Source organism: Desmodus rotundus, chromosome 1, assembly GCF_022682495.2.
Source record: "Desmodus rotundus isolate HL8 chromosome 1, HLdesRot8A.1, whole genome shotgun sequence".
NCBI lineage: Eukaryota > Metazoa > Chordata > Mammalia > Chiroptera > Phyllostomidae > Desmodus > Desmodus rotundus.
This window is the reverse complement of record NC_071387.1, coordinates 149,549,469-149,621,557: the sequence shown is the minus strand read 5'-3', so window position 1 is coordinate 149,621,557 and position 72,089 is coordinate 149,549,469. Positions and strand designations below refer to the sequence as shown.

At 40.5% G+C, this 72,089-nt stretch overlaps 1 protein-coding gene across 1 annotated transcript; it reads right to left on the bottom strand.

The window, feature by feature from the left end:
• Positions 1-16,855: 16,855 nt before the first annotated feature.
• Positions 16,856-60,115, bottom strand: PCSK1 (proprotein convertase subtilisin/kexin type 1). The gene is made up of 14 exons (XM_024563511.3): positions 59,704-60,115; positions 56,283-56,387; positions 52,151-52,261; positions 49,478-49,624; positions 48,134-48,210; positions 41,946-42,034; positions 39,205-39,377; positions 38,000-38,212; positions 35,425-35,525; positions 26,631-26,864; positions 24,642-24,799; positions 22,898-23,031; positions 20,476-20,637; positions 16,856-19,942 (listed from the first exon to the last, which is right to left on the bottom strand). The coding sequence occupies exons 1-14, from the start codon at positions 59,881-59,883 to the stop codon at positions 19,565-19,567; spliced, it is 2,262 nt and encodes a 753-aa protein (XP_024419279.2). The 5' UTR covers positions 59,884-60,115; the 3' UTR covers positions 16,856-19,564.
• Positions 60,116-72,089: the final 11,974 nt, after the last annotated feature.

The following is a 72,089-nucleotide window of genomic DNA, read 5'->3' as shown; positions in this document are numbered from 1 at the left end:
GGATGTGAGATATTTCAGGTATGTAACACTGTGTTGTTTTCTCTGCCAAAAGAGTTAGAAAACGCAATAGAACTGTCTAATGCTGGTAAATTAAATTAACCTTCTCTATTGTTGCCAAAAATATTCCACAGGGAGTGTCGCCATTTGTTTTTGTTGTTGTTGTTGGGTTTTTTTTTTCAAGAACAGCGGGTTCCCTCTTTTGCTATGGTATGTGGCTTCTAGAAAGTTGTCAATATACTGGAAGATTGCAGCGTGATGGACATCTTCACAGAGGAAAAAAAGCAATTGCTCCTTTTAAAGATAGACCTGTGAGTAACATCACACCTAAGAATTAAATTGTAATGTTTAAAGGGATGACCTGAACACTGCTGTCATCTGTGAGGCGGGTTGTGCTGGACATTGAGCGTGTGCTTTCATATTGGTGGAATCTGAGGTGTTGGGGCAATGGGAAGTCTTGTTATTTTTTGAATCACTGGAGGAAGGTACCTTGACAGACTATTTTTCTAACTCTAATAGTACCCAAAAAGCCTGACTGAGAAATCTCAATCTAGGGGAATTCCAGTCCAGATGGAGGCATAGGTAGACACACTTTGCCTCCTTGCACAACCATAAGAAGTTTCAAAAATAACTTCAAAACCAACCAGAACTGCCAGCAAATCAAACTGTATGGAAGTCTGACAACCAAGGATTTAAAGAAACCATATTCATCCAGAGTGCTAGAAGGGGCAGAGACGAGGAACCAGGGTGGGAAGGATGTAGTGCTGTGGTGGTGGCGAGGTGGCTGCTGGAACAGGTGGTCCCACATTCATGTGTGGTGAATAAAATTGGAAGGGATACTGTGGAATTATCCCTGCTCCAGGTCAGACCACAAAGCCTAGGGTTCCAGCGCCAAGTAAATAAAGCCTCATAACTTCTGGCTATAAAAACCAGTGAGGTCGTGGCAGCAAAAGAAGCTGCTGGTCTCTTGGAAGAAGCTATTTAATGGGCCCTCACAGTCCTAGAATGAACACAAAACCACCTACTCTGGGAACCACCACCAAGACAGCAGCTAGAGGGTGCCAGTCACATATGGGAAAGTGGGTGAAGTGACTGGAAATGGGGAAAGTGCCAAGCAAGCCTCAGTGGCATTGTCCCCTCTCGGACCCCTTCCTGACATACAGAGCCACAAAGTGGTGAAGCAGGTTGCCCTGCCCTCATGAATACCTAAGGCTCTGCCCCATACAACTGAACAGGTGCACCAAGACAGGGAGTCAAAGCAGCTCTATCTAATACACGGAAACATAAAAAGGGAGGCTGCCAAATCAAGGAGGCAAAGAAATTTGGCCCAAATGAAAGAACAGAACAAAACCCAGATAAGCAAAATGGAGATAGCCAACCTATCAGATGCAGAGCTCAAAACACTGGTGATAAGGATGCCCAGAGAACTCGCTAACTATGGCAAAAGCATAAGAGAAGAAATGAAGGCTACACTAAGTGAAATAAAGAAAAATCCACAGGGAACAAACAGTCAAGGGAAGGAAGCCAGGGTTCAAATCAGTGATTTGGAACATAAGGAAGAAATAAATAATCAACCAGAACAGAATGCAGAAACAAGAATTCAAAAAAATGAGAGAATAAGAAGACTCTGAGACATCTTCGAAAGTGCCAACATCCAAATCATAAGGATGCCAGAAGGAGAAGAGGAAGAACTAGAAATTGAAAACTTATTTCAAAAAATAATGAAAGAAAACTTCCCTAATTTGATGAAAGAAATAGACATACAAATACAGAAAGCACAGAGAGTCCCATACAAGTTGGGCCCAAAGACGACCATACCAAAACACATCATAATTAAAATGCCAAAGGTTAAAGATAAAAAGAGAATCTTAAAAACAGCAAGGGAAAGGCAGAAAGTTACCTACAAAAGAGTCCCCATGAGACTATCAACTGATTTCTCAAAAGGAACTTTTCAGGCTAGAAGGGACTGGCAAGAAGTATTCAAAGTGATGAAAAGCAAGGACCTACAACCAAGATTACTCTATCCATCAAAACTATCAATTAGAATGGAAGTATAGAGTGCTTCCAAGACAAGGTAAAGCTAAAGGAGTTCATAATTCCCAAGCCCTTATTATATGAAATGTTAAAGGAACTTATTTAGGAAGATCAAAGCTATGTTCATTAAAATGACTTCAAACTTACAACTATCAACAACCGAGTTTAAAAAAGAAAAACAAGCGAACAACTAGAACAGAAATAGAATCATAGACATGGAGATCCTTTGGAGGGTTCTCAGTAGGGAGGGAAGAATTAGGCAAAAGGTACAGGGATTAAGAAGCATAATTAGTAGATACAAAATAGACAGGGTGATATTAAGAACAGTGTAGGAATTGGAGAGGACAAAGAACTTATATACACAACCCATGAACATGAACTAAGGGCGGGGAATGCTGGAAGGAAGGGGGATAATGGGTGGAGGAGGGCAAAGGGGAGAAAACTAGGACAACTATAATAGCATAATCAATAAAATATACTTTAAAAATAAAATCATGAATCATAAAAATAAAAATATAATAAAAAAATTTTTTAAAGAAAGAAATCTCAATCTACCAAGATTCTAGAAAACTTTGGCCTTCCATGCTACCTTCTTGAACTGGTTGTTTTTGCTGAAAAGAGTTGATCTTTTGCCTGTTCTCAGTATGATCAGGAGGATTTGCTGCTCCATCAGCATATGAAGTTGATCTAAAATGTGTAAAAACATTAAGATTGGGCACCTTATGTATGTGTGTGTGTGTGTGTGTAATCATTCAGCTGTAAGAAGAAAGAAATTCTTCTATTTGTGACAGTTCGGATGAACACTGCGGCCGTGATGCAAAGAGCAATCAGTCAGATGGAGGCAGGGTGCTGGAAGGAGGAAAGGGGTGACGGTGGTTCATGGGTATGAATGTCCAGGTATAAGCTTAATAAGTTCTGGGGATTGAATGCACAAGTGGTGACTACAGTTAACAGAGCTTTATTGTAAATAGTTGCTACGAGAGTAGACTTTAAACACTCTCACCACGCACACACACAAAGATAATTAACTATGTAAGTTGATAAATGTGTTAAATAACCTATTATGGTAATCATTTCACAATACACACATATATTAAATCATCATGTACACTTTAAAATTAATCAATGTTATATATCAATTATATCTCAATAAACCTGGGGATGGGGGAGCTAATAATAAGTTTTCCCAGATGATGATTTGGGACAATTTATTTTTACACTATCTTACAAATTCTTGAAAATACTCAAGAGTCCCCCCCTTAGTGCCTTTCCTTGTACAGCTATGGGGATAGTTAAGGGGACTAATCCCATATTTAATCAAAAGAAGAACTTCCAAATTTAAAAATCTCTGAAATATACCAGATTCTTTTACTCTATGGAGATTTTGAATCTTCCACTTCCAATGCCCTTCTTATCCATCATAACTGAAATTAAACTACTTCACTGTTACCATGTTTTGTCTCCATTGTTCTGGTCAGCAGTTTAATTGTAAATCACAGGGTGATTTCTAACTAATTTAAACAAAATATTTATGAAAGTATATTAAGAACTTCATCTGAATCTCAAGGAGATTCAGAGAACTAGACTTAAAATGTTAAGTAGCTAGTAATAAAGCACAATGCCCATACACCTGTGGGGAAATGTCCTATTGAAAATACTTGTTCTGCCACCCCCACTGCTTACCTTCAAGCACACCTGTGGTCAGACATGCCACCACCACAAACTCTGAAGAACTGGAACCCCTCCAACACCACACTTGCCAGGATCTGTGCAGGACCACATCCTAACATTGCTCCCTTCCTCGTCCATATCTTGTCCGGAGACCTCTAAATGGGGAAATCTAAGTCATGAGCTTTCGTGCCTTAAGTAACAGGGGATTCTGATGCAGTCTTTTACATGATATCTTGATGCAAGACTCAAAATGTGGAAACTACGAAGACCTAAGAGAGTGTTTTCAAAAGATGTTGAGAATCAATAGGTGCCTACTGTATCCACTGACCCATGGGTTATTTAGATTAAAGTGGATAATATGATGAGTCAAAAAGAAGGCTTGGAACAGTGTTCTCATTGGGTAGCATTTTTACCTCTCACGTGGAGAGTGGAAATCAGAAATTATTTTAGTCCATGTTTTCCTCTCTTTAAAATATTTTGATTGTGCTGTTACAGTTATCCCAATTTTCCCCCTGTTATACCCCACACAGCACTCCCAGCTGCCCTCAGGTAATCCCCTACCTTTTTTCATGTCCATGGGTCATGCATATAAATTCTTTGGCTACTCCATTTCCTATGTTTTTCACGACTGAATATTTCTTGCCAATCCCTTCTAGCCTGCAAAGTTTCTTTTGAGAAATCAGCTGACAGTCTTATGGGAACTCCCCTGTAGATAACTAACTGCTTTTCTCTTGCTGCTTTTAAGATTCTCTCTTTATTTTTAACCTTTGGCATTTTAATTATGATGTGTCTTGGTGTGGACCTGTTTACATCTATCTTGTATGGGACTCTACGTGCTTCCTGGAGTTGCACATCTATTTCCTTCACCAAATCAGAGAAGTTTTCTTTCATTATTTTTTCAAATAGGTTTCCAGTTTCTTGCTATTTCTCTTCTTCTTCTGGTACTCCTATAATGCAAATGTTGGTTTGCTTGAAATTGTCCCAGAGGCTTCATACACTATCCTCCTTTTGGGGAATTCTTTTTTCTTCTTGTTGTTCTGACGGTTGTTTTTTGCTTCCTTATGTTCCATATCATTGATTGGATTTTGGTTTCATTTACTCTACTATTGATCCCCTGAAATTGTTTATTTCCATTAGTATATCCTTCATTTCTGCCTGGCTCTTTTTCATGCTGTTGAAGTACTCCCTGAGTACCTTGACCATCCTTATAACAAGTGTTTTGAATTCTGTATATGAGAGATTGATCATCTTCATTTTGTTTAGGGCTTTTTCTGGAGATTTGATCTGTCCTTTTATTTGGGTCATGTTTCTTTGTCTCCTCATTTTGGCAGCCTCCCTGTGTTTGTTTCTATGTATAGGCAGAGCTGCTATGACTCCCTGTCTTGGTAGTGTGGTCCAGTGGCACAGCCTTCCCTATCACCCAAACTGGCTGTTCAAGGTGTCCCCTCCATGTGGGCTAAGAATACCCTCTTCTTGTAGTTGAGCCTTACTTGCTGTTGGCAGGTCAATGGGAGGGATTTACCCAGGCCAGTCAGCTGCAAGGACTGGCTGTGACCACTGACCACCAACCATCTGTGGGGCATCAGCTGTGCAGGGACAGATAGTGGTGCTTTGACATGATCTGTAGCTGTCCACTGGATACACAGGATCTGGGGTTTCCCGGGTGGGGTAGGTCAGGGTCAGCCAGCACCTGTGTTCGACCCAGGGCCACCCAGTCTGAGCTACAAAGCAATCTGCAAGTGGCTACTACTTGTGCTGGTCTTGGAGGTTCCCAGGTGGAGTCAAACTGTGATCTAAAGCTGGTTGCTGCTAGTACTGGGCCTGAGGCCACTTAGCCAAGAGGCACAAGGCTGTGGGTGGGCCCATAAGTTGGGTGGGTTGGAGCGTGGGGCAAACAGTATTAGCCAGGTTGATGGAGTCCCAGATACAGCACCAGCCTGCCTGTTCTGTGGTTCTGTGGCTCTGAGGGGGAAAGGGCTCAAAGAAGGCACAATGGCCTCCTTTGTCTGGGAGAAAGCTGTCCCCCAGCTCTCTCTCTGATGCCAGAAACTTCAGTTCCTCCCTGATGTCACTAGTGCCTTTCAAGTAGCTACCCCAGTGCTGAACCTCAGAGGGGATACATCTGAGTAAGTTCAGCATGGGCCCTTTAAGAGGAACTGCCAGGGAATCCAGTAGTTTTTTTTCACCAACTCCAAACCCATTGGTTTTTGTAGCCACAAGTTTTGGGGGTTTCTCTTCCTGGCACTGGTACCCTGGGCTGGGGGGCCTGATGTGGAGCTGGGACCCCTCACTCCCAAGATAACCCTCCTGAGTTTTTACCCACCACAAGTGGGTGTGGGACCTACCCGTTCTGTGTCTACATGCTTCTGTGTCTCCTACTGTACTCAATTGATGTGGTTTCTTTAGTTCCGTAGTTGTTGGATTTCCATTCAACTCAATTTCTGACAGTTGTAAGTGATCTTTGGTCTGTAGTTTGTTGTAATTTTGATGTGGTTGTGCAAGGAGGTGAGCCATGATTACCTATGCCTCCATCTTTACCAGAAGTCCCCACATGCTTTTCATTACATCTTCTCTATGTTCAAAAGTTCCAGAATAGATTAAATATTCATGGGCATATAGTTTTTTTTTTTCACCCCTGGGATGTCCATTTTTTAAAGAACTGGATCGGTTTTTGGAAATGAATCTGTGCTATAAAATCCTAAATAATTCCTGCTGTTTTCTCACTTGTCACATCAGCAAAAATCAGATATATAAAGGGGAGAACATTCTGAATTTTTAAAAAAACACCCTGTATTTAGATTGTAAAAGATATGGTCCAGGCAGACATTGTTTTTGTGCCATGGAAACTCATCTTTTCTCCATCAACTATATTTGGATAGCTGGCAATTATTCAGTTTTCAGTTAGTGGAACAAATTCATGTGTCAGTGCATACTTAGGTTGTTTCCATGTTTTGATTATTGTGAATAATGTTGCAATGAACATGGCAATATAGATATCTCTATAAGGTAATGCTTTTATTTCCTTCAGATATACCAGAATTAGAATTGCTGGACCATATAACAGTTCTGGTTTTAATTTTCTGAGAAACCTCTATGCTGTTTTCCACTGTGGCTGCACCAGTTTACATTCCCGCCAGCAGTAAATGAGGGGTCCCTTGGCTGTACGTCCTCGCCAGCATTTGTTATTGCTTGTCTTTCTGATAACAAGTGTTCTAACAGGTGTGAGGTGATATCTGGCAGTGATTTTGATTTGTATTTCCCTGATGATTAGTGATGCTGAGCATCTCATCATGTACCTGTTGGCCATCTGTATATCTCCTTTGGGAAAATGTCTGTTCAATTATTTTGCCTATTTTTAAATCAGATTGTTTGTTTTCCTTTTGCCATTGAGTTGTATAAATTTCTTATATATTTTGGATATAAACATCTTAATCACATATATGATTTGTAGGTATTTTTTCTCATTCTGTGGTTTGCCTTTTCATTTTGCTGATTGTTTCCTTTGTTGTACAGAAGCTTTTTAGTTAGATGTCGTTTCACTTATTGAGTTTTAGTTTTCTTGCTGTGCTTTTGATGTTATGTCCAAAAAATCATTGCCAAGGCCAATGTCAAGGAGCTTTTTCTGGGTTTTTTTTTTCTAGGGATTTATGGTTTCAGGTCTTACAGTTAGGTCTTTATTTTAAGTTAGTTTTTGTGAGTGGTATAAATAGGAGTCCACTTATCAACAAATATGTTACATAACATTAATAAACTAAAATATCAAATATTCAAAACTATAATTATCTCAATAGATGCAGGAAAAGCATTTGACAAAAGTCAACATTCTTGCATAATAAAAAGTCTGAACAAAGTGGGTATACAAGGAACATACCTCAACATAACATAGACCATATGCAAATGGCCCCCAGCTAAACACAAAACCAGGGAACCCACTCTCATTACTCCTCTTCAGTGCAGTCCTGGAAGTCCTAGGAATTCTCTCAAAGTATGGTCCACAGACTCCTGGGAGTCCCCAAACTCTTGACAACCTTTAAAGATGTCTGCAAAACCAAAATTACTTTAATAAAAATCCTTACATCATTTACCTTTTCAGCTTGTTGACATTTGCAGTGATGATGCCAAAGCAATGGTAGCCCTTTGTCAAGAATCAAGGAAGTGGCACCAAACTACACAAGTCACTGTATGCTTCCCTGTCACACACTCATAGCTGAAACAAACAGACAAACAAAAGCCCAACGGCACTCAAGAAGATCTTTGGTGATGCACTAACAATTAAATATGAACACTAGAATATGTACCTTTTAAATAATTTAGGTGGCAAAATGGGAAAAAAAAATATATAGTACTTTGCTGAATGCCAAGTTATTGTGGTTGTCCTGAGGAAAAGCATTTGTGCAATTCTTTGAGTTGTGAGTTGAACTAGCTGGATTTTGTTTTTTGTTTTATTTTTCATGGCATACCATTTTTACTTGAGAAAATGACTAACAAACTATGGTTATTCTGATCTAGATATTTGGCAGAATTTTTCTTGTAAATGAATAAAGCGAGCCTGTCATTTTAAGGAAAACAACTGAGTACTTGTTGCCAATGATAAAATAATAAAATATGAGCTTGCAGGGAAATTAAAGTTTTGGAAAACTTATCTATCATCATGAGCTTGACAACTTCTTAACACTTGAAGACTTTTATGAGATTGGTGATGATATTAACTAGTTTGCTTTTTAAAATAATATTGTATGATGAAATGTGTCAACATTTGGATTATCTGCATAACTCATTGAATCGATATTTTCCAAATAACAATGCATACTGTTACAAAGTTATGCATGGGTCAAAGTTCTGTTTAAAAATTCAGGATATTTTTTTCTGGCTGGTGAGGCTCAGTTGGGGGGAGGGCTGTCCCATAGGCTGAAAGGTTGCAGGTTCAGCTCGCAGTCAGGGCACACACCCAGGCTGTGGGTTTGATCCTGGTTGGGTGCTTACAAGAAGGCAACTGATGGCAACAAATGGATATTTCTTACTCACATCAATGTCTCTCTCTCTCCCCACCCTCCTTCCTCTTTCTCTAAAAGCAATGAAAAAAAATGGCCTCAGGTGAGGATAAAAAAAGATGAAAAAAATCAATGTATTTTTTAACAGGAAACTATTTTAATGATATTTTTGTAGCACAAAAAAGATATTAAACTGAGACAGGTAAGAGAGATGTGAGGGAATCTACAAAACCATAAATAATATTGCTTTAAATCTTGACATAACCTAGATGCTGAGAATGATCAGGTCTCCTATGAGCAGATTTTCATTGCTTTCTCAAAGGCACAGTCTGGGCGATACATCCAACACAGAGACCTTTCCTGGGCTCCAGCCCCCTGACTCGTCATTTACAGTATTATAATACTGGAGACCACCCATCTCTGCAGATCCAAATGACAGTCTGTCTGCCTAGAACTGACTTCAGTTGCTCCTCAGGCCCTATCAGGCAGGACTTCTGATTTCTTTTCTCTTTCTGACCCTGAATTCAGAAGAGCTTCTTCCTGAGGTCCTTCTGTCATTCAGTTTCCTCTTCCTGCTGCTTCACTTGGAAATGTCTTCATTGTGCAGATGCTATTGCTCCTCAGCCTTCTTCATTTTCTGACAGTGCACTGTGCTCAGAGTAGATCGGTGGATGATAGTTTAAGAGAGTGCATGAAGTTTATTGATAAGGTTTTAGAGTCTACATTGTATCTAATCTTTAAGAAACTGTTAGTTGAGCCTTTGTGTAAGTAAGTATACTCCTTCCTTTTCTAACTATATCTATGTGAGGCTACATTTTCTTTATATGCTTTGACCAAAACATTCTGTAGCAGGTTAAATGCTGAAATAGATAAGGAATCTAGTTTTTGTCTATTAAGCCAGACGTGAAAGAGATTTGCAAAAACATAAAAACAATGCCATTGTTTTCACTAACTTTGTTATTTACATTAGTATGCAATTGGGTTATTATTGTGATTTTTGAAATAATAGATAAATATTATTTTAATTTTAAAAAGTTTTAATAAATATAACCCACATTAACAAAAGTTCTTGAAGGTACTCAATAATAGTAAATGTAACATTGATTCCAAAAACTTAAGAACAGCTAACCTAATAAATTATTCTTGGAAAATTTTGCATGTGAATACCAAGCAAGTTAATGTGTTCAGCACTAGATTGCAATGACCTCCTGATTTGAATGCGAAATTGGGTGTAATGCCCAGTAACAGTCCCATAAATAATTGATTAAGAGAAGTCAAAAAGAAAAACAAAGCTTTAGGAAGCCCCCGTGATTCTTTTTGTTCATGTGCGTGAAGACTCTGAACTTGGTTCCTGACACGTGGTAGTGAACGCAGCGCTGGTCTCCTAGGTGAGCTGTTTGCTTTGCTGTGTCACACACCCACTTTTGTTTGTTTTTTTTTTATATCTCAGATATTAGTCTTCTGTCTGGCTTCCTTGTGTTTAATACATCTGACATATGGCTTGTTTCTTTGTCTGCTTTTTATCATTTTATTTCATCAGGGTCCTTTGAAATTTATATGAGGAATAATCAGCAGATTACAATTCAGTTTTAAGTGCCGTTCCTTATCAAAATACATAGAATTATATGGCAGTCTTAGGATTCAGTGCTTCAGCTGATGACATATAATATAACGTTGAATAAAACTGTGTGGCCCGACATAGTTAAGCCTATTATTACCTGATATAGAATAGAAAAACAGAGGAGAGAAAAAAGTGGGCAAGATCTTCACAGATAACGAAGCAGCTGGATGAACACAGCAAGAGAAAGAAAAGGTCTTTTCCTGCTGTGTTCCTGATGGCAGGGTTTCCCTTGCTGAGCTTTGAGTGTTTCCTCACTTCCCCTCCCCGTGGGACTCTGGGTTCTCAGAGTTTGATATCACTTAAGGTGCTGTCCGTGTAGTGAAGTTACCTGTGTTCCAATGCATTGTCACTGCCTACTAGCTATGTGACCTTGACCGAGTGACTTCAGCTCTTTGTACTCATTTCCCTTCCTATAAAATGGGATACGAAGAAGTGGGTCTGCATCAGAGGATGAAGGCTAAGTGAAGCTTTCCGTGCACCACGCTCAGCCTTCTGCCTGCCACCCAGTGTGTGCTCCATGAACATCCGCTATGATTCTTCTTCTCCACGTTCACTCAGTGTCCCTTTATCTGAATTGCATGCTAAATGAGTGGGAAAATAAAAAACTATGTTGGGTAATTCAACAAATATATATTAAATTATTATACAGCAGGCACTGTGCCAGGACTGGGGGGATACAAAGATGAGTGGAAGAGAGTGGGGGCCATGTCCGTGTGGCACGTTACTCCATTCCTGGCCTCTGGCGGGGCACCCGGACCATAGCAGATGTGTAACAAACATGTGTCAATGAGGCAACAAGGAACCTTAGGGGATAAGTGTGATTACTCCCACCACTTTACAGATGAAGAGACTGAGACTTAGGAAGGAAGAGTCATTCATCTGCTGTCATCAGGAGAGTAAGTGATAGGATCGGACATGGAAGCACCTTAGCTTGTCTCGGTTTAGAGCCAGTGCCTATGCTGCATCTCAAGGCAGGATGTGCTCACGCCAGCTATCTGTGCTGCTTGAGGAGTGGGGATTCGGCCGCCCAGCTTCTAATTTCTAAAGTACACCATTGCCCTGCAGATAAGCCAAATGCTCAACTAAATATTCCTTAAGTATACACTAAATAATCACCTTCTTGTGCATGGTACTGTTCTAATCTTTGAGGATGTGGCAGTTAACGTGAGAGATGTTAGTGGAATTTACATTCCATCCAGAGAAACAGACACGTAGCAATTGACTGTATATGTGACCACCCTCGTGGTACATGCTGTACGGGCGCCTATGGCACCAAGTCCGACACAGTGATCAGAGGCCTTCCACAAAGAAGGGGTGTTAACATGGAGCTCTGAAGCATAAGTAGAAAAAAATTAACTAGAAAAGAAATGAAGAAAGAGAACTTCTTGCAGAATAATGTGTTTTCAAGACTAACTTGGGACATTGCAGCAAAAGGAAAAAGGCCAGGCTACTACACTGAGAGAGAGAGAGAGAGAGAGAGAGAGAAACATCCATCAGTCGCCTCTCATACACGCCCACAAGTGGGTATTGAGCCACAACACTTAGGTGTATGGGATGATGCTCCAACCATCTGGGCCACCTGATCAGGGCTTATGTCCTCTTTGGTACCATTTGGTACCTGTTTTCTGTCAGCTGTGTGGTGCTGCAACATTTTGTACTGAGGCAAGGGAAGGCATGAGCTGTAATCTCAGAAATAATCAGGCGTGTGGCAATTATAAGCTTTACTTCTGATAGAGCCCAGAATCAAGCTGGGAAATTATTAACTGGAGATAGTTATGTGGAAGAAAACGTCTTCTCAGGTGAGCTGAGAGAACACTGGCTCTGGAAGACAATCCAGGAAAAAGAACTTCTGTCTGCAGAAATGCATCCCCACCTTGAAAAGTCACAACGCACACTAGAATATTAAAGGAACTTCTGAGAACCACAATGAAAAAATATGGAAAACTCAATTCTTCAAGACGTGTCTGACAAATGTACATGACCAGAGAACCCTTGTCCAAGACACACACATACACCACTAATCACTATGCTGAAGAACACACTTTGGAAAATTAAAGAAGAAGAAGAAGACACATGGGCATCAGGCAGGGAGGCCAAGCAGTGCGGGGAGCAATCAAGTGGCGCAGCATCGTAGGAAGCTCCTGCAGTCGGTGCCCACACTGCAGCGTCCTGACTCCCAATATGTTTTGGCAGCCCGGAGTCTGCACCGCACGCACACTCACACGGGCTTCATTACCGATCCTAAGGCCGCCTGAGTGACTGGGTTGGCCTGTTGCTGCCTTAAGAGAAGAGCTTTTGTGCCTTTCAAGATAATCAAGCAGCGATGAGTGGCGAAGACAACTGCCTCTCTTACTTTGAAATTCCAAAATTTAAAGTGAAGAAGCAGTATGTAATCTGTTTTGTTGTTCCTGGCAGCGTGAGATTGCCTATTATGATACCAGTTTGAAAAATTTGTAAGGAAAGCTAAAAAGTGAGAGAGTGACATAATGGAAGGACGGGGTCAGACAGACTAGTTTTACGATCCTGGCTTAGCTGTGTGACCGCGGGCAACTGGTTCGACTTCTCTGAACCTCAGTTACCAGATCTGTAAAAGCGCTTCACTTGCAGCATAATGCAAGCATTAGAAATAATATATTCTCATGAATTATTGTCTCATCATTGTGAAAAATATGTATGCTTAATATGTAGTAAATATTCAATGAATAAAAACTATTTCTGTTATTTCAATTAGCAGAAAAGAATTGGTAGTATAAGATGAGCACTTCTCATTTGATTCCCACGCTGTAAATATCTTCTAACATTATGTCATTTTTTCATCTTGCTAATGTAAAGCATAGCCTGGGTTCTGGAATCGCTTTGACCATTCCTTCCTCGCTGAGTCTAGTCTACATGAGCTGCAATGAAATGACTTCCAGTGTGGCCTTAGGAGAAGGTTCACATTGATATGATAATTCCCAATGCAGCACCATCTTAACTAGTGACAGTTTATGGTATTTCCATCTTCATTGATTCTAATATTTTCTCCTTTATTGAATTTGTAGATAAGAGCTACAGATTCAAATCTGTTTGGCTCTAAATTCCATTTTCTTTTTACAACATAACAACAGCCACAATTTCACTAATAATAAAAAGTAGCATTTATTGATTATTTACTAGGTGCAGAAACCATGCCACAAATTACCATAATCATAAGTTATTTACTGGCATTATCTTATGTAGTTGTCACAGCAAACCTGTTAATGGTAGACATCACTGTTCTAGATGAGGAAATAGGGCCCAGAGCTGAAGTGAGCCGCTCAAGGGCATACGGGTAAGAGAGGGTAGACTCAGGGTTCACATTCACTTGGAGATGATTCAAGAACCCACACCTCTTGCCACTTTCTGTTGCTGTTATGTTTTCAGAACTTTTTTCCTCTTTAATGATTGGAACAATATAATTTATATCAACGAGTTGATAAGCCTAAATCTTATGTGTGTTTCGCCTCTGTAAGTAAAAATAGCACTATGACAAGCTTGCAGCAGCCTTAGGGCCATTCGTTCACATCAGGAGGGCTTAGTGAAGGCTGGTAAATTACGGCCGGAGCCAGGGAGTGGATGTTCAGACAAACAAGCTGGGCTCACTCCACCCGTGGGAGCTCTGTGGGATGGATACGCTCTCTCAGGCGGGCTTTCTTCATTCCAGTTCCCTCTGACAAGAGAACTTGAAACAACCCATACATTTCTCTTTCATTACAAATCCCCCTTATCTTAAAAATTTTGCTTCAAAATTTACACTATCCCAGAAGCATTTTGTGATGGCTGTAGTCCCCTCCTAGCCTATCCATTGAGGACAGAGTCATGCTTATAGACTATCTGCGTGTAACAACAGTGTACAGGCACGACACACTATACAAATGTACAAAGTGCAAGCCAAAACTTAGGTAGGCAAAAATTGCTTCATTTCTAATTTTTTTTAAATTTTTATTTATTTATTTTTAAATATTTTATTTATTTATTTTTAGAAAGAGGGGAAGGGAGGGAGAGAAACATCAGTGTGTGGTTGCCTCTTACACACCCCCTGCTGGGGACCTGGCCCTCAACCCAGACACGTGCCCTGACTGGGCATTGAACCTGCAACCCTTTGGTTTGCGGGCTGGCACTCAATCCACTGAGCCACACCAGCAAGGGCTTTTCTTTCTTCCTTTCTTTTTTTAAATAACAGAACTTTGTTTCTGTTAAAAGTTGCCTTTCATTTAATAAGTGTGTGAACTTCCTATCAGCCCATATGTTTTCTTCCCTTACCCTAAGGTTGCATCTAACTTCCGAGAGAAGCTAATGGAAGTATCGAGGCTGTGGATGGGGTAGCGATGGAGAATGAGGAAAGCATGTGTGTTCTGAGTTGTCTTCTATGAATGCCATCATTAGGTGAAACACCCATTCTAGTCTCTCTTAAGGCTTGTGCTGATCCATGTTACTCCATGCTACTCATGAGCATATGTGAATCATCACTTCTGCTCTGTGCTATTACTTCCTAAGTAGCCTGCCTGTATGCCAGTCGTTCATTATCTGAGGCTCTGCTTACAGGAGGAACTAAGCTCAGACAGACCTTTAAAAATAGAAATTTCAAAGCTTGGGCAGGGTCTTTGTTTAGCTATGGGATCAACATTAAGAGGTGTATGGTTAAATACTGGCTCCATTTTTTTGTTTGTTTGTTTGTTTGTGTTCTAAACTCTCACCAAGGCACAATTTGAAGGGAGTGGAATTGGTAGAGGAATGAAAAAAATGTAACTTTATGTGTCAGTGAGTTTTGTTGACATAGTAAGGCTATGTAACAAAACACCTCATCACTCGGGTGCTAACAGCGCATTTGTTCTCATTCTCACAAACTGGCAAGATAACAAGTTCAGCGTATCCAGGCTGAACTTACCTGGACAGCCCTGTTTCACGCGGTAAGTTGGCTAGGTTCAGAACGTGGATCTGCTGCCTATACGTTTGTTCTAGAACCAGGCCGAAGGGGCGGTAGTTCCCTGGGGCATACTCCTCACATAGCCTGGGGTCAGTGAAAACAAGAGCCAAGCCAAACTGTGCAAGCACATTTAATGCCCCTGCTTGCATCGCATCCACTAATATTGCACTGACTAAAGCAAATCACAGGGTCACACTCAACTTCAGTGGGCCAGGAAAGTACACTCTTCCACAGGGGCAGGGGGGGTGCAGTGAATAGTTGTTATCACGTGTGTTATGAGTGCTGTAAGCTTGCAAAATTATGAGGCAGTTAGAAAACTACTCTTTCTCCTTATGGATTTAAATTTGTATTTAAGAATTAATATGTATCCTTGGAACACGTGTGTGTTTGTGTTTGTACTCACAGCTTGCACATGGTTTACCCAACAGTTATCAAACAGGCATTCAGGAAAAACAGACATATCTCGAACCGTTCTGGTGGGAAGACTTTGAAAATGGCTAGATGTGGAGGACAAAAGCTGCTTAGAACAGTCTTTCTGGAATGCTTGGAAAAAAAGTAGTTTGAGTGAATAATTATGACTTAGGAGAAAGAACAGGGTTTGAGGAAAACCACCCACCCTGGGTAGGAAGATAAGATTCTGAAAAGGTGGGTGGGAAGTCCAGGGACGGAGGTTTGAAGCAAGAGAGGAAGGTGGGCGTGAGGGCAGGTGTCAACGTTGGCAACAGGGGCTTCTGATGAGGGGCTCTCCTGGGATTTAGTGCTTAGCTGCTATAACCTTGCCTATAACCAAAGTCATGTTTAGTGAACTGTTGCAAACCATTTTTCTCACTTGTAGTCAGTTCCTTTAGGGTTTTTTTTTCCCCTCAACACTTCAGTTTAGGCTCAGTCATACTTTTTATGCTGTCAATAATTAAAAGACTGAGCTGAAAGGAAAAATAAAATATACCTATTCAAGTTATTCTTAAATTGCCTTTAAGGAAGCCCCTTTTTCTTTTTAAATTTATTTTTATTGTATTTTTTCCATTACCATTTTGTCCCCTCATACTCCCTCCCCACCCCCAGTCACTACACTGTTGTCCATGACCACGAGTCCTTCTTGCTTTTTGCTCCATCCCTCCACCGGCTAACCCTGCCCCCCTCAGAGCTGTCAGCCTTCTCTCTGAGTCTGTCTCTGTCTTGCTTGTTAGTTCAGTTTCCTCGTTAGATTCCATATGTGAGTGAAATCACATGGTACTTGTCTTTCTCTGACTTGTTTATTTCACTTAGCATAATGTTCTCTAGGTCCATCCATACTGGATGGTAAAATTTGCTTTTTTATGGCCAAGTAGTATTCCATTGTGTAAATCTGTCATAGTTATTTTATCCACTCACCGACTGATGGACACTTGGGCTGCTTCCAAATGTTGGCAATTGTAAATTATGTTGCAATGAGCACAGGGGTGTTTATACTCTTTTGAATTTGTGTTTCACATTTTTCTAAAAAGGATTTAACTTCTTAATGTAAACCTTCACATTTACTTTTTGACAGTTCATTTGGGAAACACAATAAGAGGAGAGCCTATTTTTGTTGGAAACATGAGCTTTTTCCTTTTTGACTTAGTGATAAATCATTTATTCTTCTGATTTATAAGCATATTTCACATATATTGATTAATACATCACATGTATAATGTGGGAGTCCCTTAAGGATGCTAAGACCACATATGTTAAACTTAGCGACACATTATATTGGGCTATTGGACAAATGTCACTTTAATACAACACATACATGTTATACCTTTTTTTACTGACAGAAGAACATGCCTTTCCAAAAATATTTTATTGGATGAAACTTTCTTATTCTCATGAAAATTTTGGTTCTTTAATATAATTTATTATGCCATTTAAAATTGTTTGATAAAAGCAGTGGTACATTATAAATACCTGTAAAGAAAAATATAGTTTAAAATTTTGAGGGAAATATTATATAATTTTTCTCTTTTACATTTTCACAAAAATTCACACAGGCACTAAGAAAGACTGACAAAAATATTTTTTTGTCTGAACAATGTACTCCAGGTTGGAAACATTCAAACGTGACTTTATTTAAACATTAAAACTTCTCTAGAGTGAACCTTTGGCTACAGTCCAATGAGTTGTTTGGGGTTTTAACCAGGAAAAGACACTGTTAGAAGAATGAAAAAGAAAGCTTCAGACAATTAGCACTAGGCTAGGAATGAGGAAAGGATGAGTTTTCATTTATTATTTTTATTGGGCTCTCCAGGGCTTAGCTTTGTTTTTAGTTGAAAATTTGTCTCATAACTCCCTGGTCCTTTTCAGCTTTAGCACTTTCGATATGCTGCAATTTTCAAAACTCTATCTAACACTCCATACCAAACAGCATGGGAAACTACCAAGAACAATGTGATACTACAGTTCTTTCGGAGAACATCCCGAAAGCTTCGTTGGTATTGCTCTGGAAATACCCTTATTCTGCACAAATTTGTATGGTAGAATAGGGGGCGAAATTTTGTCTTACTAACCACATTTCAAACCAGTGCAAGTGACAGACTCTAGTGTTCTCTTCTTAGTCTAGTTCATGTGCAGCCTGATAAAGTTCAGACTTCATGGAAGAGTTGTGAACGGCACACCCGATGGGAGCATGCCACTGCAGGTAACTAGAGCCTTTGTGAGCGTAGAGAGAATGGGCAGCTAGTGGCTTGGCAGTAATGAACTAGAAGAAATGGGCATCCAGGGATGGTGAGATGAAATGAACATGTCAAACTAGGTATCAGAAGTACTTTCAGGAGATTAAAATACCATTTGGGGGCCAATAAATTAATTAAGTCATGGAAAGCTCTCATAATTATTATCATTCAGATCCTGTCTGAAAGAAATTGAAGATTTTTTTAATGCATTTACACTTTGAACATGTTCATTTAGTGCAACACGGGCAAAATAAAATGCCTATTGAGTGCTCACCAGTGAGGTGGCTGCTGTAAGCAGCATGGAGCAGAGCACCTTGGGGACGGGCCTTCAGGTCTCTAGCTGGGCAGCTGCTACTTAGCTCCAAGGAACTGTTGCCACATGGGAAAATGGGCCTGTGAATTAGGTTTTATGTGAAATCTCATATTTTCAATAATCATTCACATTTTAAAAACATTTTACATGCCAGACAAAATCTACCTGAAGAACAAATGCGACCTGTGGGCTGCTAATTTGTGTCCTCTGAGCTGAAGCTTGGAAGCAATTTGATGAGAATTTGGAAACTATTCAGCTGTAAGGGCGAGGAACAGCCTTTAGTGTCAAGGGATGATCGATCACTTAGTTTCCAAGATCCTGAAAAAACTATTCTAATGAATATAATTTTAAAAACAAATAACACCTCCTATTGGCTCTTTCCTTATGAATATTTTCCTGTTATTAGGTTGGTTCTCTGTGTTATGAGTGGCTTTCTGTTATTATTGCTAAAAAAAAATATATATATGGCCAGGAATTAGCCAAGTCTCAAGTGTAAGTTTGTTCTAAGAACATAGTGTAAATTAATTCTCTCAGTGTTTAGTAATAGTTTGTGGCTAAGGTGAGTGAGGAGAGCCTTGAGAAGGGAAACAGAGGAAGACTAGAGCAGAGAGGGTGAGCTGCAGTCTCCTTCAGGCCCATGGAGGCCTGCCATGCAGCACACCAGGCAAAGGGTGTTCCAACACCACTCAAACCAGGCAACACAGACTCTGACGCCTGTTTATGGATCTAAGTAACCCAGCTCCCCCTCCCCGCCAAATGACCAGATGGTCATGCCCTGAATAAGTAGTACTTTGGGATAGAAAAGATAGGGTCTGGGTCTAATTGTGAACTCTTTCATCAGACTTTCCAAAGCTTTCTGTGGCATCAAAATTCAAAGAACCACAGGGCAAAGACAGAGGACAGCTACCAGAACACTTTCCTTCCTCTCATTCCTTGCAGATTACTTTTTAAATTAATCTATTGCCCAGCTTACGACTTTTCTTTTGAGAGATGAAATGGGAGGGCCCAAGAAGGCAGTCTACTGTGGTTTGAGGACCAAGTGTGAACTGTGGCTCTAGAAAGAACAAACACTTTACTTGTGTCAGCAGAGAAGAGATGCTTTGAAAGAGCTACGATCCATTCAGGAAGTTGGATTTACTATATGAACTCATCTCTTTCAAATGTCCAGTTTGAGGAGAAAAAGGAAAAGTATCACCAAGGATATTATAAGCATAAGAATCAATGACAAAAACAACTACTTCAGGCACAGGCAAAATCTAAGGGGAAGAAGCATGAATATTTCCAACTCAGGACCACAGACTTATTTTAATTTTCCTCCTTCAGAATGTCCACCAGAGCTTGCAGCAGGCGGTCGTCTCTGTGCTTATAAGGTTTGGTGTTATAGAAAACATCGATGTAGTCGTTATACAGGCTGTCCTCAGTGTCTTTCAGATGGGGAGGTTTGTTCAGCTTTTCCAGGGCTTGGTAGAAATTTTCATGAGGGATGTTGACCTTTGCACTTGGAGACTTCGTTGGTGATTGCTTTGGGGGTGAGTTTTTGCTGAAAGCACTTTGTAGGAGTCGCAGCATGGCCTCGGATGGGGCGCCCTCCACCAGCTCATCACTTCTGTTCCCCACAGCACCGCCACTGCCGCTTTTTGCAGTCAGGGCACTTTCCTTCAGGTTCTCTTCCGTGGGCTGCTCCTGAAACACAGAAATCCACCAAAAAAGGGAAGAAGGCTCATTTTCAGTGCTGGGCAGGCCCGCTGCAGCACCTGCCACCGCTTCCCCTTGAGCAGCAGTTGAGGGGCAGAGAGAGTATGAGGCTTAGAGTCACACTAACTCAGGTACCCGGGGCACTTTTTAAAATCTCTTTAACTTCATTTGTAAAATGGGAATAAGGATGTCCCCATTTCCAGTTGATTTGAAGACTAAAATTAGGTTATTAAGTACTCGTACTTATTGGTATCCTTCACTTTGATAAGCAGACTTCAAGTTAGAGAATTTAATAATTTTGGATTAGTTTTAACTTCTAAGTTCTAAATGAATTAGTAAATGAATAAAACAGTAGAGTTTCATCCTATTGAAAATAAACAACTTACCACACCCACTCCCTTTCTTCCCTACTCATGTTTAACTCACTCCCTGCCTAGAAGTTAGGGGCAGCTTCGCTCACCACATTGTCAATCTACAGTTCAAAAAAAAAAACATGCCAAGAAGAATGAAGCCACACAGACCTCCCCTGACTCCGCCATCTTCTCCACCCCTCTTCTGTCGTTCTGCACGGTGTTGTAGGAGGTGTACACACGAGGCTGCTTCATGTGCTCTGGCTGAGAGGCGGTCCCATGCAAAATCAGCTTCCAGCTCACAATTCTTCCTTCATTTTGCATTCTCCCAGACTGATGGATAAGCATACAGAATTTTAGTGTGTGTTCTGAGTAACATTAAACAAGCTCCTTCAAAATACCTATAAAGGATTTTACAGTTAAAATCTAATTTAAAATTTCTGTGCATTCCATGTGTAGAGCTCTGTGTAAAAAGAAATAAATCACTGGGGAGGGGATGAATGGTGATGGAAGAAGACTTGACGTACAGATGATGTGTTATAGAATTGTACACCCAAAACCTATGTAATTATATTAAGAATGTCACCCCAATAAGCCAAAAGAAAAAAATTAAAAAGGAAAAAAAGAGCCCTGACCCAGTGGCTCAGTTGGTTGAAGTGTCATTTCGTACACCAAAAGGTTGTGGGTTCAATCCCTGGTCAGGGTACATGCCTAGGTTGCAGGTTCCATCCCCATTTGGGGCATGTACAGGAGGCAACCGATCGATGTTTCTCACATGGATGTGTGTGTCTCTCTCTCTCTCTCTCGCCTTTCCTCTGTCTCTAAAATCAATAAACATATCCTCAGGAGAGGATTTTAAAACATAAGATAATAAATGGAAAAAAAGGGAGGGAATAAAGAAATCATTGGATTCACTCCTGGTATGAAAATTGACAGTTTACAGGCTCAAGGACTCAAAAAACAATGAATTGCTTCATTTAATTAAAAAAGCAGAACTCTCAGGGGCAGGAGTGGGCAGAGCAGGGGAGAACAACGGGGGAAAATGGGGACAACTGTAATTGAACAATAATAAAATTTTTTTAATTTAAAAATTAGAAAAGCAGAACTATATTAACCTCCTGTTTTTCAAAAAATATGTTATTTATTTTTAGAGAGGGGGGAAGGAAGAGAGACAGAGAAGGAGAGAAACATCAATGTGTGGATGCCTCTTGCATGCCCCTCCCCTGAGGTCCTGGCCCACAAAATAGGCATGTACCCTGACTGAGAATCGAACTGGTAACCCTTTGGTTTGCAAGCCAGCTCTCAATCCACTGAGCCACACCAGCCAAGGCTAACCTCCTTTTCTATATGGGGTATGTTCTTAAAAATTTGACTGTACCTTCTATAAACAGAATTACATTTACCAATTACCAACTTGGAGAGACATTCCATTGGGGAGAAAAAGTCAGCCTCTACAGAGCATTACCAATAGCCTTTAACATTAATCAGCCCTTAAAAACTGTACATTATGGGAAGAGTAATACTTTTCAGAGGCTCAAATACTATGGTAAAAGTATGTGCTAAAATCTAAAATATCTAAAAAAGTATTTAAAAGTATAGAGTCAAATTCTGCAGACTTATCTTGGTAAACAGGCCTTCTTAGTTTCCCGGTGGTGAAACTGAGTTAGAGGGAGGCCATGTCCGTGAACAGGCCCACCTGCTCATACCACTTTCTTGTTCTCCCTATGAGAGCGGGAATTTTTACAACTTCCATTTCTAAATTCCAATTTTAGCTGTCTTTAGGAGAAAGCTATTCTCAGAGACAAAAGTAACAATAACTGTAAGATTTATATTAACTTAATTGACATCTTCAGGAATTTAAAATCATCTCTTTAAAAAAAACTTATTTAGACATTGAAATCTGGTGCTGCTGATACTTATAGCACATCTCTCTCAGGAGAACCCAGACCAAAAAACCCTTTGTTTATATGCTCACCTATAGAAAATGCTGGAGAAATGATGCAAAAATAAATAATTCAGCTGCATAAGTATTTGGCTTTTTGCTCAGATACTCCTTGCTTTATTTTTAGGACTGTAAGTTATAGTTATAGAGTGTTAGTAAACAGAGTGAAAGAGAAATAATTTTTACTTTGTTTCATAACTGAAGAAAAACAAGACCAAGTCATGTTAAATAAACTGTCTTGTCTAATAAATAAGCTACTTTTAAATAGCCACTGCATAAATATTTGTAATAGTCCCTCGCGTGACTCCAGTGGAGTGCCATGAGCAGAGCTGGTCTAGCATTTAACTATGTTTGTGAATATAGCTCCTTCTGGTGAGTAGGTCCTGTGGCAGGCTACGTTCTAACATGGGAACACTTGGATTTGTCCCACAGCCCGTCACATTCTGTATCAGAGTATCTTCTCTTCCTTCTTCTGTGGCTACTGCCTAATCACGTAGCCAAGTAGGCAGGACTTGAAACACGACATCTTTTCCTTACTTCAACTAAGGGATAATCAAAGTTCTTTGGAGCCCTTATTAATGATGACCCCAACCTTAAAACTCCTTCAAAGTATTTAAGCTTGTGTTTCTGTAGCCTTTTCTTCTTTCTTACCATGTCTGCAATTCGCAAAGTCCAGGTGCCTATTGGATTCTCTCCCCACGTGTGAACAGACATGAAGTCCCAATTTTTAAAGCCTTTAGGAGATATATCCCGCTCTCTTTCAGCCAACAGAATAGCGCTGGTTCCTATTTTCATACAAAAGACACAAGTTAATAAATGTCCGAACAGTTCGGATAGGACTCACTCTAGCATCTGATAACGGAAAATGGAAGCTGGGAGAGATTAGCCCTCCAAATTTTCCTTTTGAGTATAAGACCAGGATAGAGACATTCACAAGAAACAAAAATGTTTTTATCTATAGTACTTTGCCCATTATCTGACATATGTTCTCAATAAATAATGTGGAAAAATAAATAATGAATGACTATATTAAGGTTTATTTGAATAAGGAGAACTCAGAACCACATCTACAAACTATTGTACATTAGAGAGTCAAAGACCTAAAATACATTTTAATGCAACTGTCATTTTGAAATTTAAGAGGAAATTTTGAAAATTTAATAGGTAACTGTGTCTATAATCTTGTGTACACATAAAAATAAAGCTATATTAATTTAATAATATTTTATCAAATAAAACTAGTTTTCAAATTCAAACTTTCTATAGATCAATAAATAATATTTCTAAGTGAAAGGGTCAAATGAATTATGAGGCCATCACTGAAAAAGAATTCCACCAATATTTCAGGCCAATTCCAAGATATCTAGAAAGTGTAACTCCAAAATTAACAGAATCTACCCCAAGCCTCTGAGAAGTTCACACCCAAGAAGATTATAGAGGTAGCTCATCTTCCCTCATGTATCACCTATAGACATTGAATGTAGTCAGAGACTGAATCCTACAAAAACGGAAGAGTGTTGAGATAGTTTGTCCTGGCAGGATTGTGGTTTGTGTCCACGAGCTCTTTCCCATCCAAGATCTCATCGGAACTAGTACCCTCTCAGGAAAAGCACATGCCCATACATCATATTGTATGGCCTTAATCATAGCATTATGGAAAATTTGTTAGTCTTCTCAACCCTCTTTCAGGGATCAGAATTCTCAGTTTTTCAGTTGATTCCTTGGATGTGTTTGATGTACCTGTCAGCTTTATTAATTAATTATCAGAGTAATTATCACTCATGTGTTATCTGAGAAAAAAGAATGATAGATCAGTGACCTAGGAAAATGAACACAATTTGAAAATGAGTGTTAAGGTATTAATTAAACTCCAGAAAGTTTTATTAATTAAAGGTATTATTTGAATAGACCTCACTCTTTGCTTAACTAAGGACCAGTGGGAATGAGGAGGGCAGAATTCTGATGTTAACAAAAAGCACTATGTATGTGTGTGTGTGCATGTGTGTATTTTAATCCTCACCTGAGAACATGTTTTTATTGATTTTAGAGAGAGAATAAGAGACAGAGAGAGAAAGGGAAACATTGATGTGAGAGAGAAACATCAATCAGTTGCCTCCTATACATGCCCCAACCAGGGATTGAGCCAGCAACCTAGGTATGTACCCTGACCAGGAATCCAACCCGCAACCTTTTGGTGACTAGGATAATGCCCCAACCAACTGAGCCACACACCCAGGGCATCAGAAGCAGCAGCATATTTTATATGACCTGAAAATATCTACTGGGAGATAGTTCTATAAAGAAACAAACTCATTCATCTGAAATAATTCAGTTTACAGTTAAAAAGTTACAAAAATGGTTTAAAAGAAATTTTTGAAGTTTTACAAATCTTTACCAGCAGCAGAGGTGAGTGTGACATGAAGGTCTCCTCTTCGAGAATATTCAATTGTTGCTTCAAATTGTACATGTTCCAGGGACTTGATAGCATTTTCCTGTCCTTCACAAGCTCTTGTTGGAATCTCAATGATAACTTCTCCATTAGCTTTCAGGGCTCTAAATATATTAATGAATCATCACTGAATAAAGTGTATCTCTTTTTCCTTGCATTTTATGCAAATATGTACACATCAGCCTTGACTAGATCTCAACTAAACTTGATGTCTCTCCCTATTATGAGTAGAATCCAGTTCAGGACTATAAATGCGTTTTAATGCCTATAAGATGTAAGGTTTTTAAAGAAATAGAAAAAAATAGCAATTCAACAGTTTTAGCAAATAACAGATTTTATGGAAACACAAAAGATCACAAATAGGCAAACCAATCCTGAGAAAGAAGAACAAAACTTAAGGCATCATACTTCCTAATTTCAAAATATATTAGAAAGCTACAATAATCAAAACAGCACGGTACTGGCAAAAAACAACAACAACAAAAACCAAAACACCAGACATATAGACAAATGGAACAGAATAGGGAACCCAGTTAAGTGTACTTACCACAATTAAATAAAAAGAAAAGAAAATGATAAAGAACACAGATACTTGAAAAAAATGCTCTTTACTGTGGAATCAAATTCAGGTAGGTTTGCCTCGGACCTATCAAAAAATGGTCTATTATTGAAATAGACCCTATGGAATTTCCTCAGAAAACTAAAAATGGAACTGCCCTTTGCCCCAGCAACTCCACTGCTGGGATTATACCCTAAGAGCCCTGAAACACCAGTCCAAAAGAACCTATGCACCCCAATGTTCCTAGCAGCACAATTTACAATAGCCAAGTACTGGAAACAACTGAAGTGCCCATCAGTAAATGAGTGGATCTAAAAACTATGGTACATTTACACAATGGAATTCTACGCAGCAGAGAGAAAGAAGAGCTTATACCCTTTACGGACAGCATGGATGGAACTGGAGAGCATTATGCTAAGTGAAATAAGCCAGACGGTAAGGGACAAATACCATATGATCTCACCTTTAACTGGAACATAATCAACAAAAGAAAAAAGCAAACAAAATATAACCAGAGACACTGAAATTAAGAACAATGTAACAATAGCCAGAGGGGAGTAGGGAGGAGACAGCAGGGAGAGGAGTTTACAGGAACTACTATAAAGGACACATGGACAAAATCAAGGAGGAAGGTGGAGGTGGGAGAGGGAGGTGGGTTTGGCTGGGGTGGGGTGGAGGGATAGGGGAGAAAATGCAGACAATTGTAATTGAAAAACAATAAAAATTTTTTTAAAAAAATGATTTTATGTTCCTAATGCATGTCCCCCATGCCTCCCATCCTTGGATATTTTGTGTGAGTGGGTCTTCAGTATAATCATGGTTGTCATGATAGAATCAATGAAACAGACATAGCATATTCTACTTCTGTGGCCAGATGTGTTGGGCAGATGTGGTCCATGTAAAAGCAGTATGATAAAGGTTCCTTCATGGGAGAAAAGTCATTACTCACCGAGCACTGTGGCATGAAGTGAGGCTCTTGAATTTTGGATAATACTGGCTGACAACTATTGTATTTTATCAATTCTAAGATGCATATTTAAACATTTTAACATCTCTAAATCTGGTATAAATCTTAAAACTGATGATTGATAATAGTTTAATTAGCAATGATTATTCTTAGTGCTATATAAAACAATGGTCACCTTAAACCTAATGCTAGATAGGAGGTAGGCTATGAGAGAAAAATGCAAATATGCCGATGTGATTTGCAGATCTTTGATCTCAGTATTCCGCCCGGACCCACAGGGAACACTAGCAAATGCTACCTCCATCTACTTCAGAAAGGTAGGTGAGAAAAAAATCAGGCAAAATGACAAACATTATAGCAAATAGTGCCTTGGGAACGCTTCTTTGTTCAAAATTCCTGAGACACTTACCTGGGCTCAAAGTCATTATCCTTTACAATACACTGTTTCTTCTCAGGCACGCTGTTCCAGGTTTTCGGATCAGCCAAGTCCACCAGTGCTTTGGCATTTAGCAGCCCGAATCCAAATCGACTATTCACCATCAAGCCTGCTCCATTCTTTTTCCATCCAGGGTTATTGGCCAGTGGGTCATACTCAGAGGTCCAGACAACTAAGTGCTGCATATCTCGCCAGGTGAGATTTGGGCTGGATAGAAAGTGACCCAAAGTATCTTTCAGGGACAAAATGAAGTTTCCTTGTAAATGCAAGTGCTAAAAACAAGCATCTCCACTCAGAAATCATGAAGTACCTTTTGCAAATGTACTTGTGTAACCTTTTATTTGTGTTACTATTTGTATGTCTTTTCATTCAATTCAAAATATGGTGTGGAAAACTTCTCCCCATACCACGGAAGTTAAGTTTTTACTGTGGATGAAATTTTGGGTTCAGTATTGTAGAAACGCAGGACCCGATTCATGATTTCTAATTAGTTAAAGTTAACTGGAGCAAAACTTTAAAATGCGAGAACTTCTGAGACAGGCTAGTAAGCCAGGACACGTAGAATAGGGAATCTGAGACAGACAGCTGAACACACTGGCCAAGCAATTTAGAGCCAGATACAAAAGTTCACCTCCCCAGAGATAACATCTAGGCCTCAGTTGTATTTCAGCTGCAGGCCGAGAGAAACAGCAAAACCTGGTGGGCGATGCCAGGACCAGCTGCAATGACCAAAGACCCCCTTCCCTGGCACTGACCAATCAGTGGAGACTGCGGCCCTGAAAGGAGAACTGAGGAATATTCTACTGAAAGCTTTCCCTGAGACCTCCCCTAAGATTCCCACCTACAAGAGAGAAATCAAAACTGAAGATGAAGGACCCTGGGCATGCTCTCCCTCTGGGAAGCAGCCTGAGCCAGTCCTTCCCCTCTCCTTCCTCCTCTCCTTCCCCCACAGGCACACATCTCAACTCTAAGGGTCCCCACCAGACTGCAGCCAGCAGAGGAATGGGCAGCAACAGCTTGTCCCAGGCTAATTCCCTGAACCTGTCTCCAAGGTCCTCTTTCCTCTGACTTCCCAGTGAGCTAAGGCAGCCCAGCCTAGGCTCTCCTGTTGATTCTTCTACGCTAGGGCCTTCCTTGTTTCACTGTCCCCAGCTTCAGTAAACGTGCCCTCATAGTCACCTGGACTCGCGCTGTGAAATTTTTCCTTCATGACGTCAAGAACCCACACACTTCCGGCTGGCCCTGGGCAGACCCCCTCAGGGCCAGGTGTCCTGCCTGGTAACCCTCCTTTGTGTCTCACAGTCCTCTGGTGTAGACTCTGATTTCCTTCTTAAGAAGACTCAGATTTTAAAGACACGGGCTGCCTTCCTACTCCAATACTTTTTGTCTTTTTTCTTCATGTACCAAAAGTGTCAAGAAACTCTTAGCTGCTTGAGATCACTCTTGCAAGGCACAATGCTTAATACTAGATGGATATTTGAGGAGGTGGTTATTGTTTTTAAGAAGTTTACAATCCAGTAAAAGAACTAAGTTTTTTTTTTTGTAATTATAATATAGCTACTGAGTGCTGTGTTTACCGCATAATGCATTGTAGAAGTTTAGAGGAGAGAGAATTCTTTTGGGATAGGAAGATCAAGGGAGGCTTTGCTGGAAGGAAATAGTTGAGCTGACCTTTGAAAAGTGGGTAGAGTGTCAAGAGGTGGAAAGAGAGAAAAGAGGGTGAGGCAACAGAGCAAAACCTGTGAGCAGGGGAAAGCACAGGATGTGGCCTAAGTGCAGTGGGCAGTCTGGTTTGCTGGAGCAGGAAGGGGAGATGAGGGGCAAGGGCCCAGACACTGAGGGCCTTGACTGCCAGGAAAGGGACTCATCCTTTATTGTTTGGGCAATGGGGAATCATTGAGAAATTCTGAGCAAGGAAATGGTATAATCAGAAATCTTGATAAAACTAGTTTAACGACAATATAAAGGTAAATCAGAGGTGCACGGGATCGTTGGGTCTATGATAATGCATATGAAACCTTTCCTGGTGGACCTACTTAAAATTCCAGTTCTTCCCACATGCTCCTGAGCTCTCCGGTCATGCCGCACTTTTTTCTTTAGATGGCATTTATCACTTCGAACATACTGGGCAACTCGCTTGTTTTGAATATTATTAACGTCTGTCTCCCTGCTAGGATTAGGCATGAGAAGGGCTGAGATTTTAATCAATCTTTTTCTCTGACGTGTGCCCAGCACTCAGAAGAATTCCAGGCACAGAGTATCTGCTGAGTAAATATTGGTTGGTTGAATGATTGAATGTAAGCATATGTTAACTAGCCCCAGATATAATTTTAAAACCTACTGCTATTAGTCATTAGAGTCTTTCCAGATCTCAAGCTTTCCCTTATCTTTGAGACCTGCACTGTTTCCATTAAGCCAATGAAACATAATTTAATAAATAAATGCCCGAGTTGTTAGTCCTCAAGGTTTCTATCTTATCATTAGGTTGTGAAACAACCCTAAAGGGAATCTGGCCCAATTTGCTCTTTTCTCCATAGAGCCAGTAATATATGGTTAAGTTGCCCCCTGGTACATACTGCAAAGGCTACCTGGAAGGCCCCCCGGGGAAGCTCCCTCCCCACGCCAGCCCAGGTGCACAGCGCATCAGCTGTGGTCTCTCTAGGGAGTTGCAGTCAAGAACCCAGCCCCCTTCCTTGGTCAAGTTCTTCCCATAAGTACATTTCTAGCCCCTCACACCTTCATTCTTAGGTCTCCTTATCTGAGACCTTGGGCAGCGATCTGCTCTGCTGAGGCCTCCTTATGCGGGGAGTGGGAGAAACCTTGAGGACATTTTCCCTATTCTCACCACCCAGTACTTCTCCACTCCTAGCCTTCCTCCAAGCCCCACCCCACCCCAGAGTCCATAAAACTACCAGAGCCTTTTGTTGGGGCTCCTTCAACAGTGAGAAGACGCCCATGAACATGGTGCTCCACTTGACTCTTGGCCGGCACACTATTCCCTGGGGGGAAATGAATCGGGGGAGTCAGGGTTTCCTCTCATTTTAGACTCTGGCTTATACCATCACAGTAAGCAATTAAAGGTGTAACTCTTTCATTTATGGTTTGTTGCTTTAATTGGCTACTGTGACAACTAGCAGCTCAGTAGGCTCTCAGCTCAGCTGAGCTGCTGACAAACACACCACCCAGAGAGCAACTGATGGAGGCCTTAGACAGACTCCAGGTCAGCAATTCCCATGGGTCCCAGATTGCACCATAATCACCTGGTACCCTTGTAAATACTGATAATTCCTGAGTCCCATCCTAAACCTACTGAATCAAAATATCTGAAGTAGGGCATGATTTTACATTTATATTTCAAAAAAACTGTCTAACCAGTTCTATGTTGGAGCTGAAACAAGAGCTGAAAGAAAGAATACAAGCATATCACTAAGACAGTTAGAAATTAACTCAAATCATGGAGGTCAGAATAGGGAGTGATAAAAGGCATAATAAACTATATTCTACTACCAAAGACCTGTGTGACCTTAAGCAAGTCACTTCATCTCCCTGGGCCTGAGTTGACTCATTTATAAGAATAGAAGGATGAGTGTAATCTCCAGAATTCCTTACTATTCAGACCTCCTATCTGCCCAATATTATAAATACCGCAGTACAGACCTTGTCTCCACATTGGCCATCCCACCACATTCAGGAATAATTAACTAGCTGAGCAGAAACAGCTATTTCCTTAATGTAGAAATAAATTCTAAACTACAAAGCATTGTACTGAACTTCTTGCATCCTTCCAGTCTTTTAAAGGGAGTTTTCGGCACAAGCCTCTTATCAAGGTGGTCGATGGGCAACTGGCCACTTTCCTAGTGGGACCATCAGTGTGAGCGGGTGTGAGCAGGAGGCTGGACGAGAAAGTGCACTGAGAAGGCACACGGCAGGGTCCTGGTAATAAAACGCAAGGTCTAGACTTCCTACATTTCTATAGTAGAACATTTGTTTTACCCTTAACTGCGTGTTTTGTTTTTAATGTCACTTTACCTATTCTTTGCAAACTATTCAAGGGGGCATCATTGCCATGCAATTTGGAAAATTAAGCCCATTTTCCTAACAGTTATTGTTCATTTGTGTGATTGAATTTCAAAAATAAAAAGGAGCTGCTAATAATAGTACATCTCATTGCTGACAGCCTCCCTTTGTTAATTAGTGCTCACAGCATCCACAATAATTAAAATTTTTAAAGCTGCATTAGGTTGCTAATCAAGGATATGTTTATAGAAAATAAGGACTGTGGAATTAAACACTGAAATTAAGCATTGCTTCTAATTAGAGAGCGTAGGTAAAGTAACCTGGAAGCAAAATTCTAAAATGAAAGAGTCTTAGAGGTTACCTGGGTCAGCCTCTAATCGCACCTATGTAAGCCTGGTATGTGGAAGATTTGCTAACCTGGAGACTTTCCGACATTTCACAACCTACTAAGTCAAGGATTTCTTTGATGTAATTTATCCAAAGGTTTCATGCAGCATTGAAAGTTTATTTTCCTTTCTCCAGCCTTAAAACAGAAAATTAGTTCATCCATTTAATACCTCCAAAGATATGAAGGGATTCAATGTTTCACTGTAGAATTTGCATTCTCTATTAAAAATTATGCTGATTCCTTTGCTACCTCCACAGAAGATTGAGGTTATTGTCTGCCATCTTTCTTATGTACACTTACTACATATTAATAATGTGCCATAGCCTTTATCCAAGGAATTTCTGTCTTTTTAATGCCTAGTAAGTACCTGATTGGGCATCTTCATAATTACAGCTATATGAGGTATAGGAAAAAACAGTTGTAAATTAACTCTCTATAGCACTATTTCTCTAAATTTTGTTAAGGTAACTACCAGCAAACTGCCTAACATACATGTGTAAAATGGGGATTCCTGGGCCAAATATCAGAGAATTCTGAATCTGAGTTGGTAACAGTGAGGCCTGGGACTCAACGTGCCACATAAACTCCTAAGATGATTGTTATGCATGCTGGTGTTTGAGAACTCTGTTTTAGGGAAGAAAATTCCTCTCTTCATATTTGAGCCAGAAACCATTCTTTCTCCTTCCCTCTCCACTTCCCATCCCCCAGTGCTCCAGCTAAGTCATAATTAATGCAACATAGTAACAGCAGTTTGCTTGTGACAAGGTGTCTCTTATGAGGAACTCATAAACACATGAGCGTTCTGATGTCCCTTTATCAGTCTCAGCCTTATTATTGTCTGAGGGCATGATAGGCTTCATTCAGCATTCCCTCTGTCAGGCCCATGGGAAGCAGCAGAGTGTGTAGTCGCTGATAGTACAGGCTTTGGTGTCAGACACACCAGAGTTTGAATCTCTTCGTGGGATGTTGGTTACATTTCTCAACCTCTCTAAGCCTCAGTTTCTTTGTTGATAAAATGAAACTAAGAATTCCCATGCCACAAAGATGTTGTAAGGATTAAAATCAGCATTGCGTATAAAGAGGTTAGCACAGTATCTGGTCCATGGTAAGAACCTGATAAATACTGAATGTTATTATTCTCAATAAATTTAGCCCATGGTTTTACTCCCGTCTCCACAGTTATTCCTTGAGGACCAGCACATAGCTACATGATTCTCCCAATCTTGACTGACTAGGGAAACTTCTAGAAATTCTGGCATTCAGATTTTCCAAAATAATTGTCTTGGTATATAGACAATTGAATTTGGCTCAGAAAACTGTCCATTTGGGAAAAGACATCTCAATAATCTCTCTGTACTTCGGCAGAATGTATATATAAATGTTAAGATAGATTTTGTCCATTGTACTGATTATTGAATCAAAATAAAAGGAATTAAATTCTTATTATGTGCACCGGCAAGATCATAAACTCTTAATGTCTCAGATTATGAACAGTGTGGGAATCTGACGGAACCTACAAACAGTCCCCCTGAAAAGTGCCGTGCATACGCTCACAAACAATTCTGCTTCTAGTTTCAAAAAAGCTTGTGGACCCCTGGAAACTCATCCACATATTTGATAGCAATCCATGGAGCCCCTGCTTTATAAATAGCCCAATAGAAATTAACTGCAATTAACAAGGCTAGATCATTCTTAGATCATTTTCTCCTTGTACAGAAAAAGAAGTTTAACATTTTACAGATCAGATGTTAAAATTTTTTAATTTCAATTTTTATGTAAAATTAACATTACATCTTTTCACATAGATGGGTGTTTCTACTGTACTGGTCATTGGACGAGGATGGGCCAGTTCTATTTCCATGTACCTTATAGGTGTTAGGTAGAAAAGACTTAATATTTTAAGGATGATTTTTTTTAACGGGTCCCTGGAGCTAACAGCTTACATCCTGAAATCATGAATACCATAAGCCCGTTATTCCACCTGTGTGTGACCACTTGCCCTTATAGGACTTTATTTTTTCCACTCAGAACCGCTCACCACCAACCTCAACAATACATGTTAGGTGATCTATATATGCTGATATTTCGTATTTCAAGTTGGAGAACTTTATATAGGGAAAAGGTTTGAAACAAATCATCTGACCTGACCCCTTCGCTGTATAGAGGGAAACTGAACCCTCAAGTGGGAATTAACTTGCCTAAGGTCACAAAGTAGGAGCATGCCTAGAAATTGAAGCCAGGTGTTCCTTGCACTTTTCACTGCTTAGATGATTTTTTTTCTCAACTTAGGTTTGCATCTGCTGATGCCAGTCCTAGCTTGTGTTCGTAGGCTTTGGCCTCTGTCCATCCCCTTCTGTTACAAGTGAACTCAGATTCTAAACATAGCTCTTTTCTTGGTCCCAAGAGTTTTAAGTGTTCCTCTATTTCTGACTGAGCTCTTCCCACGTTTGCTATTCCCTTACCAGACATCTTTCCAACCCACCCAAGGAGGTAGACTCTCAGTAAGAGCCTTGCTAGGCCTATCTTGCTTAGCCACTATGGCCATCTTCTAGCTGAGAAACCAGGGATGAACTCATAAATCCACAGGTGGCCCCAGGGCTGCTGGAGACACTCTGGGTTCTCTTGGATGAAGACTGAGCAGCTTCCAGGCTCTTCCAGCTGTGGCATATGCCAAGGTGTTCTTCTGTTGCTACTCTAAACCTCTACTGAGCATGGCATGAGGGGACTGCTTTGTCTTCTCTGTAGAACATGGATGTTCTTCTAGGCTGTCCTCCTTATTAGGAAAAGGAATAGTAAACTACGAGTTCAATCACTTCACCTATCATGTAACCATAGCACCTGCCTTGACATTTAAATATTTCTCACCATATGACATTAGAAGCTAGAATAAAAAGTTGTGGATATATAGTGTGAGACAGCTGGATTTAGAAAAAATGTTGTTAAATCCCCCATTTTTGGAAGATTTTATTTCTTTTTAGAGAGAAGGGAAGGGAGGGAGAAAGATAGGGAGAGAAACATTGATTGGTTGCCTCTGGCACGCCCCCAATAGGGGACCTGGCCAGCAATCCAGGCATGTGCCCTGATCAGGAATCAAACCAGTGACCTTTCAGCCTGCTGAGCTTTCAGTCCACTGAGCCACACCAGCCAGCTATAGATCCCTTTATAACATCGTACACTAAAGTAAATTCCAGGGGGATTAGGACTTAAATATGGCAAAGGAGTCATAATGAAAAGCATATACACAAATGTTCATCTAATTTCAGGTTGTAAATACTTGTCTGAGAGTAAAAACAAACCAAAAAAACCTTAAAGAAAAAGACTGACAAATATAACTGTGATATATTAACTTCATTACATTAAAAATTACACATAAATAAAATTAAAAGGTAAGTGTCAAATTAACCAAGCATTAATTGAGCTTTTCTAAACTCAGGCCATAGAACAAAATCAAGGCCATAAATAAGCAATCACACATGATAAATGGCCAAAAATATAAAATATTGAGCCTCCTTAGTAAATAAATAAAAGTATATAAAGATGAGATACCATTTGCATGTATCAAAATAGCAAATACTTCAAAAGATAATAAAAGTGGCTTTACTAAGAGTTTAGGAAAATGGCACTTTCACACATATAATGCTCGTGGAAATATAAAATGCTGTAGTCTTTCTAGACAGTAACTTGTCAGTATATATCAAATCATTAAAACACATGTGCCCTGTGACCCAGAAATTCCAACTGTGAGCGTTTATCCTGAGGAAATTATGAGACGACAACCCACATTGATGGACAAGAGTGTTTAAGATGATTAGCTAACTTTCACAAAATTTGCATTTATATAATAGAATGCTACAAAAAGATTAAAATCCTGTTCTTAATTCTCACTTCCTCATGAGAAGCTGACATGTTACATCAGCTTTAAGACTGGGTTTATATAAGATGAAAAAAAGGATGTTTTGGAAACGTGTCCTTCCTGACACTACCCACAAGAGAGGACCTGGACGAAGTCTTCCCTGGTGGGAATGAACAGAAGGGAGAAGGCTTTGCAGCTGAGTGGGGGGAGAATTGGGAGGACAGCATCAGTCTTTGAAGGTCAAGGAACATTGATTTAGACATGAAAAAGTACTCTTAACATATTATAGGGTAGATTACAAAAATTATAAAATAACGTATATATTAAGATCCCAATTTTGTAAGATGCATGTGTGAACTAAATCTACGTTGAGATGTTAACAGGAAGAGAGCTTACTTTTATTATTTTTTGTAGTTTTCTACTGTAACCATGCATTTAGAAAACATACGCTATTAAAAAGAAGAAGAAGCAGTCTTAGTAATGGTGACTAGACGCTTTCAGGGCCTTACTTTGCTTCCAGGGCCAGAGCGAAGATGCCAGCAGCCAGGGGTGCAGAGGCCGAGGTGCCCGTGTGGGTCTCGGTGCAGTCGTTGTGCAGGTCAGCGCTCGTCTGGGTGGCGTCAGGGAGACAAAGGCAGGAGAACGTGTGAGGAGCGTGAGCCCGAGCCTGGGGTGGACTGTACCTAGGCTGCACCCGCTGCGATCGGGACGCTCAGTTGGTTCCACTCCTGACTTCCTTCTCTAAACCACAGATGGATGTTTGTCATCTGCTGATATTTTAGTTCACTCTCCTCTATACGCAACTTGTCTATAATTCGGGCATCGGGATGCCTTTTTGGGATGAAGTACTCTCACTATGAATATTTTCTCCTCTGAGATTCCCAAACGAAGTGCTGTCTGAAAAAAAGGGACTGTTTCAAAGTCATTGTGAATCATGCTGGCCCGTTAATCATCAGGTCCATTGTGTTTGGCCTGGCGTATTTAGAAATCCTGCCTCGTGCAAAATTCCCTTTTGCTTTCAGGTTGACATTTGGCTGCCTCTTCAGTGCAAGAATGTTAAGCCATTCTGATTTTGGCCTATTGAACTACTTGTAAAAAATGTGTTCAGTGGGTAGTTTGCACTCACTGTTATAATTTGATGCTTATAAGTTAGTGTCCACATTTACACATTGATGAAAAAGATGAGTTTTTCAAACAGAAAGTGTACTGCACTTAGAGCTGTATCCAAATTCTAACATTGCTAATCATTAGGTGGGTCTCAAGGGCAAGTCACTTGGGTTCCCATCTGTAAAATGAGGTTGACATTTCCCAACTCATATTCTGAGGCTGGAATGAAATCCTGTCTGTGAAAGCATTTGTACACACTATTACTGAACGTAAAGAATTACCAAGGCTAATTATAGCTTAATTGAAGAGGTTGCCGAGATGAAGGGAAGAAACCAAAAAGACTTCCACTTATTCTGCCTTACAGACCATAGTACTGGTGGTTGAACAACTAGTTGGGCCAAAGGATTACTAACAAGACACCCACCCAGACTCTCCCGCACTATGGTTTTTAGCTAGGCATTTCAATGTGTGGGAGGGAGGTGTAAAAAAATAATTTGTTCCGTTGTCACCTCCTTTGGCTTCCCACCTGGAGGCGCTGAATTTCTCAAGTTACGGTGGCTCTGCTCCTCCGAGGGCGCGGAAGCAAGGTTGCCCATTTTACCTGCTGACGCAAGTAAGCCCCCGGAGATGACTGTGCTGAGGAAGAGACTTGCGTATGACAAAGGCTATGTTCTTGCCACTGTCTCAAATAGAATCCACCAGCTGTCTCTCCTGTGGCAGATTTACCTAAGGAGGGATCTTTGCAAAGATGGAAATTCTTCCTCCTCCTTCAGAGCAGAGTAGCTCAGATGAGGGATAGTCTATGAAACAGTGACTCCGAAATGCATAATAACAGGCCATTTTCCCCAAAGCACCTCTGGATACCCACAGGGACAACAGCCCGGGGCTCTCAACACAGGTAGAAACATGTCTGATATGCCCCTTTCCAAGACTATGAAGTATGCCCACCTGGGTAGAATATTATTATTTGTGTAATTGAAGATATGGGCATGAGAGGGAAGCCAGTGCTTTTCAGTTGAGGCCCCAGTTTTATTGTCCAGACTAGAGTAGGTTATAGAAGCAGGCAGAGTTCCAGAATAGTGATCCTGTATGAAGAAGACAGTGGTTCTGCCAATTTTGTTAAGATGCTATTAATATGAATTTTATAAACATTTTAAGTTCTAATAATTATGGGGTTCACCCACAATCTAATGGGATCATGACCTGTTATTTCATTGAGATTAGGATATACACACTTTAGCTAGTTGGTTCTTACTGTGTCAGAAGTTAAGTTTGGGTCTTTAAATTTTTTAATTAAAAGCACCTCTCTGTTCTTAAAGCCCCCAAATAGCCCTTCCTCATCGTGTCCTTAAAGGCAAATCCAATAATTACCCTTGGCAGTCTGACTCATGAAAGCGAAGGCACAGCCGAGTGTGGGCAAGAGATGCTCTCTGAGCATCTAACCTTTCTGAGCTGCTTATTTGGATGTTGAGAAGTTCACCTCAGGGGAAATTTAGACTGTTATTTTCCTGCAGGTGGTTTGTTCTTAGGAGACATAGCTCGTGTCTGCTTTGTATTTTTATCATCTGCTAAAGGGCAAGCCAGACCATATCCCTGCTATTAAAGGAATCAACCAGTACAGGGTGATGAAGCCCCTACACCCCCGAAATATCCCTAAAGGCCGTTCTCAAGGAGGCATCACACAAGCCGAACAGACATTTGGTGTCTCGGCCATATGTAGTGACAGATTGGTGGCTTCTCAGGGCTGAGTTTAAAAATGACCGAAAGGCAACATCATTTTGGCAGAAGCATCGTTACCCCAGAGAGAGAAATCTTCCCAATATATTCCAGCCTTTCAAGTGAGTAAAGGGTGAGTCTCCCCAAAGGAGACATCAAGCTTAAACAAATCAGCTTTACCAGAGGTACTGACCAAAGGACTCTTTTGAAGGCAAGCCTTGCTCGTCTACCTAAGCAGAGAGTTAGACAGAAACAACGTACGATCCGCTGGTCGGTGTAGTCCCCGCTGCTGTACGAGGTGGCCAGTGTGGAGGAGCACTTCTCGGCATACCAGGGGGACAGGCCCTGCTGCGAGGCACTGCTGATGGAGATGGTGTAGATGCTGTCTGTGTACCCATCACAGTCACAGTTGTCTCCCTGATGCCCCCCATTTCCAGAAGCCCAGACGAAGATGGAGCCCTTTCCTTGTCTCCCCTAAAAGAAAAACCAAAATATATAACATCTATTGCCATCTGTTGGGGACAATGTCACACCCCAATAATATCTCCAACAAATACATGCATGAAGTTCTTAGGGACAGTTATTTGCAGGTCTGTTTCAAGTCCAGGTCCTCCAGCCTCAATGCTGGAAATCTCTTGAGATGTCACTGATTGAGTTGCTGGGGTCCAGGTCTGCCAGTGCTTCATCTGGGCCTGCTCTGCGATTGGGCTGAGCTGATGCTTTTCTTTCTTTTCTGTATTATGCAGATTTATAATCTGGCCGTTAGCACTTGCTCATATTTTTTCACTCTTCCCTTGGCTTATGTCACTACATTTGAACTTCCTCTCTTCCTTTCTGATTGAATCTTGGTTGACTAATAGAATGACAAAATCAGGCATTATTCAGATCTGCTCTGCAGCTGCATTAAAAGGGACTCTTCAGTTAAACAGAACTCATCGTCAAGGCCACTCTTTCTATGATTTAAATTTGTGCTCTCCAGAGTCTCTACTGTTGCTTCATCCTGTGCAGAACAAGGCCTTAGACTCCTGGCAAGAATGCCACAAACCCAGTGACAGAGCAATACCACTGAGGCACACAAGTTCACCAGGCACGTGCAGAGCAGGAGGTAGCACTCTGCTGTCTGTATAGAAGGATGCATTTTCAGACCATTTGAAAGAAGTCTGGGTAGTAGTTTAATCTAGAGTAAAAATTCAAAAGCAGAAAGGACACCATCCAGAGTATTTTTAAAATATATGTTTTAAGAGTAATGAATCTCTGTTGAATGTCAGACCCAAATGGGGAAAAATTTCTTAACCCTTAACTTCCATCCCTCTGTAGAATGATTTGGCTCTAAATGCATTTCAAATTGTAAACCACTACAAGAAATGCACAGCCATTTCTTTCCATGTAAGTTAAATGTTCTTCCCTTCTCCTTATATCCACATAGTTAGGTTGCATTTCAGGTGGGTCTGTGTTAAGCATCTCACCTGTTTAATACCATATTCAAAAGCCTTCTGGGCTAGTCGGCCAGGCCCCTCCACAGTTTTCCCATCATCATTAGGGCCCCAGCTTGCACTGTAAATATCCACATGTCCAGGATTGAATCCAATTGAACTGGCTTCAATAGCATCAGTCACAATGCCATCCAGCATTCTTATACCTGTATAGCAAAACAGACAAATAAATAAACTGATGTCAGCATGTACATGGAGAATGGCACAGATGCTCTTAATAGAATTCATTTTTTGAAAGGACTCTCAAGAGTCAAAAACAGGGTAACCACTGTATGTCCCAAATGCCCATGACCTGCTGCTAACAGCACAACAGGTACAAGTCACTGCCTCCATAAACTGTCTTGTCTGCACTTTACAGAGAACTCTATGGCCTCTGCAGTGGCCACAGGCATTGTGCAATGCAGAATGTGCCCCCTCCCTCCACGACTCTGACAACCTGAAAATGACAGCATAGCTTTTAGAAAGAGGCATCAAACAGCCCTCCCCTGATTGATCCACTCATGACTACACCACGAATGGCTGTGGCCCAACCTGTGCCTTACAAATGACTCTGTACTGGAAACCGTGCAGCTTGAAAAGGTCTACTCACAATAGGAAGCTAACACATAGGGAAAGAACTCTTGTTTCTAAGCACTGATTAAAAATAACCCAGAGGCCATTCTTTTATGTGTTTGCTAAGAAACATTTTCAAGGAACATGCTTCCTTTTCTTCTAAATAATCTCAAGGATGAAATCATTGCCATGGATTTTGCTCCTGAGGGAGAACCGTTTTTCATCAGGAGAAGGCAGTAGCTCTTCGTGCTTTCCAACAGGCTGTCACCGCCATCAGACTCACGTATACTAGAGCCAGAAAGGCAAAGCAATTAGACAGTTGCAGGCAGCTGCCTAGCTACTCCTGGCTTCAGGCTGATAGTACAACAGAGTGCACAGACTTCGATTTTCACACTATCATTCACAGAAGAGCATAGGTAAAGGAACATGCAATTGACATGATTAGTGAAAGTCATGTTTATTTTAAAATTTATGTAAAAGTGCATTTACTGGGGGTGGAATCCCAGCTCTTCTACAATACTTACTAGCTGCATGATTTTGAGGCAAGTCACTTAACTTCTGTGTGCCTCAGTTTCTTCAACTCTAAACTGGGGATAATGACAGCTCACACGCATTGAGAATATACTGTATTCCGCTACCATTCTTCAGACCTGAAACCTATGAACTCATCTATCCTTACGACAACCATTTCAGGTGGGTTTTACAATTCTCCCCATTTTAGAGGGGGAGAGACTGAGGCCAGAGGTGAACAGTGACTTGCCCAAAGCCACACAGATTGAAATTGCGAAGCCAGGACTCGAATCCCAGAAATCTGGTACCCAAATACATCCTATGAACTCTAGGACACACTGCCTATAATGCTTTGTAGGGTAAGTGATGGATGTATAGTAGGTGCTTAAAAATGAAAATTATTATATGAAAACACACTTAGAGCTAGGCTACCAAAGGGTGGAGTAATGGAAAAAAGTCAGTAGACTTGGAGTGAGACATCTCATGTTTTAACTCTATACTGCCATATACTGTCACCTTGAAAATCCTGCTTCTGATTCCTCTTTTATAAAATGAAGGGGTCAGATGATTCTCTCATAAGCTATAGCTACTTAGTCCATATGACTTAAATAGTGAATTCTGTTTCTAGGTGATTCCATAATTGGTACTTCTCTCATTTTCATTAAATGAACGTGGCAGTTTCATGATGCTAGTATCAAAGTCATTCGGAATAACAGAACCTGAGGGTGGGCTGTATAGCAGATAGGCATTGCACATGACCGGATGTCTACTTATTTGCTTTCTAAAAAGGAGTACAGTCTCTGTGAGCCCCTGCATATCCAGTCCCCGCCACCGTCTCCACAGGCAGTGCATCGGTGGGTTTTCTCTCGTCTTCCCACTGGGTTCAGCCAACTGAGGACAGTAGCAGGAGATTGGGGGATGAGGGGAGAGTGAAGTGCTCATTGTTCTGAATTCTCTTTGCCTAGAAATGGCTCAATGGTTGTAATCAAGGCCACAGCTCCCATCTAGTGATTCTCTCCTATGACAGTGGCTCGCTCACTCTCAGTTTCCACGGACGCCTCCCCAATGCTCCTATAGGCCTAAAGGTGATGGCTTCTCTCTACATTTGTTAGCCCTTGTTGGTTTCCTTGGAACTCTTGTAAATAGTTTTTTTTTTTTTTAATCTAATTGTCCTGATGGAACTTACCATGTTTCCCCATAAAGACACTGCCTGAAACAACTCAAGATTCTAAATTCTTGCTATTGAAGATAACCTTTGGCTTCTTAATATAACAAGTATGCAATTCTTTTTCTTTTTAAAAACTGTTCTTTGCTCTGAAATGGAGAACCGCCAAATTGAGAGGCAGGGAAATTCTTTGCCTATATTTACCTCTTCCTTCTGTTCCCTGAGCAGGCATTCAAAAACAAATGCTTCTAAATCAGAGCACAGAGAAAATTAGATTTGGTTCCAAAGCCATTCAGCATTTCCACACCCCCCTCCCCCATATGTATGGATTATACTCCGTTATCATTTTCTAGGACTCCAGATCCATTGATTCACATGCAAGTCGTATACCAAACTTCTCATGCATGGAGTCCATTTCTTCTTCTGTTTGTTGAAAGGCCACCTCATTTACACCAAGTGATCCAAGACTCAATTAAAAGTGCTTTACCTCCAACTTTGGAATTATAAGCCACTCCGACCCCACACTTGTGATTATTTGCTTGCATGGCAATTTCTCCTGCACATCTGGTCCCATGTCTGAGGATTAAAAATTAAGAATCATAAAACACAAATGAAGGCACACATTGGTCTTGCACATGAACCCATGGTACATGGACACATTAGCTTTCTGTCTGCCTTTTTTTTCTGGTTTCTTCCCATCAGTGTTAGATGAAGTGTAGGTATCATGTGAAGGGCACAAGTATGGGAGCCAGAGTATCTGTGTTCAGATTCTAGCTTCTGACACTAACTAGTGGTGTGACCTTGGGTAAGTGTCCTCAGAGGGATGACATGAGACACTGTGTATGGAGTACTTAGATTAGTGGTTGGTATACAGGAAGAACCCAGTAAGTGTTAGTTATGGACAGTATTATGAGCAACTCTGACGCTTTCAGAAGTTGTTTCCAAATAGATGGCTCTGCTCCATACCTCCTGGTAGTGAAGTGGCTTCTCACTTCCCCCCACTAGGGACTTCCTTGGATTAGGTTATCCTGGACCAGCTCTAGGAGAATATGCTACAGCGGAGTCCCCTCTGCAGATGGCCTCCTCTCCTCTATTCATGCACCAAACCACACCATTTGCAGATTTTCTGGAGTACTCATACTCCAAACCAAGAGAAGTTTGAGAGTTTTAGAAGACACTACAGACTAATTGGAAGACTTCTGATCAGGACCAGAGGCCTGAACAAGATTGGGTTTGCAATCAGGCAAAAAGGGTAATTCATGATTACAGAGTATTTAGAGGAAAAAAAAAAATCCATCTCTAAAACAGACCAAAGCCAACCGTTAAAGCATCTGAAATTCAGAATTTTAATTCTGAAATTCTGGGGATAATAAATTGTTTTTTCCCACCACCACCCTAACACCAGGAGGGCCTGTAAATCTAGAGAACTTCAATGTAAATTTGTTTATTTTGTGACCGTATTGCATTGTGCAAGCCCCTGGGAGCACGGGGAGGGCTGTTGGGGCCTTGGAGGAGCTATTACCCAGACCTGCTGACATGGAGGAGAAGGGAAGAAGGGTTAGCACAGAGCAACTCTGTCGGCCAGCTGCCTTTAGAATCCATCATTTTAGCCATCTATTAATTTAGCCTGGTAAGGAATATAAAAATCCAAAATTAACTGGGTCATCTAAAAAAATTGTTTTACTTATCTGGTTTTCCTGAAGTACCAAAGATGATTTCCCACTAAAGGATATTCCTGCTTTTTCCAAACATTGGATAGGAATCCTGAGTCAAAATGATATAATTATCTTTAATTCTCAAGGTCTTTCCTAGTGCAGCGAACATCTGCTTCTTTTTTGTTTCCTAGAATTTTTCCCCTTTGGGAAGTGGCCCTCCCTCACTCCTTGTGATCCTTTCTATCAGGAGGCTCCTTCTCCCAGGTAGCTTTCAAGGATTAATTCAGATTCTGGGGAAGTGATTTATATTCTTTCTCCAGAATCTTCAGTTTTTAAATTCCATCTGAGCCATACAATCTTGTTGCCAGACAAGTTTCTGTTGAGAATGAAGCTAAGTTGAGGGAAGTGGCACTGGGAGCTGTAGACAGATTGTTTGGTGTCTTGATGGCATATTACTGAGCTCCTGGATTTTACAGTGCTTCTGCAGCTACAGCAGCCCTGAGTGAAATTTTGGTTTTTTTTTAAATCCTCATCCAAGGACATTTTTTCATTGCCGAGAGAGCAAGAGAGAGGGTGGGGGGGAGAAGGAAGGAAGGAAGGAAGGAAGGAAAGAAGGAAAGGAAAGGAAAGGAAAGGAAAGGAAAGGAAAGGAAAGGAAAGGAAAGGAAAGGAAAGGAAAGGAAAGGAAAGGAATACCAACTTGAGAGAGAAATATTGATGGGTTGCCTTCTCATACACACCCTGACAGGGGACCAAACCTGCAACCTAGGCATGTGCTCTGACCAGGAATCAAACCTGTGACCTCTCCTCAGTCTACAGGATGATACTCCAACCAACTGAGCCACAATGACCAAGGCTGAAAGTTTGTTTTTAATCACCAAATTACTTAACCTTTTTAGGATTCTCTCACTTGGAACTGAAGCTATCCTGACCAATACACCCATTTTCTAAGAAATGTGTTCACAATGAATACATAGAAGGCAATTTCTTTGATAGATTAGAGCTCTTTGCCCTTCCAGGAGAAATTCAATTGCCGTCCTCTGGGAAATGTACTCCCAAAAGTCACCAATGCCTCTATTTCCATTTAAATAGTATGGGAGACAGGGCCCAGGGCAGCAAAATCCCTAGGCTGAGCCAACAGAATCAACCTGCTGGAAAACATCCCTAGCATTGTGCTTGTGTCCTAAAGATGAAGCAATGCGACATGACCTGTTACTTCTCTCTCTGTATATACTGAGGGCTATTTTCTTGAAAGGTGCGGTGGGAACATGCTACAAATAGAGGATGATACTTTTTCCCCTTCTTATCCTTAGTTCCTGCCTTGGGAAAGAAGGACGACTTTATCAAAGTGGTTCTCTGTCATTCTTTACAGATCTGTAGCTTTTTTTGCTTTCCTTAAATTAGGCTCTGAGAAAAAATAATAACCCTCTATCATCTTAGAACAATGGTAGAAACTGGCACTTAAACATAATGATTTTTAGAAAATTATTCCACAAGATTGTTTAAAGACTACTATTATACTGGTTAAAATATCCTTGTCACACATATTAATTATCTAGAAAAATCTGTAATTGGTATTGAAATACTGAATACAGATTCATGCCAGCTTAATAGTAAGAGTTACCTGCACTTTTAAGATTTTATTATTTAGTGATTCCTCTTTTGATTTGCAGAAGAGAATCCAAGTGCAGCTTCTATTAACCTCATTTACATAGTAATAAAGAATAGCAGCAACAGGCAGTTCAGAGCAATAACGCCCTGGGGTTGGGAGATAATAGGTATCTGTTATAAGGCGAGATAAAATGGGGCCATTCATTTTCCAAATCTGAGGGATTTCTGACAACATGCTTGAAGGGTAATTTTATTGTTTATAATAGCTTTTGCTAAATGATAAGGTGGCTACTACCTTTTTGGTTGAGAGTCAAGAGGACCCTGAGAGATAGTTGCTTATTGTGTAATTTTCAGGGAGCCGATTCTGAACTAGCTAAGAAAACTGACTTGTCTCAATTTCTGCTCCTATCTATTGCACGGTATAATTCTTGTCATGTTGATTTTTCACTGAAAAGAGGTCTACCTTAGTTGTTAATGAGAAGACTTAATCATCATCATCATCATCATCATTATTATTATTGTCATTGTCATCATCTTCGTAGTCATCATCATAGTAGCAAACACAACTTTTTTCTGTAGCAGGAACTATGCAAGCCAATTACATATATCAACTCATTTAGTCGCCATAACATCCCAATGAAATAGATACTGTTATCCCTTTTTCATAGATGATAAAACTGAGGCACAAAGAAGTTAAATAATTTGCTCAAGGTCACTTAACTATTAAGTGGCAGATCTAATGTTTGATCTAAGTCTAGCTGCAAAGCCTGTACTCTTTTGAGTGTCTACTCCACACTAACTCTGTACCATGTGGGAGATTCATGGCAGGCTCTGCTCTGAAGCTCAGACTTTTCAGGCACAAAATAAGTACAATTATATGGACGCTTTCTTAGGGGCCTTTGGAGCTCTGCGAGTTGGAAGAATTATATTGAATTGGCCAAAAAGTACATTTGTTTTTTTCCCATAAGATGGCTCTATAGCACTTAGTTGTCTTTAACTTCATTTGAAACAATTTTGTTAGATCGTGTTGTGACAGCTGTCATATCAGCGTGCATTTTAAAAAGACAACAAAATTGGTGAATTTTTGTCTAGCTACTTTAATATTGAAGATGGAAGAAAATATGCAACATTTTTGGCATACTATGCTTTATTATTTCAAGAAAGGTAAAAATGCAACTGAAACACGAACAAGGATTTGTGCGGTGTGCAGAAAAGGTGCTGTGACTGATCGAACATGTCAAAAGAGGTTTGTGAAGTTTCCTGCTGGAGATTTCTCCCTGGACAATGCTCCATGGTGGGGTAAACCAGTTGATAGCAATCAAATCAAGACATTGATAGAGGGCAATTAACATTATACCACGTGGGAGGTAGCTGACATACTCAAAATATCCAAATCAATAAAGTTATTGGTAAAAATGGAAAATGTGTCTTTATTTTATGGAAAAAACTAAAGTGACTTTTTGGCCAGCCCAATATTATAAACACTGTGTTTATTATAACACTGTGATGTGAGATTTCCCCTTTTGGGGAGAGAACATCAGTTCACCAAATATCCACCTATCATGCAGCCGTCACCCACATTGGATCTGGGGGCTGAGTCCCCCAGCTAACAGTCTCCTCTGCTGCACCCATGTGGCTGCAAGCCTGTTCCCTCTTACTGTTGACCAAGGGGGTGAGGTGAGGCTTGTCATTTTTACTTAATTCTGAGAAGGGTGCCCCTTTCTTTCAAGTACTTATTGCCATTTCCTTAGGAAGTTCCTTCCAGGAGAGTAGGAGACAGATGCCTTGTCACCCACTTTAAGAGACAAAATTAAAAAAAAAAAAAAAAACAGAGGCAGAGAGGGGTGATGTCCTCCTGTCACTCTATGCTGGTAACCTGCAAAGCCATGACTGCCTGCCAGCTACCACAGGGCTGCGCTCCAGAAGAGCGGACGTTGCTCCTGGTGCACCACCCGGACTCAGACATAGCTGAAAGTTTGTCTGGGGACCGGGCTCTAAGTTCCTTAGACATCCTACTTCCTCCAAGGGCTCTCCCTCGCCATTCCTGTTATATTGTTACTGAAATGCTCCAACCTCTAGTGTGCATTTGCAGTTAACCCCTTTAAGAAATAAACCCTAGAAGAAGTCAGTGGTACTGAAAGAAGCAGTTTTTTGGAACCCTCCCCAAGCTTCCTCTTCTTCCCAAGGAAGAAATATACACCCAGAAGTTGAAGCCAAGTCCATGAGCCCAGCTGCCCTTCCTGGGGTTTGTTGCCCTTCTGGAGGGGGGACCATCCAAGAAACAACTTTAGGTCAATTATGGCATCAGCCACATGGGAATTCTGAGAGAAAGAGAGAATAAGGGAGAGGGAGTGAAGGACAGGGAAAGTGAAAGTGAGAGAGAGAGGGAGAGAGAGAACTTGACTGGCCTGAGTTGGGTCATAGTCCAAGAGAGAGAAAGCCATAGGGCGGACAAAGGCAAGCACTGTCTGTGGCATCCACAAAGAGCTTTTTGTTGTTTGCTGTTTCTACCCCCACTTGTAGCAGCAAGCCCTAATTTTTCCTTGACTTTGATCTGCCTTTGCGTAAGTCTCTTCTGGGTGGAGCGAAGAGGGAACTGTGAATGTCTCCTTGAAGTCTGAGATATGTCACTGGGCACAAAGATGAGCTGCAGGTGGACACAGAAACTTGAGGCCATGTACCTATGTCTACAGGGCTAAGTTTCTGAGTTTAGGAAAGAAGTTCAAACGGTCTTGCCTCTGGGTCTTTACTGAGCCTCTTGCTTTGGCAGGTCTGGCTCTTAGCCTCCCTCATCATCCTGTGGCTGCTACAGAGAATTAATTTAGGAGTCAGAAGTCACCCTCTCTTTCTTCCTTTTAGTGTTAGAGTGCCCAGCAGGGGCTCTGGAACAGGCTGCTAACTAGTCCAATGCCCCAGAGACTCTGTTGAATTTGAGAGCCAGGCCTCAGGGTACCTTTCTCTCGTCTGGTGGTGGGCCATGCTCTTCTACAGAAACTGGTGAGTGTGGCTGTGGCCGTCACGGGAAGTTGTGGGGATCTGTCACCTTGGGCATCTCTATTTCTTTTCATGACTAACATCAAACATGTTGCTAATAGTAGAAGGTTCATAGCAGATTTGGAGGGCAAGGGTGTGTGCTGAAGGTTTTTATTCTTTATGTCCCAAACCTTCTTTCTAAAGCTATAACTATTCAGTAACATTTGAGGGGAGTGTTTTATAATATAAGAAGAAAGTTTAATTGAAATATGGTTCTATAAGCTAAAAGGAATATAAAAAGAGAAGTTTGGGTTTCTGTTTTAAAAGCTACAGAATATCATGGTGTGGATGGTGTACATGAACATTTCTGAGAGCTCAAATAAGATAAAAGCATTTCAAAGTATTAACCCCCCTCTCCCAATCCACGTTTACTCACTTGTTCTCATTTGTGGGATCATATTGGGGAAATGGGTCATGGTCATTATCATTAAAATCATAGCTAGCCTCTGGGTCCTAAGGAGACAACAAAAATAACACTGTAGCATCATAAAAATACAACAGCACTTCCCAAGCCACCTACCCTCTCCTATTTTCATCCAGGCTGAGAGCTCAAAAGTCTGCATGTCAGAGTTTCTGGCCCCGGGGCTGATCATTTATTATTCCCATAAACCAGGCAGAGACAGAAAAGTGAGCCAGCATCCAGTTCTCAGTGAATGTTACCAAACCAACAGCTCATAGAAGCTGGTAGGATGTTAAAACCAGAGGAATCAATTCAATTAATTCAACCACATCATGTTTGAAATGAGAAAATTGAGGTTCAGAGAAGCTGAATGACTTCACTAAGCTACAAAGCTCGTTACAACACTTTGACACCCTTGTCTCTTATGCATATGGGTGCAAAGAGGTGGCTCAGGTCCACAGTGATCTCTGCCAGCTTCCCCAGTTATACTAAATAAACTTGTAATTTAATTAAAGAGGGTGTGCTTAACATTTTAAACAAGCTTCCCGGCTCCACCCCCTTTCCAATGATATTGCTCCACCTAAACATCGCCCACATAGGAATTCTATCACTGCTACTGCCACTTCTCTGTATTTTCCATATCTTTTAACACTTCCTACTCTTTATTTGTTCTTTTCCTCCCTTTTCCCTTTACTCTTTACCTGCAGAATGTGGATGAGTGGAAAGGATGAGATAAAGACAAGGGGTAATCTTAAAGATGAAACACTGATCTAAATAAAGGCCCAAGATATTATGGAGAGCTTCAAAAACAATTAAGTAAATATTTTTCATTTACTTATTTCCCATTTCTAATAAGCTTTTCTTTTCTCAGCTTGTCATGTTGGCACTGTTCATTGCACACTTGGAATTTGCATGTAAGGGATCACATTCACGTAACTTCACAGTGTGAGAGATACTGACCCATAGGGGTGTGAGGAGGAAGACTGTGAAAAGATCTCAGGCATCAGGCTTTATTTGTTTGCTTTCATGTCGTCAATTCTGAGTGACACAGAATCTGAATGGCTTTTAATCATTTAGTTGGTGTAAATGCCTTTTCCCACCACCAATGCACATGTTTTTGTACAGTCCTTAGCTCCACTAAATTCTTTCAATGCTCCCTGATACAATGAGTTTGTATGGGCTGCTGGGGAGGTGAGCTTGGCCCAATCATTCCCTGGGCCAACATCTGAGCAGCCTCCTGCTGGAGGAAAGAAAAGCCCTAGCTGTGTGTCTGTGTAGACAACTACTTAAGTTGCAAGTCATGGGAGGGTCCGGACTCACATAATTGGCATAGATGTCTGTGTGATTCCACTCCAAGCCATCATCCAGTACAGTGATAACAACTCCTTTGCCTGTGATGCCTTTTTGCCAAACAGGTATCACATGGAGATCCAGCTTGGGCAGGGTTGCAGTCATCCTGGTATCTTGCTGGTAAAGGAAGACAAAGAAACATTGGTAAAATCATAATCAACTTGCTGCAAAATGAGAACTGAAGCCATAGTCCGGGGATCCATCTTTCTTTTCCCTGCGGTCACTCTCCTCTTTAGAAGAAGGAAATTAGGTGAAATAAAAACAAAGTTGAGGGTAGGGCCAAGTGAATCATCAGAGTGCAGCTCTTTCCCCAGTTGTTCCAATGGAAAATCACTCACAGGAATGAATCACCCTTGTCCCTTCTCTTTGAGCTGCATGGCTTCAAAGAAGCAGTTTGTCCCCAAGTTTCTTTCATTTATAATGACATGCTTGAGCTTTTCATCTACCTAAGCTTTATTGAATATCCTATGTTTCCATCTCCCCCCCAATCCTAAGCCTCTGTTGTCATAATAAACCTACTCTATATCGTCTCGTTCACAGTCATTTATGGATGTTTTTTAATAAATTTTCTAAAAGAAAAAGCAGAACCTGAAATGCCCAGGAGGTTGTGGTCTCACCAGGATTTGCACTTTAATTGCCTATTTACAAATATGAGTGGTTGAGAGAGTAAGTATCTGTGAGAGGAGTTTTGGGGTTTTCTTTTTCCAACAGCATTTCTGAGAGTTACGTAGTGTGGGGCTGCAGGAGAGAAGAGTGGCACAGCGAGGGAACACAGGTATGAGAAGCATCCGAGAGGGGTGCATTAGAAGAGAGCCAGGTTTCTGGGATCAATAAGGAACTGATAAATAACAACAATCAAAAGTGTCAGTGAACAGACTGCCCCCTGGCTGATGCTCTTCAGAAACAGGTGGGGGAAAATAAGGCCTTACTAACCAAAATGAAGCTGAATTACAGGAGGTTGGAATTACACACAGATTGTTGGATAAAGCCAGGGAAGAAGGCCTCTATGTCACCCACAGGAACAATCATAGAATGTGGTTGTTAAGAGTAGGGTCTCTGGAGCTATGAATTATGACCCCACCACTAGTAACCATGTGATTTTGGCAAGTTATTCACCTCACCAATGTGTCTGTTTCTTCATCTGTTAAATGGGCATAACTGCAATATCTATAACATAATTTTGTAAGAATTAAGTTAATGCATGTCAAACACTTAAAATAGTATTTGGCACACTGAAATGCACAGCTCTTAGCTAATGATTCTCTTCTACAATAAGCAAGTAATGCTTAGGTTAAATGGAATACTACTTGGCCATAAAAAAGAAGAAAGTTTTATGCTTTGCAACAGCATGAATGGACCTGGAGAATATTATGCCAAGTGAAATAAGCCAGTCAGAGAAAGACAAATACCATATGATTTCATTCCTGTGTGGAATCTAATGAACAAATTGAACTAACAAGGAAAATAGAGATAGACTCACAGTTATAGAGCAGGCTGATAGTTCTTGGGGTGGGAGGTTAGGGGGTGGAGAGATTGAGCAAAAAGAAAAAAGGACTCATGGACATGGACAACAGTGTGGAGATTGTGGGGGGAGGGGAATATAAGGAGGATAAATGGTAATGGAAAAATGCAATAAAAAAGAAAACTTGAAAAAACAGAATCAAAAGGAATTGATCCCCTCCCCCATCCATTATGCAACAAAGATAACTTAGTTTATGGCTGTCATCAAAATATATCTTTTATAATATTCTTAAAACTTTCATTAACATGTATTACTAATATAGAGGCTTCATATTAAAACAGAAGGGAGAATACTTTGCAGGCAAGCAGGAACACTTATAATTTCTCTACTCAAAACCCACCTTCCAATAAGGATTTGGTAACTGTCTTAAAGGTAGAATGGTGTGCAAGTGTGGACACCTACAAATATTTTTTGTCTTTCCTTGTGTTCATTGCTGTAGCCTTGTTAAGAAATTCTTACCTGTAATCCTGTAAGAATTGACACTCAGAGGTTTATATACTGAATCATGTTTACTCTAGTCTTTGGGTGATTTAAAGGATTCTGACCAAATGTGATTTTTGACGTGAATACTATTTCGGAACCCCTAACTTGCAAGACATGATCCTTCTGCACTTACTCCAGGTAAGTTTAAGAAGAAAGAAGGCAGCCCTGACCAGTGTGGCTCAGTTTTCTGGGCATTGTCCCATGAAGCAAAATATCACCAGTTGGATTCTCAGTCAGGGCACATGCCTGAGTTGTGGCGCTTGGTCCCTGGTCAGGGTGCATACAAGAGGCAACCGATCGATGTTTGTCTCTCACATTGATGATGTTTCTTTCCCTTTCTCTCTCCCTCCCTTCCCCTCTCACTACAAAGAAGTAAAATCTTTAAAAAAAAAAAAGAAGAAAAAGAAGAAGACAAGAAAGCAACAACCCCTCCTGTCATAGCAGCGGAAGATCTGTGTTTCAGACATTCTCACCTAGTAAAAGAGAAGATCCAGATCCTGGAATGTCCTATCAGCCCGAATCTCCAAGTAACAGAGCCCTCTGCTGAATTTCCCATCATTAAAAAACAAACTACCTATTGTGAAGATGTAACAAAATAAGTAACCGGGGTCCTACACAGTCCTTCTGTAGTGACTTACCAAGTACCACTGCTGATTCCACATGGGATCATTGAAGAGGTTCAGAGCTGAGTCTCTCAGAACGGAACGTTTACTTCTCTTTTTTTCATACTGTTGTTCAGCCCATATCACCTACAAGAAGTTCAACAGTCAAGCAAGGAAAACCAACAGTCAAGTAGCCACCTCTGTGTGTAATCATCTTTCCTCCAGTACTTTTCCCATCGGAGTTCAGGCAGCTCCACAAAGTTTTTGTTTAACTACAGATCAAACTGGCAGCTCAATGAGAAGGGATTGCCCACTGGGGAGATGAACATTTCCTCTATTACAGTAAAGTGTACCTTTAGAGGGAGGACAGGAGTCAGTGAACTGATGATTGCCTCTAATTATTTGCACTGTGATTACAGTGGAAATAAAAGTTCAGCTTGCTTTCATCGGCAAACGGACCATAATACCCATTTTTTATATTGAGCTTCCAGGGCTCTGTGGCTGAAAATTTGTGCATTTTCATGGAAGGGGTCAACAAGCTGAGAGATCCCTGAGACTGTTGTTATCTTGCTCTTGCAGCTTAATTTCTCTTTCTTTATGCACAAAAGGTAGAAATTGCAAATGTTGCACAAGACAGGAAAGGTTGCAAATCTGAAACCCTGGCTCCCCTGTGCTTCAACCTTCTGCTTAAGAGTATTAATATAAGAAACAGATCCAGGGTGATAGATGAGCACTACTGGCCATGCACGCTTACCATTAATTTAGTCTCATGTATTATGCAAAGAGATCTGACAGTACAAAAATTACCTGCCCCACATTTACGGCATAATCCTATTATTCTTAAGATCCTGAGAGGCTGAGGGGCTGCCTTGTGGTTATATTCATTGTGAGAGGATACCCTGCTCTTATTTTGCTGGGCAACATGACTGTCTCCTACCCTAATACGTGAGGGCAGACCAGTGTGTGGTAGGGTGTTGTCAGTGTGAGGATACTTACGAATCAGATGCCAAAATAAAAACTGAAAAATAATTTGCAATTAAGGGATAAAACCATCTACTAACCCTGAATTTTCCACTAGAAAAACACTGCAACCCTATTTTAAATATTGGAGGGACTTGAGAGCTAGAAATTAGTCACTATAATTTATTTTTAAAGTGATTGTGTTTTCACACTTAATTGTTTTGGTTTAAAATACCCAATGCCTGGAATACACTGCCTGTATCTGAGTCAGTCTTTGAAAGTGGGCTGCTAGGGAATGAGTACTGATTTTTGAGGAAGAGAGTAACTTACAGGTGGAGATTTCATTAATGGTCTTATAAAGATGGAGGATTGCTGCATTTCAGAGGGCTAATTTGAAGGATGTTATCACCATTAATAGAACTAATAAAATGACAATCAAAAGCCATTTTTAAAAGTGGAATATAAGAAGAGGCACCCTGCCTCCTGATCACATGAACATCCAATTGTTGGACACATGTTGTAATCAGTGTCATTGACTCCAAATCCCATATTAATCTCTCTGAGAGCAGACCAAACGAACAGAAGAGATTGGTGGTGTCTTTCTATTATGTACATAATAGGTACTGTGTACTTAATTGTTAATAATCCTTTTGATTTGGAAAGATCATTAAAGATCACCTTGTCCAACATTCCACTCAAGCTTCTATGGGTTCTAGGATTTTTTCCTACAATTGATTTATTCTGAGGATAATTTTATAGGATCATACAGACTTCTTTTCTTAAAAAGTTATGTTAGAGAGTAAATTCTTAGCTCTTCTTCATTATTCCTTGAGATTTCTCCCCCAAATCAACTATTAAGGAAATATCTAAAGAATGGAGCTGAGGCATCTGCTCATTTTAGTGCCATCTGGTTGAGTAGTAACGATAGTTAGGTATGCTCCACTCTGTCCAGTTTTGCCCCATGAAGATAAGAAGGGAGGTCAGTTTGATTCCTCGTGCATTAATGTCAGGCATACATTTAGTAAATGAGGAAATCTCTGTTGTTTTGCCCAAGGACTAAGTCTAGCCAGAATCCTGAAAGTTGGCCTACTTTTCAGAGCCCACAGATAATAAGCTATCTGCCTTGGGATGGTGAAGGAAAGACTTCACTGCACCAGAACCTTTTAAAGTAGTGTTCTGGGGCTCTGACATGGTCTCCCACATCTAGCCATTTACTTTGGTAAAAGTGAGCAATGGGTGTATATGAGATGTAGGTCACTGTTTGTGGTCCTGAGACAGCATTCTTTGTCTAAGTATGGCAGCTTTATTTTTTTTATTTTAAGATTGTATTTATTTCTAGAGAGAGGGGAAGGGAGGGAGAAAGAAAAGGAGAGAAACATTGATGTGCCAGAGAAATATTGATTGGTTGCCTCTCGCATGTCCCCAACTAGGGACCTGGCCTACAACCCAGGCATGTGCCCTGACTAGGATTTGAGCCAGTTACCCTTCAGTTCACAAGCCAGTGCTTAATCCACTGAGCCACATCAGCCAGGGCTGATTGCTTTTTTTACGTTTGAATAGTATTAACACAGATCTGGTCATTCCCTACCCTCATAATCTCATTATTTTTTTAAATCCTGTAGTTGCAGAACAAATGAAATAGCAAATCATTTAACAGTTTTTGAATTCCACAAATTTTAACAGTTCTATCACCTTTCTTTCACTTTACTAATGCTTTACTTTCTGGGAAGTTGAAAGGTTGTGTTCTATCTCTTACAAAGCTTCTGTAATTATCTAGATTGTCCCAGGCAACAGAAATCGTGTATTCAGGCCCTGACTGGCGTGGCTTAGTGGGTTAGACATTGTCTCACAAACCAAAATGTTGCCAGTTGGATTCCTGGTTAGGGCACTGTCAGGATGGGCGGGGTAGGACAAAATGGCAGCCGAACTACACCCCGGAAGGGACGGCTGACGTCAAACCAGGGAACCACCAATGATAGATTGCCGCTTTGTTCCAGGAGACCAATCCCTAGCCCCCACGAAGAGAGCCAACCAGAATTTGGTGCATAAAACCCCGCCATATTCCCTGCTTGGGCACGACTTCCTCGGCCTGCTCTACAGACTGGGGAACCTCGCCTGGGTGTGCAAACCCCAATAAAGCTCTGTACTGCCTAATTTTGTGGCTGATTGGCATTTCTTCCTCGGCGGAGCCTAAGAAAACTTTTCAGGCACTTCCTTGGGTTGCAGGCCAGGATCCCAGTTCTGGGTGTGTGAGAGGCAGCCTGATTGATGTTTCTGTCAAACATTGATGTTTCTCTCTAACATTGATGTTTCTCTCCCTCTCTCTGCTTCCCTTCTCCCTTTCTAAAAATAAATAAATAAAATCTTAATAAAAAAATAAATCATGTATACAGATATCAGGCCAGCCAGGATAAATTTCCATCAGTATGCACAGTTTCTAGACAAGGCAACATTGTTATGCAAATTGCAATACTCCCAGTATAATCAACATTTCTATGGAAATGTTTGCTGACCTTAAAAACAGACTTAAAAAATCAATAAATATATTATACATACACTCAAATTGTCCCCACATTATTTACCTATATTCATTCTAGCAATTTCCTGCTGTTGCATAATCATTGAATATGTATTCAAACCAGGATAAAAAAGAGATCAAATGTTTTGGATCAACATAATACTTATGAAAATATCCTTCTTGTAAAGACATGGATTTAAAGCTCCCTCATAAACACTGGTTTCCTATGCAACCAAACTAAATAGAAATAACAGAATGTTGTTTTCAATTACAGTGAAATGTTATTAAAAGTAGGGTTCATATATTATATTTCTTTGGCATCCACACATCAGATACTGAAGTGCTTGGTACATAATAGGCATAAAATAAAAGGTTGTTGATTGATTGCATTGTCAAATATTTTAATTAGTGCTGCCACTTTATTTTCAATATTTACTTTCATGCCCTTACACTGGATTTGTGAGCTAGTGTTATTTATACATATAATTTTACTTAATTCAACCAATTCAATCCAATCCAGTTATTATGTGCAATTACAACCCTATGGAAATAACAAGGAACACTGCAGATAAATAATTATGATCACAATAAAGAAGAATCATATTTGTGAAGTGCTCTCGCTCTTGCCGGCAGTCCTGGAGAAGCAGATTAGCCAGTCAGGTGGGTTTGAGGACAGCGCATAACACTTACACGGTGATCATCAGATAATCTCTTAGTGATATGAAGGGCACTCCTTCGAGACCTTCGGGGATGGGTTTTATGTCTGAATAAGTAATGATTTTCAAGTGATCCAATCTATGAAAGAAAAAAATTAAAATTAAAATCTACTTTTCAAAATAAGTATAAATGGGTCAGATTGAAACCCAACTAAATGAGAGACAGCTTTATCAAGCCCATTCCTTGTACTTGAAGATAAGATTTTTCCTCATGAGGAAGATACTAATAGAAGCCATTCCTCTCTTGTTAGTGTTGAGTGAGATGAGCTTCATGAAATTATCATTTGGGCTCCCACTCTCCTTGGGGGCTGGTGGTGCTTCTGTTTCACAAATTTCAGAGGAATTCCACTTGTTTTTCTATGTGGCAATATTGTATGGGTAGACATTTCTTTTTTAAAAGCCAATGTTTTCAAATTCATTCTTTCAGAGAACACTAATTTGCAGAAAGCAGGTAAACCCTTTGGGTACTATATGGTCAGGGCCACATTCAGCTAAAGCAATTTCTTGTTGTTATAAAGTATAAGCATTGAATCCATAGTGATAATTGTTATAAGCTACTAGTAGTGACCATTAGACTTTCCACTAGTTAAGGCGTTGGGGGAAAACCATCATGCCACATTTAGGACAGGTGTAAACTGCCCTGGGTGGCCCTGGCTGGGTAGCGTAGGCGGTTAGAACATCATCCCAATATGCCAAGGTTATGGGTTCCATGCCCAGTCAGGGCACAAATAAGTAGAACAACAAATCAATGTTTCCATCTCTCTTTCCCTCTCTCTCCCCCCCCCAATTAAAAACAACAACAACAATAAAACAAACCTTTCCTGGGTGACTATCAACACTTTTGGTCCTGTTAGAACTATACTTGTTATTCTTTTAAGCTAGTGTCTCTATCAAAATAGTACTTAATTTGAAACCCTGTATTTCTTTTAAAATTAAAAGACAAACAATTGACAATGGGTTATTTCTGAAGAATTATATTCTTTATATTGGTGGCTCTCATTACCTAGAGAATTTTTAAATAGAGATCCTTAGGCCCTGCCCCAAGCCTGAACCTCAGGAAGTAAATCTATTGTAAGTCTTGAATGAGTTGGGGAGGGAAAAAAAAACACTAGTTATAAAAAAGATCACCAGTGCTTAGCTCTGTGCCTGCAATCAAACTGGTTTTCATCCCCCTCAACCCTAGCTTTATTCTGAGGCCTTAAAGAGCTCAGGATAGTGATGCTAAATTAGTGTAAACAAAAGGAGAAATAAGCAGAACCAGGAAAGCATTGTTAGTTTTTTTACAAAGAATTGTTATTTTTAAAATGTTTGTTAGTAATGCCATTTTAAATGGAAATGCCTAGAGAAAATTTAGCATATGCAAATGATGTGTGAATAAAGCCTGTGACTATGCCATCCCTTCCTGGAAGACCCTACCAAGAATACTGACTTACTGTTTTTTAGTTTGTAGACTTATATTTTGAAAGGCAATTCCCATAATGAATGGTCCAGGTTTGATATATGCCTGGGGCTAATAGGAGGGAAAAGGAAGTGGGATTTACCTTTTGATCTCTCCCACAATCTCCTTCCACACAGTTACCAGTGTTATTTAGCTGTTCAAAGGATATAGGATTAAGTTCCTAGTTCCTCTCCACCCCCATAGGACACAACAGATTTCCATGATGCCCACAGCATACTCCAGTACAGTCCCACCCACTATACACTCTCTTCATTAGATACAATTCCTTTCAGTTTCCAAATTACTACTGGGCAGCTTTCTGTATATCCCCCTGTTTCCCACAAGCTGTTTTCTATGACTGGAGTGCCTTCTCCAATTTCACCATGTTCTCCCATCAACCCTGGACTTCTCTTCCTAAACGCTGTGCAAATATTCCCTCCTTTGTACTGTCTTCTTTGTCCCCTCCCCAATTCCCTTCCATCTTCAATCCTTCAATCAAAACATATGGAGACTCTGGGTACAACTATTACTAACACAAATTACATGCAGTTACAACCATTTGTTTCTAAAGCAGTCTCCTCTAGGTTCTTGATTTTGTTTGAAACCGTCTCTTCCTCCTATTAGTCCTCAGCCGTTAGCACAGACTGGCACAGAATAAGGTCCAAGCAAAAGCACAAGTCTTGACCTGCTGCTGGGACGCAAAGAGATCAATCCGTGTACTGACTTTCCTGCGGGGCATTTCAAAGACAGTTTGGCTCATAAAGTTGGAGAGTGAAGCCTCTGGCAAACGGATAGCGCATTCCCCAGTGGATTCAATCTATGTCACAGCCTACACCCACACCGATTACTCATCTGTGACTTCAGCCGCGTCTCTACCACCACCTCCAGAAAAAAGAAAAAAAAAGAAAAGAAAAAGAAAACCGCGCCAAAATGTTTTACAACTCCCTCCTCCCCCGCTTCAGCTTCCAAGGCAAGGGGTGAAGGCTGATTCTAAGCCAAGGAAAAGGAAAACCTACATTAGAACTCACAACCCCTGGGTTCCCATGGAATTAATTCATCAGCTAAGCAGCCCTCCCCTGGCCAAAGCCTTAAAGCCCCTGCCCTGCCCCCAGCTGTCTATTAATCCAGCCCTCACTCGCAGGCAATAGTTTCCCTCACAAGCTGAAACCCCCCAGGGAAGCAATTATGCATTTGGCTGAGAAACAAGAAAGAAATCCTTTCTCCACTGTCAATTCTGCAGTTTGACCCTCAGGGGCGGGGACGCTGACCAAGCAAAGTTTTGAAGCTTGGACTTTGCAAGTTTTTGGTGAAAACCTGGGGCTCTGGGTAGAGGCGTGAAGAGTTGGTTTACGTCTTTTACCCACCTCTTCTCCCTCCGGCTCCCCAGGCCACCCTGCGGGTCTCCCAGCCTCTGAGTCCCTGGGAGCAGCCTTTGGCGCTCTTCCAATACCCTGGCCGTGCCCGTACAGGCTTCCAGTGCACACCTCCAAGCTGTTTAGTCCCTTCCATCAGGACGTGGGTCTGATGCTGCCATATTGAAAAGAAGGAAGCAGCTCCTGACGCAGACTAGCTTAGTCCCAGGGGACAGAGCACACACTGCTTCTCTGGGGACGCCTGGTTGGTAGCAGCCTGCGTGTCTCTCAAGTTCTGTGAATAAGCGTGGAGGGATTTTTCTTCAAACCGTGCGGGAACGGATTTCAGTTTCAGAGCGGACAACAGCAAGAATAAGCTCTACCCAGCTGCAACGGCTTCGTTCAGCCTGGCTGCGCCCAGCCCAAACAATAAATAATGCAAACCTTCTCTCTCCAAGCGTGCTGGCGCGAGAGCTGGAGAAGCTCCTGCTCTTTGCCACAGAGCTCAGGAGAATGCAACCTGGAGCTCACACTTGGGAGATCGTGCTCCAGTCCCGCCAGTCCCCTTGGGCCCCAGAAAGTTTCTTGAAAGTGCAAACTCTTACCTGACCCAAAAGGTCACAGTCCAGCTCCTCGGCTACGGCCAAGGCTGCTTCTGGTCCCCCAGGGATCTCCGCCGCCCATTCGTTCACGAACTGCTTCTTCGCTTTTACACTGTTCAGTGCACACCAAGTGCAAAAGAGAACGAAAGCAGTACACTGCAGAGTCCAGGCTCTTCGCTCCATGGCTCACACACTCGCTTGCACAGAAGTGGGAAGCAGAGGGGGAAAAGAAGCAAGACAGGAGAAAAGCCAGAAAGATTCGCTCCTTCCACCCTCGGGCTCTGGACCACTTCTTGCCCCGGTTGCTCTGCAAGGAGATAGGAGGGACGCGAGGAGAGGCTGGGCGGTGGCAAGCGCTAAGTGCAGTTCTTTCCTCTCCCGGCTGAGTGGAGCCCCAGCCCTTCCCAGCTGGAATGGAAATGAGTGTTTACACGTCAAATCTACGAAAGCCATCTCTTGACGTCAGATCTACCTGGACTAAGATCTGGATGGTATTCCTGGCAGGGTGGAGAAGCGGCTAAAATAAGCAGCGAGGGTTTATGAAAAGGAAGGAACCGTTCGCTGAGATCAGTTAACTCTGTCCCTGTTGTAAATTCTGTAGCTGTGAGAAACACCTTCGCGTCTCAACGAGAAGTGTCCCCACTTGCATATAACTACCAAGAACCAGAGGCTGGGAGTGCAGCACACTTTCCCTCCCTTCTGTCCGTTTTCTTTCTATTTTCTTGATTATCTATTGTGTGGGGGAAAGGAGGGAGAGGGATTCTTATAATGGCCCTGGGGATGTCAATCAGCACCTGCTATTAAAGAGCCGATCTCGTAGATCTTTCAAGTCGGATAGAGGCTGGAGGGCGGTAGGAGGGAAGCTTCTACTCCCCAGATTCTGCTCTAAATTGCCTAAGAAAACGAGCACATCTGGGAAACGATGTTAGAGCAACATCTTTAAAGATGTAGTTTTAACCTGTTCAAACCACCTTAATGAACAAGTTTACTTTCTTCTTTCTTTCCTCCGTCTCATCCTCAGGCAAACGATATCTAAAATTCTATTCCAGACATTACAGAGCCTAATCACCCAAATGATTAGGCACACGATTCTTTTAAACAAAATTATTTTCTTTATTCATCAACCGGGGAAAGGGGGCGAGTCAAAGGACCCAAATGCTGCTGTGTTGACTCGAGGAGAGAAAGAGCAGGTTTCATTAACTCCGAACTTTCCATTTTTTCCTACATTAGAGCTCTTTTGGTGTTGAACTGAAGCTGTGCCATTACTTTCCCATAAAATACACAATGTCTTTTTGTGGAAGGATGTCTTCCGTGGAAAGAGAATAAGCAAATGTATAAATGAACCCCGCACCCTAGGGAAATGAGTTTAGTCTACATTGTTGGAGCCTATTCTGATCCTCAGGGGTTGAGCCTGGCGGGAAAAGCCCCGGTTTGTGGGATTCAGCACTGAGGAATGGACAGCGCCACACGCGCCTGTGTTAGGCGCTGCCGGAGCCCCAGGGACTGCCGCCCTTCTGCAACTGGCCAGACCAAGCTGTGTTTCTTTTGTCCTGTGCCTTTCTCCTCTTTTAAATAGAAAACAGGAAATTGAATGCAGGGAGAAGTGTGGTTTAGATTATGATCGTGACTACTTACAGGGAACTCAGGGGAGCGTGTTGGACTCAGCCCAAAAGTAAAATTACAGGCGATCAACTCGCATATGCGAACGGTTTTTTTCTTTTTTAAAAAAACTCCCAACCGCCGGGGGGCGCAGCCTGTTTCAGAGAGAAGGGATAAGATTAGGAAGAAGGCACATTAACTTGTGGAGAAAGGAAGCAAAAGATATCCTTTACAGGAAGCAAATGAAACTCCGTTTAGTGGAGAATGATGCTGAGTAGTGCTAATTATTCAATTGCCTCCATGTTTGCGGCAGTGTGGGAGACGATCATGTCTTTAAACATAATGCTTCGTAACAAAAACAAATGCCAATGTTAATAAGCCATGTGATGCAATTAAGTGTATCACAATAATGTGAGTAACTCACATAAGATGTGGAATGGGCTCAGGTTCATAGCCCTTCTGTCTGCTCTAAAAATTTACATGTGTGAGTGTTGAGGGCTGAGTGAACTACCCTCTTTTCCCTTCATGCCTCAGCCTGAACGGCGGCCTCAAGCTCTCTAGGGTGTTTCATTCTCACAGTAGACAGATGCTATGTGCTAGCAAAGCCAAAGAAACTTTGGCTAACGTTTAATAGTGGTAGTGTGGTTAAAGCTGGAATAGGTTTGCCCCTTTCCTATTACTGTTCAAGAAAATCAGTTTGGCAGAGTGTTGGCGATGAGGCCGGTGTCCCATTAACGAACCATTTGTCTTAAATGCAACACCGTGCAGCCTGGAATAAACATTTGGGTGATGTACTTAATAGATTAAACTATTGTAGGAAGGCAATATCTCCATCCAAACAATATATATCAGTAATTTATTCTGAAATTGACTGAATTTTATGTGAGGGACTGTATTTACCACAATTTCTGGGATGTATATGGAATGAACGTTTGCTAAGGGTGTATCTATAGATGTAGAATCCATATTAACTTTGTCATACAAAGGGGTGGCTGGCCCTATTCTGCTGTGTGGATCAGAGTAATAACTTCCAGGCCCATCAGTGGTTTGTTTTTTTTTTAAGTATATATCATGAATTAGAGGAGCCAATTATCACTCTTAACTTAGTTTTAATAGCACTACATTCATCTGATTAATTTTTATATAAAGCAGGATAATTCAGAACTGAAGAAGATTGCATTTCTACTGTGAATTACCCAGTGAGTGCCATGTCTTGGATTGTAACAGGAGCAAGGCCTGCGTAAGCAGGAAGGAGGAATATGTTCAGAGATCTATAGATCGCCATACTTCTTTAGTCTTAGAAACAATTTTTAAACCTTTTGTTACTGTGAAATAAAGTACAAGTGCACAAAACAATGTGCTCAATACTTTATCACAAAAAGTAAACACTGTGTAACCACTGAGGTCAAGAAAAAGAACTTTGCTAGCCCTTCGGAATAATATCCCAAGATTTTCAAAAGGCACAGGAGAGTGAGGAAATCCCATAGATTTAACATTTCCAGTTGTGCAGACTTGCCTGTTTCCTTTGGGTAACAGTAACTCTGGATTGGGACAGATCTGTGATTAATTAGTCTACAATTAAACTAGAAGATATTTGATAACAGAACATAGTATAGAAGACAAACATACTTATAGCAGTGTTTCCCAACATAGAGAATAACAACATTTGTATGGCATGCTGGGGTAAACTGAAGGACATTTGAGGACATGTGTCTGGGGTTTGGTAAAGAAATTCATTACATCTTCTTTATATAAAACAAATTTAGTAAGAAAATAAATATAATACTTGGGGAAGTATATTAAAATTGAATATAGATTACTTAAATTGAGAAATATGAATATACTTCTACCCATATAACCTTTTGTCTCAAGTTTTATGTTTATAAGCCTATATATACCATTTCTTTTTAATAAAATATTTTATTTTTATTTATTTATTTTAAAAGATATTTTATTTATTTATAGAGAGGGGAAGGGAGAGGAAAGAGAGGGAGAGAAACATCAATGTGTGGTTGCCTCTCATGCACCCCCTCACTGGAGACCTGGCCTGCAACCCAGGCATGTGCCCTGACTGGGAATCAAACCAGTGACCCTTTGATTTGCAGGCTAGCACTCAGTCCACTGAGCCATACCAGCCAGAGTGTATAAACCATTTCTAATCAAACCATTTTAATTACGATCTTTTCAAATTCTTGATAGCTGCTGTCAATGAAAAATCTTATTTACAGAAATGGGGAATAAATATTTTTGAACAACTTTACAGCCATCAAAACATTTGCAACATTTGATTTTCAACATAGCAACTCTTCCTTTTATTATCTTACTAAATTTACCATTGGAATGTCATAAAAGGATACTATAGGTTTAAAATTCACCCAAATTTTATATGTCAAGTATTATATAACTTATATTGAAATTCTTGAAAAATACCCATGCCTTTTAGAGATGTTGTTCTGCACCTACTTTGCTACAAATGGATATGCATTTGTTTAATGTATGGAAAGACGATAGTGGGGCCACCACCTAAAGATACATGGCTGCTCTTCACATTGCCTATCTTCCTGTGGTCAAATTTTGGTAGGCATGCTATGCTGATTAAGCACTTAGAACATGAACCACTCCGGCAGATCCACAGATCCTTTCTCCACGATGGAAGGGACATGCACGCAGCAAGTTGCTGAAGTAGATATCAAGGTGATAGACATTCATTCCACTGGAGTGAGCCAGCTGCCATGAGGGGTAAGTGTGTCACTATTATTTTTTTAAGATTATTTACTTATTCATTTTTAGAGAGAGAAGAAGGGAGGGAGAGAAAGAAAGGGAGAGAAACATCAATGTGAGAGAGAAACATCCATCGGTTTCCTCTTGAACGCACCCTGAACAGAGACCAAGCCCACAACCCAGGCATGTGCCCTGACTGGGAATCAAACCGATGACCTTTTACTTTGCAGGTCAATGCCCAACCAACTCAGTCATACTGGTCAGAGCTGCATCACTAATTATGATTGACTAATTGATAATCTGGTTGTGTCTTCTTCCCAGGAGCCAAGGATCAAGCAACTTGCCTGGCCTTCCCAAAGGATGAGATGATGAAATATCTTAAGGGAATCTATAATTCCACCAGTTGGGAAAGCTCTGTTCTATGGAAAGGGAAATAAGAGATTAATAAAGTAGAGTCCATACACTGAAAGGCTCTGAGGTGGATAACTAATTTTAAAGGATTTTGTGAATGACCTAGACAAACACTTGAAGTCTTGAATTTAATATAAAATTGAATTATTAGAATTGAAGAAGTTAATGCTATTAATTACAATTATTAAAATGATCAGTCATTTCTAATGAAAGCTGATAATAATTAAATGTAGTCATATACAAGTATTTATTAACACTTTTTCTTTCTTTAGAACAGGTTATTTTTGTTTGTTTGGTTTGTTTGTTGCTTTTGTTGTTTCATTTTGGTTTTTTATTGTATTTTTTTTACCATTACCATTTAGTCCCCTTATATCCCCCTCCCCTCCATAATCACCATACTGTTGTCCGTGTCCATGAGTCCTTTTTGCTCAGTCTCTTCACCCTCTCAATTCTCCCTGCCCTTAGCCATCGTGCTGTTCTCTATCTATGAGTTTGTCTCGATTTTGCTTGTTCAGTTCAGTTTGCTTGTTAGATTCCACATATGACTGAAATCATATGGTATTTGTCTGCCTCTGGCTGCCTTATTTCACTTAGCATAATGTTCTCCAGGTCCATCCATATGTTTATGGCCAAGTAGTATTCCACTGTGTAAATGTTCCATAGTTGTTTTATCCACTCATCTACTGATGGACACGGGCTGCATCCATATCTTGGTGATTGTAAATAATGCTGCAGTGAGCATAGGGATGCTTGTATTCTTTTGAATTAGTGTTTTATATTCCTTCAGTTGAATCTCCAGAAGTAGGACTGCTGGGTCAAAAGGCAGATCCATTTTTAATTTTTTGATGTATTTCCATACTGCTTTCCACAGTGGCTGCACCAGTCTGCATTCCCACCAAGAGTGCAAAAGTGTTCCCCTTTCTCCACACCCTCGCCAGCACTTGTTGTTTGTTGATTTATTGATGATAGCCATTCTGACAGGTGTGAGATGGCATCTCATTGTGGTTTTAATTTGCATTTATCTGATGATTAATGGCATTGAGCATCTTTTCATATGTCTATTGGCCATATGCATGTCCTCTTTGGAGAAGAGTTTATTCAATTGCTTTGCCCATTTTTAAATTGGGTTGTTTGTGTTTTTTGGTGTTGAGTTTTATAAGTTCTTTATATACACTTTGGATATTAACTCCTTATCAGGTGTCAGAGAATATGTTCTCCCATTCTGTGGGTTGTCTTTTTATTTTGTTGATGTTTTCCTGTGCTGTGCAAAAACTTTTTAGTTTGATGCTTTTTGTTTTATATCTCACATAGGAGTGAAATCATATAGTTCTTGTCCTTTTCCGTCTGACTTATTTCACTTAACATAATACTCACAAACCCATCCATGTTGTGCAAATGGCAACATATCATCTCTTTTATGGCTGAGTAGTATTCCCTTGTATCATACCTGCTTTATCCAATCATCTGTCCAAGGATGCTTGGGTTGCTTCCATGTAATGGCTATTAAAAATAATGCTGTAGCAAACGTAGGAGTACATATATATTTATGAATAAGTGTCTTCAAATTTTTCAGACAGATATCCAGAAGAGGGATTACTGAGCCATATGGTATCTTTATTCTTAATTTATTGAGGAGCCTCCACACTGTTTTCCACAGTGGATGTACACGTTTACATTCCTATGAGCAGTGTATGAAAGTTCCTTCTTCTCCATGTCCTCTCCAACACTAGTTATTTCTTGTATTATTGATAACAGCCATTCTAATATGTGTGAGGTAGTACCTCATTGTAGTTCTGACTTACATTTCCCTTGTAGCTAATAATGTTGAACATTTTTTTAATGTACCTGTTGGTCATTCGTATATCTTCCTTGGAAAAGTGTCTATTTGACCTTCTGCCTATTTTTTAACTAGCTTGTTTTTTATTCTTATTGAGTTTTATGAGTTCCTTATATATTTTGGCTATTAGCCCCTTGTCACAAACCTTGTTTACAAATATCTTCCTCCATTTGGTTGGTTGCCTTTTTGTGTTGTTGATGGTTTCTTCTGCTGTGCCAAAGTATTTTTAGTTTGATGTAGTTGCATTTACTTATTTTTGTTTTTACTGGTCTTGCCTTTGAGGCTAAGTTCACAAAGTTCCCTCTGAGACCAAGGTCCATAAGTTTAGTGTCTATACTTTCTTTTATGAATCTTAATGTTTCAAGACTTATATTCAAGTTTTCCATCCAATTTGAGTTAATTTTTGTGTATGGTGTCAGATAGCAGTCTAGTTTTGTTCTTTTGCATGTGGCTTTTCAGCTTTCCCAACACTATGTGCTGGAGAGATTTTCCTTTCTCCATTGTATGTTTTTGGTTCCTTTGTTGAAAATTAGTTGCCAGTATATGTGTGGCTTTATATCTGGGCTCTCAATTCTGTTCCATTGGTCTGTGTGTCTGGTTTTCTGTCAATACCACACTCTTTTGATTGCTGTAGATTTGTAGTATAGTTTGAAGTCAGGGAGTGTGGTACTTCCAGTTGTGTAGTACAGGTTATTTTAAAATACGCATTTACTGAGAGAGTTTTGGGTCATCCCAGCTTCTGTTTCCAGGCAATGCTCCTGCTTCCTCTCTGCTTTCAAACACTGCCATTTTCATATGGAAAATCCAATATGTAACTCTTTTTCTCTGTTCCTGAAGTGTATTTTTCCATGTGGATTAGACAGTTTCAGTATTGAAAAGTGACTTTAACAGCTATCTAGACCTTGCTTCTCGAAGTGGGGATCCACACACCAGCATGCTCAATATCACCTTAGCATTTGTTAGAAATTCAGTCTGTCAGCCCTTGCCCCAGAGCTACTCGATCAGAATCTGCATTTTTAATGAGTTGCTGGTGATTCATATGCAATTAAAGTTTGAGAAGCTTTGATCTAGTTATATCCTCCTAGATACAGGAAACTGCTTGGGAATATTCCTATCAAGTGGTTAGGTAATTCAGGGTCTCTCCAAATGGCCCATTCTTTGGTTTTGATTAGCTCAAATCATTACAAATCCTTCCTCATAATGACATAAATATTCCCTTGTTGCCTGCCTCTCATCAGGCATGTTAATTTTGCCCCATAGCACCACACTGGGAAACCTCAATCCCTTTTCTGTAGGACACCTCTTCAGACTTTGAAGGTATACTATGTCTTGCCTAACTTTCCTACTCTAGGTTAAACACCTTCAGTTTTTTAAAATAATTGCATCCTGGTTACCCTTGACTAGACAGGATTTTTTTTAAAAACATACACTTAAAAATATGGTACCCAGAATTAAATGTGGTATTGTTGGCCAAACCTGTGCTGATTAGAGCAAGAATTTCACCTGTTTTTGGAAGCTATCCTTCCACTATAGGTTAAAATTAAGTTAGCTATATTTTTTTCTTATTTAACTAATAGTTTACTAGAATCTTTATTTGTACTCACATGTGCTGCTATTAAGTCACATTTTCCACCCTGCCTTAACACTGTTGTTATGTTTTGGTTATCTGCGCGTATGGAGACAGGAGGCTAAGTGTAAGACTAATTATTTTCCCTGCTGAATTTCAGCCTCTCAGGATTTCCGGAATCTTGATTTCATCATCCAACAATTTGCTCCTAGCTTCATGCTCTATTCAAATGCAATCAGCTTTTCACTGGTGTCTTTATTCAGGCTATTGTTTAAAAGGTTTAGGAAGACAGAAGATAGAGCCACCAGAAACTTCCCCACAAGTTGATTTAATAATCACTATGCTTTAGAAACAGTTACTAATTCACCAGTGACTGTTCAAAGACAGCAGGAAGACCTAGTCACATGATGTGCTGAAGTCCAGACATGTAGTGGCCACAGGACTGACTCTTGCTGGCAATGGCATGGCTTGCTCTGTGTCATGCTGGGTGTCAGAAATCAATACTTGTTTTGTCAGTAATGCAAACCAAATTGTTTCATACTACTGTCTGAAACTGATGGTAGTCCACTAATCTAGTTCATAGGACTTACCTTCTTTTCATTCTTGGAACTGAGAATTTTTCACCATCTCCAGTGTTTCAGTGCTGATCCCTGTTCTGCTTTCTAATATTCTTCAGGGGTTTTTGACACTGACTCAAGTACCTCCCTTTTAGAATAAGTTTATCCTTAAATTAAAATTTACCCATACTACCTGTCCCCTACTTTTGAAACAGCTCCAAGAAGTAGTGATATATGAATCAAAAATATTTGGTTCTAAAAGACAAAGAGCTGTAATCTAACTAAAACTAGCTTAATTAAGAAATGGGAGATTTATTGTTTTGTGTAATTAAAGCATGAAAAAAAAGAAATATAGATCTGGCCAAAGAGATTGGACCTGAGACTTAAAGACTAAATAGCATTAACAAGTGTTCTCATTCTCTCTTCACTTTTCAGCTTGTACGTCTTTGCATTTCTCATTTTTCAGGCTCTTCCACAGGATGAAGTACATAACTGTCAGTACTTCTGGGATTACTGCTTTCCAGTTTATAGTGGAAAGGGGAAAAAGGACTTTCTTTTCATGCTCAATATGAATATCCCAGAGAAAAACTCAGGTGCAAGACTTGGCCAATATGTCCGCCCCGGACCAATCACTATGGCCAGAAAGTTTTTGTATTATTATTGGCCAGATGTAGGCCATGTGGTCAACCTGGTTTTTGAAAACAGGGGAAGGGTATTAGTTTCCTATGACTTGCAGCCATCATTATTTTGATGTTTTCAACATGGAAAGAGTGATTCCCCAAGGAAATGTGGGGAGGAGGTCCCATAATAAATAAAGGAAGCAAAGTGTTTAGAAATATAAACAACAATCACCATGCCCATTAGCAGACAGAAAGCAAGTAAAGAACAGCCATTGACATCTATATTTTCCTATTCTGAACATTATTTCTCCTGTAGTTCATGCATTTAAACATCATTCAACATTTAAATGCAAATATCAATATTGACTTAGTTAATTCAGACAAAATAATAGCATGTAATTGATTTAAATACTTTTAAATTGTTTAAAGTAGATTTAGGGGGCAGGGTTATTAAAAAGATAATTTCCTTTTCTAACTTTTTATTTGAAATACAATTAGAGTACAAAAAGTTGCAAAAACAGTACACAGAGCTTTTGTACCCCCTTCACTCAGCTTTCCCAAATGTTTACATCCTATGTATCTACAGCACAATTAGCTAAACAAGGACTTTAATATTGATACAATAATAGTAATTACCCTACAGACCGTCTTCGAGTTTTCTAGTGATTAGATCGGAGCTGAACATGTGTCAGCAAGAAGTGATGGTGCTGTTCTCACTGCCTTGGTCCAGGAGGTATGGATATTGACATGTCTAATTACTAGACATGTGACCCTATCCTTGATTGCTTGGGTAAGGTGGCATTGGCCAGGTTATTCTTGATTATAAAGTCTATGGGAGAAAGAATATTTTTATTCAGAAATAATTGTTGAAGTCATGATATGAGAACACAGTATACTAATAATATCCAGATTTATATTTTTTGGAGAAAATGAACATTTTTCTTGCATGGACATTTGTATTCTTGACCCTTGCTGCTTATCATGCCACGTGTCAGGAGATCACTTTCAGTCTTACTGATTCTATTTCCTGCTGGTCATATCTGGGATCAAGGCTGACCCACTCTTTTAACCACCATTGGAGACAATTATTTGAAGCCTGCTTTCTCTCACCTGCTTACTACAGCTTTTATGCAGATGGCCCACAGCATCTGCAACATTATGGCTGAGACAAGACAAATTCACACGGACTACCGAGTCCAGTGGAGGAAAAGGGACGGCAGGGCCACTCTCTCCCCCCACCCTTGCCTTGACAGGCTTTTATAGCTTTTTGGGGCACATTACATTGAGGATAGTCCTCATTTACTAGGCACAGGTTCACTTAGGTGGTTACCTTTTACAGAAAACAAAGGAGAGGATGTTGCTAATCACATCAAAAAAGAAGGATATTTGCAAATGTAAGGGGAAAAGTGGTTGAACTGGTTACACTGGTCCTTGGGAGATTTAGCATAGATTTTAGGAAGTTACTTTAAAGATATGCAGTAAATGTTGGCTGCTTCAATTCAGGGTGAGGGAGTTTTAGCAAAAAGCAAGTCTCAAAGTGGCCTAGGTACAATGCAGGCCTGATTGCCCCCTGGAGAATCCATCCGTGGGCGTGGGTCCTGTGTGCCGGATCTCACTTTCCACTGGCCTCTCGGAGTGAGAGCTGGGCCCACGCCACGCAGAACAGTCTCCTATACAGCTTCAATACAATTCTTCAAGGATTACATTTTAAACAATAAGCAGATTAATTCCAGCATTCACTAGGGAGAGATGAGAAGCAAAGCTAAGTTAAATCAGTCCACCCTTGTTTATCCCTCAGTGGTCCAGCTATAAAGCAAGTCTGAGGATGACCAATCCTACAGCCGGGGCTGGGAGGGGTGGGGGGTCTCAAGCTGCTGCCCGTCCCAGCACGGATAGCTCTGTTCTCAGTTCCCTATCTCTGCCATGTCCTCCCGGGCTTCTCTGATGACCACCAACTGGAAAGAGAAAATGAATCTGTGAAAGCAGAATTGATCCACAACATATTACTTTAAAAATCCTAGATTGGTTTCTGATACTTATACTCAGGAGATGTCGGATAAAAGTCTGGACACTATTTTGAAAGCAGTAAGCATAGAGATAAGAGCAGACTCTAGAGCCAAATGGCCAGGGTTTGAATCCCAGTTCTGCCATCTCTTAGCTGGCAGGTTTGGACATGATTTCAACCCTTCCTTGCTTTTGTTTCCTCATTTGTAAAATGAGGCTGAAATAATGACTTGTCTGATGTAGTTATTATATATAAAATACCTACAACATTGTCGAATACAAATAAATGGTCATTATCTTTACTGAGAAAATAGCACCTTGAGTATACCACGGTTTGTCACAATAGTGTTGTTCCAGTGGGGAGAAGGCTGAGTGGCTGTGGAGGCATGCTGGATGGGGGTGACCTCAGAGCTTGAACCTGCTTAGCTCTGACACCCAATTCTCATCTCCCTCTCCCTTTGCTTATTCACTAGTTTCCAATATGCTCCCCTCCCTCTCTTCTTTCTTTCTTTTTATCAGACTCTTGCATATTCTTGGTTGATTTTTCCCATAAGCCTCCTGAGAAAAGCAGGACAGATTTGATTATCTCCAGTTCACTGAAATGCAAAATAATGAAGAAATTTACCCATGGCTCACACTGCTGCCTTCGCCAATTTGAGCAGTTGGATTTGATTTCATGGTGGAGGATAAATGGTGCCTGAGGTAAGGGTAATAGGAAGACTTAGGGGGTTGTTCCCTCTATACACACTCTCTTTAAAAATGGCATCTTAAAAAATAAGGTGCTATGTTGACTCAATATCATTATTAGTAAATATGATGGAAAAGTATTGTGTGAAAGCATGAGTCACTGCGTCCCACAGACAACGTCAGGAGTGGTGGACAGATCTGGAGGCACACAGAGAAAATAGTCACAGGGGGCACTTGAAAAGTTTTTACTTCCTCCTCCACCTTGTCCTTGGTAGAACCAGCCTGTAGATTCTACCTGTGAGATTGAATAGCAACACAATGACCTCATTCCCATCTCTAACTTCAGGTGGGAATGTTCAGGTCTAGCCCACGTGCACCGTGATGAC

Excerpts from the sequence above, each read along its gene's own strand:
- PCSK1 (XM_024563511.3), bottom strand. The coding sequence starts at position 59,883 with ATGGAGCGAAGAGCCTGGACTCTGCAGTGTACTGCTTTCGTTCTCTTT. Across the intron at positions 39,378-41,945 it reads TTATAATTCCAAAGTTGGAG|GTATAAGAATGCTGGATGGC; the intron begins GTAAAGCACTTT and ends TTTGCTATACAG. Across the intron at positions 38,213-39,204 it reads TTGAATATGGTATTAAACAG|GGGAGACAAGGAAAGGGCTC; the intron begins GTGAGATGCTTA and ends TTTTTCTTTTAG.